Here is a 51,918-nt window from a genome sequence, read left to right as displayed (position 1 = left end):
TTGTACTTTTTATCTCGAAAGTTCGTTATTCAACTAATTCTATTTACATTTTATAAACAATACGAAATGACGGTAGCCTTAATGCATTGTAAAGCAGCGGACAGTTCAGTGTAACACATCATTTCCTAGCGTTTTAATTTGGTCCTACATTATTTCAAGGGAGTAAAATCGATACCGGTACAAAACGTAACGGATCTTGAGAACCACTGTTGAACCAAGCTTTAAGTAAACCTCACTTGAATTGTTAAAAAAACGATAAACTCAATCACTCACTATTTTGTTTGTTTTTATTGTACAAAAGTGACAAGATTTACAGGAACAATTTACGCATGAAAGTAATATATACATAGATAATTTAACACAGAGGTATGGAACCGAATTCTTAGTGCTTTTAACAGTTCTTTCACGCGGTTTGGATCACTTCTCCACCTCCGTTTGCAGCAATTTTGGCCGCTATCCAGGGCAGGTAGTTCCTCACGTTGGTGTACACGCCGGGGTAGCGAGCCCTCGCGCAGCCAATGCCTGAAATTAATGCCACATTATAGGAATGACAACTTAAGTCAGTTATGTATTAAAAGTTTACTTCCTACAGCTAACAATATATGAAAAAAGGCGATCTACGCCTATTGTGTTTATGTTTGCCGAAAGCATGGGACATATTGCTTTTAAATTTGTTTTCCTCCGTTCAGCATGGGCCACTTTTACAAGTAGGCCAGTCTTCACAATATCAATCCCAAAGAAGTTAGATACTTATGTTACAATTATAAATTAATCTATTTTCACACTCGCATTGCTCTTCTACATCATACTTATATAGGCGTATATATAGCAGTGTTGTAAAAAGTCATTTTAAATTGAGTCCCAGTCAAGTAATTTGTAAAACAACTTAAGTCCAAGTCAAGTGTTTTTGAATAAATAACAAGTCAAGTCCCAGTCCAAGTCATCAGTTGCGCAAGTCAAGTCCCAGTCAAGTCATAATTAGAGAAAGTCAACTTCAAGTCATGTCCTTGTTAAAAAATAAAACTTTAAACTATTAAAATTTTTAAATTTGTATGATTACGAGCAATAACTGAACTAAAAATTAAGAAAAAACGCAACATATAGCAAGCAATTTGTTTTATGAGCTAAAATTTGGATAAGTAGCTCAATTTTATAAAAAATATACTTGAAAAAAACGCTTCATTTTAACCCAAGTCATTTGTCCAAATGACTTAAGTCAAGTCAAGTCAAGTCATTTGTCCGAAAGACTTAAGTCAAGTCAAGTCGTTTGAAAACAGTGACTTAAGTGCACTTAAGTCAAGTCATTGTCAAGTCAAGTCATTGACTTAAGTCATTACAACACTGATATATAGCCCAACAAACACTAAATTAAAAGAAAAGAAAAGCAAATTTAGCCGTTGTACTAAGTGCGGATCCAGTAAGGAGGCCAAATGTATTTTTTGGACAATATTTGCCATGTAAATCCAAAAAAATTTCGTGCCAATTTCTTTCCGTATTTACCATGCCTTTGGCCCATTCAAGAAATTTATTCAGCCTAACGGGGCTGTGCATACTTATTGCGCCATGTAAACTCTACAAAGTGCATTTTAAATTAACTTGGACTACCAATCTCCTTATTGTGAGCAATATGCGAATGTCATTAATGTGCTCAATGCGTCACGTGGCCTTTCAAAGTTTAGCCAAATTAAAACAAAGAAACGCCCTTTTTGCGTTTCGCGCGATTATACCGTATTTCAGCTGCGGTTTGTGCACGAGTTCGCCTTAGGTAGATTGTTTTGTAGATTCTTTGTTTTATGACGTAAGTATTTAACGTCATTTTTTTAAAAAATCTCCCGCAAAACAAAAATCCTGGATCCGCCCGTGGCCCCTACTACGGACAACGACCTTAAACAAAAAGGTTACCCACCAAAACTGACAATCCCAGTGACAGCGTATTTGCCGGCTTTATTGCGACAGGCGTAAGGACCACCGGAGTCTCCTGTACAGGCGTCAGTTCCTCCTTTCTGCAAACAAATAGGACAAAATAAAAATAAACCAAATACGGGCCAACATATTGTGAAAACGCTTGAATTTCCGAAATTAGAATAACAATTACGATTATAGAGCAGAGATGTGCAAACTTTTTAGCACAGGGCAATTAAAAATAAGAGGATTTTGGTGTAACGGAGTACGCGATAGTCAGTTTGTTGCGGCCACAACAACACAAAAACGGATATTTTATACAAAAAATATCACCATTCTATGCGATACCAAAATACGTCATTATTTTTCTCAAATAAGAAATATATAGGAAATAAAATGATTGAACGGTAACTTTTTCTCTTTTATGTGGCCAACTTTTGCTTTAACGTTTAGATTAGCTACCTTCACTTGTCAACGCACTTTATGAAAAAAAATTAAAATCGCTACTTTAGATCGCAAGACATTGCTAATGTTCCTCATTTAATCTGGTATTGGATCGCAATACCACCCTATAGTATCGGACAAGTAACGAAATTAACACCTATTTGGTATTGTAGTACACTGAAAGCCATCGCAGACTCACCGAATCTGTCGATCAATGATGCAAGCAGGGCAGGCTAGAAAAACAACTAGCCTGCAGTGAGGTCCGGTCAAGCCGGGACCGTCGCTCTACCAACTGAGCTATTTGGGTATAGACCACTGATGCGGTATTATCTAACATCCTTAGTTATGAACGTTGGAAGTTAAACAGAGTGTGCTCTTGCAAGACAACCGATAAAAAAATTGCTCTGGTTTGGTTCTTTGAAGAAGTCACGCTTTAAGGTTACATTGCAGTGGGTAAACCAGTTCAAAGTCAGGATGTGAAAAAGCTTACTGTTTCCTATTACATTTCAGCTCTGTCATAATGAAATAAGGTAATTAGGATAATATTCTTCATCTGGGAAAGCCCTACACAAAACATGTCAACGAGCCTCAGTTGACCAACCCCGATTAAACAGTTTGAACGTGGCAAGGTTTTATTTGTAGAAAGACTTGGCCAACTAGATTTATTTTAGCTTTTTAAAATTAAATTAGAATTAAAATAAGGGCATTGTAGTTTTTCCAACTTTGATTAGAATTAGATCATTTTGAGTTTTGTTAAATTAGATTAGAATTAGAATTAGAATTAGAATTCCGAATTAGATTAGATTAGAGCTAGAATTATCTAGTTGTTCATGTCTGATACCAACCGCTGCACTGATCATTTTTTCTTACCTTAAGTCCAGCGCAGAACATAAGATTGTCGACGAAAGCTTCAAAGTTGCGGTTATAGCGCGACCTGCAGTATCTGTCGGGCAGCTTTGGCAACGTGGCCCATTCGAGAAACTTCGAAGCAGCTAAATAACAGCGAAAATGCGGCATTCATTACAGTTCTATGAACCAAACATATTTATTTGATTAATGGGTACCACAAAACTCAATTAACATTCAATTTCAGCAGACCCCGACTAACCATAAGAACACTGACTGTATATTGAAATTAAAAGCATTGTATTTTAACAAAAGCCCCATTAATCTGTTTTTCTGTTGGGAACGGTTTGCCTCAAGGCCAAGGGCAAAGCCAAAAGGTCGTCAAAATTTCAAATGTCTTGTCACTTAAATTTGCCTAGTGTGAACACCGTATACCGTTAGCTGGTGCTACTCATAAACTGGTCACATTACACGGGAGCGTGTGTAAAAATACATTTTCTATACATAAATGTCACTTTGCATTTTTGCGCAAGCAATACCGCCGTTTCCAACAAAAATATAGTGTAGTAAACAAACATCTAAGACAAAGTAATTTGCAAACATAACTAGAAGTCCCAGTCCAAGTCATCGGCTTCCCAAGTCAATTCCCATTTATTATAAGATTTCAAGTCATGTCACTGACATATAAGTAAACCATTAAAATTGGAAAACTGGTCCGATTATAAGCAACAATTTAACTGATAACTAGCTCAAACGCAATATATATGAAAAACACTTGATTCAATCCCAAGATATTTGACAAAATGACTTAAGTCCAAGTCAAGTCATTTGTCTGAAAGACTTAATTTAAGTCAAGTCATTTGTGTCAAAAGACTTAAGTCAAGTCAAGTCATTTGAAAAACGGTGACTTAAGTGCACTTAAGTCAAGTTAATGACCTAAATCATTAAAAAACTGCAGAAAAATCATCGAAAAAAAAAAACGGTTTCGTTCGTATCGTTCTAAACTCACATCGCTGTCCCAGGGTGAAGTTGGTCGCTCCCCAACCACTGACCTGACACCTTGAATCGTCCGGAAAAGGAAACGAGTCGTCGGGAAGACAAGCGGGCTGCACTGCATCAGTGAACCTGACAGGAATCGGATACAGGCGAGTGAATAAGCCATTCATTCGGGGTGGAAGTTAGTCCGTCCGCAATTGGCCCTTTCTGCACCCGCTTTAACTTTAAACAGGCGCTGGGTGCACCCGTATATATATGGCCTTTAAAGGTCGTCTAGGTATTTTTAGGGACTATTAGAACAAGTGCTTGTGAAATTGCGGAGCGCCCAAGTGTTGTGCCAACGTCATTTTGAAATACGGTTATGAAAAAATCTCGAGTAATTTGCATATTCTGGATTTAAAGTCGTTTTAAACAATTGGCAAGTCACAAGAATGGAAGTCGAAAAAAGTAATGGGTTAAATAATATACCGTAAGGTTTACAGTGCTTTAGTTGCTTTCTGAAATTTAAGGTTTAATTGTATTTCATGTGATAATCGGCAAGCGCGAATTCAGGGTTTTTGTTTGGGGTTGGGCATGAAAAATTGTTTAGAGATGGCGTCACAAAAGTACGTCATAACGTGACGCCAGAATATTAGGTTAAAACGTGAATAAGAAACGTCAATAAGAAGGCACTTAAAAGCAACACGCAGTACGTTGATTTTGTTTTTAGGTTGGAGAGTGGTTACTTTAGTACAAGAGCCTCTTTACACAGAAATCGTCGATTCGCGCAAAGCGTAAAAACGCCTTTATATACGACGCACGATTATACGATTGGCAGAGAAAACGATGCCTTTGGGTTGAAACGATTTTGCTAAAACAAAAGCGGATCCACCCCCGTTGATTGGTACGTTCTAACGTTTTTAACATCGCGCTAAAAACACATTTCAAACATATTGCAGATATATTTCAAACTTATTTCAAACATGCTGAAAAACTTTAGAAAAGTAAGGATCTGCCGCGGACAATAAAATGTAAAAGAAAGATTCTTGTCTTCGCATCCAAAGATCTTAAGACTGTTCATTTATCAAAACAGATAAAACATAAAATCATCTTTCAGAAATATATATAACGCTCCTATCAGTCATCGTCAGTTTCTGTACTAGAATGAATCATTTCAAACTCATTTCAAACATACTTGGCGCATTTTCCCTTCTTGGGTCTCAGCTTGATCAGGGCGATGTCGTTTCGCGGTGAGGGAATCAGGGAGTAGTCCTCATGCCAGATGATGCGCTCGATCTCAAACTCTTGTTCCGAGGCTTCAGGCAGAACGTTGTTCACGTCACCCAAGCGCACACGGAACATTTCCGGCGTTCTGCGCGACGCCAAAACACGTGTTAAGTTATCTAAATTTTTTAAGTCAGTGATTCTCAACTGAGGTGCCGCGTCACTCTAGGGTGCCGTTTTTAACGCTTTAAGGGTGCAGAGAGATATTTCAAATTCTTTATAGAATTCCAATTTTTGCTCTATTGGGAAGCTTCTTGATTTTTTTGTGTACGATAAAAGTGCCTAAAATTAAAAAAAAAGTTTTTTTTAACCTTGTTGCACAGTGTGCTGTTTCAATCTCGTTTATTGTAACCTTACTGTTAATCACGCGCGACGCCAAAACAGGATTGGTAACAACATTTAACGCTTTTCGGCCAGATTTTCAAACGACATAAAGAAATAATTATGCGGCACAATATCCGACCTCTTTTGGTATGTGAGTAAAATCGCCTTTTCTTAATTTTAAATTTTTATTTAAATTGAAAGCCGTTTTTGTAAATTTATTTTTCTAAAGATAAAGCAACTATAAAACCTATAAAATACGAAATTGCAAGCCTTTCAAAAGAAATAGGCCTAACGGTCTAACCAAAACAAACAGGTCTACATGTGCGCCGTGGGGTAAATTATGCTGCGCTAAACAGTGGTGCAAGTAACCTTATAACACCACATTAACAATTAATTCAACCGTTATTTGTCAAGCCGTTTAAACATAAACGGATCAACGTCGAAGTTATAGTGGCAAAAAAAAAACAACTCGGGTGAACAATTTCGCTAGGCCAGGAGTCGAACTCGTTGAAATAAAGGAACAAATACTTTTTAGGCATTTTCGAAAAGCAAATAAGCTGCATTTTGTGTTATTCTTACGTCTCGTGAACGCAGTGAGACGCGGTGAGCACCCAACAGCTGTCAATCAACGTTCCCCCGCAGTTGTGGATGACGTCAATCCCGTTCTGACGAATCGGGTGCGGGAAGCGAATGCTCGCCTGAAAAATTTTCATTTGTATTATAATAGGATGTTATTATACACTTCGTTACAACACGGGGATATTTTATCCAACATTAGGCCTACCATATGTCCTCTTTTAGAAGGATTTGTCCTCTTTTCTGAAGAAAAGTGAATGGTCCTCCGAGGACGCTAATAAATGCCAAAAATGTCCTCTTTTTTCGCATTTTGAGTTACTTTCAAGAAGACTTTTAGGCGAGACGTTGTATTTATTTCCAAAAAAATATTGTAGCCATGAAACATGCTGAATTGCTGGTTTAAAAAAGGTTTTCCAACAAATTGCCCTACCAGCCCTACCTTATTGATTTTTATTGCAAAAATTGCGATTGTATATATTTTCAAAGATATTTCGTGTGGGCCGAATCTATAAACTAAATTTGATTTGTTGTTTTTGTGTCTGTTTTACCTTTTGCCTGCGACCAAGGAAATGTAAAACATCATCAAACTCAAACATAAGAATTCTACTTTCGTTTTACTGGCCGGCCAAAAAATGTCCTCTTTTTGGGTGCTGAAAATGTGGTAGCCCTATCTAACATGTTTGAACTATAGTGGGAGAAAGGGATGTATGATAATATAGAATTAAGCCGATAACCCATACCAGATAATAGTGTCGGCACTTGTCGATATTCGTGTTTATCGGTGTTTGATCCAATACCAAATTTGCTTGTGGATTACAGCCAGGTTTTGCGAATCAATAACGGAAAGTTTTCTAAAGTTTAACTAATTTTCTGAGTGTGAAAAAATTCACACTGAAAACCGACGGCAAATTTATTTCATAACGTAAAAGCATACTTTGGCCAAGTAACCTGAAAAACACTAGCACTACACTTTTCAACTTATAACTGATTTCATTTGGTAAACACACTAAGTATATTTGGGACTATTTGGACGCGTTGTCACTTCAGCAACCTTAACGATTATTCGCGAAATGTGGCCTGGTACTACATAGGCAATTTCTTTATAGCCAATTTTGTTTTGTTGTTTTGCATGTGATACTTCATAATGTCATACCTGCCAAGGGAATTGTCCGTCGTCCGCCGGAACTCCGTTGATTATTCTGGATTCCTTAGGAAATGCTTGATTTTCCATAAATTGCTGGATAAAGCAAAATGACATAAGTTTTCTTCAAAATGAAGTGACGGTTATATTTTCTATTAGAATTAGAACTAGCGCCCGGCATTTTGTTTAACTTATAATTAGCGTACCCCAGGAAAACATTTTTAACTTTTTCAGGTTAATGCTACTTGGCCGCTAAACAAAACAACAATACAAAAAAACAACAGTGTTGTAAACAAGCATTTTGAAATGACTTTTGGTCAAGTTTGGAGCATAATGGTTGAAGGTTGTAGTAAGAATGGGGCTTTAATATTCGCACTAATATGGGAATACTGTTACTAAGTTCATAGTCCAGTCTTTTGGCAAATCATTGTCATAGGAATTCATTCCAAGTCACTTATATCTAAGCATGTTCAACTCATGAATGGATAAACTTGTCCGATTCTGTGAAATATTTTCATCAGCTATAACACCAAAATTATAACACACCAGAACACTTTTATCCACGTCCCTACGAAAGACTTGGTTAAAGTAATCACAAGTGCACCCTTAATAAACCCTTAATAGAGGAACGGTAATGCATCACCAAATAACGTCTACCGTCCTATAGTGTGTGTTAAACACAACAGCGCACAGTTGTTGCAGAATTACGGACTTACATCAACGCCATTGAGTTGAATTTTGCCACAGATTTGGTTGTTTTTTAGCGTCGCTTCTGCAAAAATAAACACATTCATTGCTTAGATTAAAGAATACGCTATGCATATTTTTTTCATGGCGAAGTGTCATTCGCTGCAAATTTTATCCTTACAAATAGCTTTCGAAATTTGGCGAGGAAACAAAATGATGGCTAGCAGTTTCTCAGTTTGCAAACGGTAAATAATGCACAAGAAAAATCCGGACCTCTGCTTTCCGGCCGTTTAGAAAAACGATTATTAGCCAGGCGTCAGTTTTCGCACAGTTAGTTGACGGAAGAAAAAACGGCGACGATTATGTCGAATTCAAACCTCAAAAAAGCTTTATTTATTCTTTTCAAATAAAGTGCACTTTTTAATAAACATCAATCATACTTTTCAAATAATGCACTTTCTAAAAAAAAATAAGTCACACTTTTTTGAAAAATGCACCTTTTAGAAAATAAATCATACTTTTAAAAAAAAATAAATCATACTTTTCCCAAAAATGCACTTTTTAAAGAAAGTAAATCGTACTTTTCACAAAAATGCACTTTTTAAAGAAAATAAATCGTACCTTTCCCCAAACAATTCACTTTTTAAAATAAAGAAATCATACTTTTCCAAAAATGCACTTTTTAAATAAATTTGAACGAAATGCGCTGAAAATAATGAAAAAGCACCCACCTCTGACACACAGTAGCTTGTGCTGGTCGCTGCATTGCGCGCGAAACCAGCGGCGTTGGTACCAGTAAGAACACTTTTCCGAAATGCTGCGCACATAATGGAGTGTTAAAAGTACACATGCCCGATAATATCGAATCGGGGCCGATACCCGTTGCCAAGTGATAGTTGCGGCACGCGTCCGATACTAAGGTATCGAAAAAAAGAGCACATAAACCTATAAAACCGCACTGGCGAATATAAATGGCACATTCATTCAGATCCTACCAATACGAATGCCAATCAGTCTTGTTTACCGCATTTTGCTAAGCCACTAACAAACAGAAACTACAAAACGAACAAAAAATAAAAAGACGGTCAAATAATAATATTTATTTTTTGTTGCTTATATTGGGATCTAAGCCTGTTTCAACGCTTCTAGTTGTTGTACTTTTATCCATATCGTAAGATCAAAAGAGAACCACAAAGTTTCTTAAAAAGATCTAAAGCAACTTTAATCCAAAAGAGCGGATACTATAGTTTCGAAAAATCTATCATCAGTTCTGTCCAAAATCTGTAGAACCAACCTTCACAAACTTTGCCTTATATTTTGTATTGTGATTTTCTAAACTTTTAAGTAGCTTGACTCTCAAAAAGTACTGACGATTTTTATTACTCGCATTTTTAAAACCAAGAAAATAAAACTTTTAATCAATATTACTAAAAAACACAAAGATAATGTAATAATTTCCTTTAAAAAAGCTATACAAAATAAATCCTAATTTTTTGGCCTTTGAATGAAAAACCAAACAGCATATTTTATACTTATTTTATACAAAATTTACCTTTTAAAATATCTCCTATTGGGTACTACAAAAAAAACTTACAAGTTCGCCCTGCGCGACCGTCCCCAACGCCTGAACTGCAGTTTTCCGCCATTCAGGTCGTAGAACCTACTGCCGGTCGCACGCCGCTTCATGCCCAGCCAGTACTTGCCTTTTCTATCGAACGCTCCCAGGTACCGAACCAGGAAGGTCTGCTCTCCCTGGTTCCTGACACAAAACGAAAAAAGTTCGAAATTTTGGTGATAGCGAAAGAAACCAACACGTCAGGCTGGGTTAGCCGTGGAAAGGGCTATTCGTTGTTTTAACTTTGATCGCTTGAGTTGTACTGCAAAGGTATTGAGTAGAGTTGGCAAGGCTACTTGAAGGTACACAAATTAAAACAAGTAAAATGTCAATGCATTAGTGATACTACTTGTTAAGTGAACTTGTAGGTTTAACAAGCATAGTAACCTTATCTTTAGATAAATCAAGTTGAGTCAAAGCCTTTTTAAATGATGCCTTATTAAATCAAATAGGTATTTTTTCCGGGTACAATAGCTAATAAATATATTTTTTCCAGCAGTACTTGCAGAAATTACAGCCTGTTTTAATGGAATGAGCTTTTTTGCAGGCGCACAGTTTGAAAAGCAAGTCATTCTGATTTGACTTAAATCTCACTTAAATCAGGACGCAAAAGAACTATGGCTCAATTTGTTGTAAACAAGTCATTTCAAAATGACTTAAGTCCCAGTCAAGTTATTTGCAAAACAACTTAAGTCCAAGTCAAGTCTTTTTGAATAAATAACAAGTCAAGTCCCAGTCCAATTCATCAGTTGCGCAAGTCAAGTCCCAGTCAAGTCATAATTAGAGCAAGTCAACTTCAAGTCATGTCCTTGTCATAAAAATAAAACGTGAAACTATTAGAATTTTTAAACTCGCATGAATATGAACAATAACTGAACTAAAAAATAAGGAAAACAGAACATATAGCAAGTAATTTATTTTTTGTGCAAAAATTTGGACAAATAGCTCAGTTTTATGAATGAAATACTTAAAGAAATGCTTTATTTCAACCCAAGTTATTTGTTCAAAAAACTTAAGTCAAGTCAAGTCATCTGTCCGAAAGACTTAAGTCAAGTCAAGTAATTTTGCCCAAATGACTTAAGTCAAGTCAAGTCATTTAAAAACAGTGACTTAAGTGCACTTAAGTCAAGTCATTGACTTAAGTCATTACAACACTGGCTCAATTTAATTTATCAATGTCTATAGTGTTGTCAACAAGTGAAATGATTTGTAAATCCCAGTCCTGTCATTTGTAACTTTATTTTAGTCCAGGCCAAGTTTTCATTTTCGAGGTTGCGATGAGAGGAACGGCGCGTTTGGGCTTGAATAATTTTTTTTAAATGAGATTAGACACAACATTGGTCTGCATTTACGCGGTTAAAATAGGCCAAAAAAAACAGTGTTTTGGGCGCCATGGTCTCGTTTCACCTGGATCCGCCCCTGGAAGCAAGTAAATATATGGTGATAGTTGTAATATAGCAAAACGACATTTAACATTAGAATAGAAATAGAAATCCTCGATGTAAACATTTGACATAGAAATATATTATAAAAAAAATAGAGTAGAATTTGAATAGAAATCCTCTATACTCGATACAATAGCACGAAGCCAATTAAAATAAAGATAGGAGTAGGCATCTAAACTGCCGACCGTCGAGGAACGCGTCTTAACGTATATTATCATATATGTTGTTCGACTTACTTGGGAACCGCCAGTTTGGCGCCGAACATTTCGCAAATGGCGACTCCTCGTTCCCGTCTAGTGACCAGATATCGAAAGATCCGGTAGCACTTGGTTTTGTGGAGGAACCAGGAAGGACCGCACGATGCAAGCTTGTCTGAGAGAAAACGAAAATTGGTGTTATAAACAAGGCCTTGGAGCAGGCGTGAATGTTAAATGGCGCCGGCTCCGGCTCCGGAGCTCTCTTTTATTATAGGTTAGCTCCAGCTCCAGCTCCGGAGCTTTCTGATACCACTGCTCCGGCTCTATTAAGTCAAGAATTGAGGTTTAAGGATGAACGCTTAATTTGAAAAACACCGCAATAGAAAAAAACAAAAAAATACACCACAATGGTTAGTTAAAAAGGGTGGCGCCAAAGAAGCAACAGTTCTTAATTTTGTGAAGGGTTGCTGTTGAATTATGTGAATTCAGCCATTAGTATTAGCATAGCATCTTGTGAAATACATTGGAGCCGGAACTATTTTTTAAACAACTCGCTTCAGCTCCGTTGAAAATGCACAGCTCCGGGGCTCCGGCTCCCAAACCCTGTTTATAAAGGCGGTGTGTGACGCGCGTTTGCACGAAAAGGTAAATCTGCCTAACTTCAACAACAAGGATTTTTTTCAGCTTTTCGAAATAGGATTTGACTTTTTAGTTTACATAAACCAATTTCGCGAAATGTTGAAAGTAACTAAATTGTAATCTGTAGAGACGGCTTTTTGTATGCATTCAATTTAAGATAAATATAATTGTAAAATCGCAATGTTTTTTTTACGAGAATGTAAATGTTTTTTACACGGAAATGGGCACTTGTGAAGCTTTATAACACAACCAGCGTGCGGAGTAAAACATTTTCTGACATACATAGAACAAAAAACTTCATTGTTTAGTGGATTTTGTTCAAAAATTGAATATAAGTAAATTAAAACACACAAAAAAAAATACAAAATTTTATCAGAATTGTAATTAGCAGCAACCGTATTCGTAATTATACAAAAGGACAACAGCTTTCTATCCAAAAGTTACTCATTGTTAAACATATCGCGGGATAACATAACTTCGTGACGTCATATCCAAGATTTTTCCCAAGCCCCTCCAAAACAAAACAAATACCAGCAGACCCTTTCATTTTTCTTTGGTGCATCACTGTCTCAAAATATAAACTTACTTTTTGAAACGAAGTACTTTGCGTTCCGCTTTCTTGCGCTTCGAACCGAAATGCCAGCAGCGTGCGTTTCCAAAAAGTCGGGCAGTCCACTAGGGCCTTATGCAACAAAACAAAAACCTTTAAATCGTATTTGTATAACGAACAGTTATGTTGTGTTTATGACGTCATGGCTTAATAGATTTCACTGGAGACATTTTTGCGTTTGGCAGATGTTTTGTTACAAATTATTGATCAGTATAGAAGATCGAATTGGCTATTTGGAGATTGTGTTGTATAACAGGGGCGTGCAACCTGCGGCCCACGAAACCAAAATATGTGGCCCGCGGCGAGCTTTGGTTTTTGGCCCGCACCACAAGTATTCAGGTACCGTAACTGTTCAAATAAAACTTCCCGACTCTTCCAAAGTCTAAGTCACCTTATATAGTATGTAAATTTTTAGTTATCAGAATATCCACAGTATGAGGTGGAAAGCGATTTACCTTAAATTACCGCCAACGGGCCGTAAAGCAAATTATAATTCCTTCACGATTAAAATCGCCTTAAACGATATTATTTTGCTGTGCTATTCTTTTAAAACAACCATGGAACAATCGCTGCAGCAGCTGGTAACAGTTATAGTTACTATAGTTTGTTCATAACTTTGTCAAAAAAGTCAAAATTTCTAACAAAATTCGATGGTTGACGGAAGCAAAATCTACTGCAAAAATCTCGCTCTAAATTAGTTTTCACAGCTGAGAAAATTTGTTTCTTCAAAGATGACATTGTTCGGTTACGTGTGTGAACAATTTTGTTTTCTAAACTGGGGTTCATGAAATCCCCTCATCGCTCAGAATTGACTAATGTACACCTGGAGAATGGGACTTCGGGTTGCCAAAACGTCAATTCAAGTAAACTTAAAAAAGTTTCCGTTGATTTGGAATAAACTAGAAACGAAACTGTTTTTCTTTTCGTGGTAGTCACTTACAGGTAATCGACGAGATATGCAAGTGACCCGTGGTCTAGTCCGGATACACATATTGGCCCGGCAGTATGAAAGGTTGCACACCCCTGTTGTATAGCAAGAAGACGCTTTGAATAGCATTGGCTGCCCATGACTAAGTTATAGTGTTTCCCGGTATGTTAAAAAAGATAAATAGACCGTCAGGCAAGTTGGGCAATAAACAATAAGAGATGCTAGCGGACGCTATTCTTGTCCTAAACCTTAGTCGTACCTGTATTAATGTGAAATCGAATTAATTTGTAACTTTTTTGTGGTTGGCTATTTAATTGAGCGTCTTAAATTTTTTAAGTTGTTTTGTTTTAGAAAATAGTATTTTAAAAAGCTACGCTCACGACGTAAATTAATTTGTGCATTTCACTTCAGGTTTGCTGTATAATTCGGCGTCTTTAACGTTTTAAAATAATAGTATTTCAACATGCAGCGCCAACTATGCGTTGAAAAAAATTCCAAGCTCAAAAAACCAAGTCATTTGGTATATAAACATTTTGCCCAAGACACCGGAAATCGGCATCACTTAAAATTGTCTTCCCACAGCGTTTTCACTCACAAGTGTTGTAATGACTTTAGTCAATGACTTGAATTGAGTGCACTTAAGTCACTGTTTTTAAATAAATTGACTTGACTTGATTCGTGTTGGTAAAATGACTTTACTCAAGTCTTTTAGACAAATGACTTGACTTGGACTTAAGTCCTTGGGTAAAACAACTTGGGTTGAAATTAAATGCTTTTATTTACAATTTATTATAAAAATGAGACATTTATCGCAAGTTTTGCACATAAAACGATTAGATTGCTACATTTGTTTTTTTCGTTATTTTTAGTTGAATTAATTGCTAATAATCGGAACAGATTACCAACTCTAATTGTTCATCGTTTTGTTATTCTATTAGTTGTTTGACTTCGTCAAGTCAACATGGTGCAAAATGTGCAGTGTGATAATGACTCAAGTCTTGACTTGACTTAAGTGTACTTAAGTCACGGTTTTCAAAATATTTTAATTGACTTAAGTCTTTTGGACAAATGACTAATTGTTACTTATAATCGAAGTAGTTTACATATTTTAATAGTTTAACAGTTTACTTAATATGTAAATGACACGACCTGAAATTGACGCTCCCACAATGACCATTAACTGGGACTTGACTTGGAAAAGTGGCGACTTGGACTGGGCTTGGGCTTGGGCTTGCTGGTTTTTAAAAAGACTTGACTTGGACATTTAAAAATGGCTTGTTTACAACACTGTTTGTGTCACTCACCCAAATGACACACGTCCTCGATGGAAGAAAAGTCCCTCTGGCTGGGGTTCAGCTTCACCCACCGAAACCACTTCCGTTCCTCGGGCACCACGTTCCTGGCGTCATTTTGCGAGTTTTCGTCATAATCGAAGAAGATCCCGTTGCTGTCGATGTACAAGTACTGCACGTGGTCCATCTAAAGTGAACAACGTTTCGAAACGGTAAATACATGTCCGATAATATCAGATCGTGGTGGTATCGTTAGGATACTCCGGTGGTACTGACGCCGAGCTGATTTCAACCATGGTACTAATTAAGCGTATTTAGGTAGTTTAGGAAACAACACAAAAACTCAAAGACAACCAGGTTTCCTTGTGTTAAAACTGTGTTTAGCCTGTCTAAACCTCGTTTACATGTTTCATTTTGAGCATTTTTGACTATTTTGGCAAACTTGGCTATTTTATTACAGTGATGACGTCAGGTGCTATCGGGTTGGCCGTGTTTTTATCTTAAAATATCGTGTATCGCGATCAGAGCAATACATGAATGATCGAACTTTTCTTGTAATAATGGTAAAAGAATCACCTATATTTTCGCTACTCTAAACTATATGAGTTGTATAGCTCAGTGCTCATTGGATCCAATAGCAGTTTAAAAGCAGGGATATATTCAAACTTTAAAAATTTACCAACCGAAGGTTACTTGAGTTGTCAACATTTCAATATTGGGCAAAGTGAATAAGCACAACAGATTTGCGGTTAGACAAAAAGAAGTCGAAAATATTTGATGTTTTCATCGTTTTTTTTTTGTTTTTTTTTCAGCGAACTTCTACACCTGAGCGAGAACAATTTAATTTAATTCAGCATTACCCTAAAACTAAATCGATGAAAGGAACCCAAACGTCATATTTTGGGTAACCTCGGTTTATGGGTTCGGCAACTGCACCCGCGTCATCGCTAACTTTAGGCCGCAACGTAACATAATACAGCGGCGAAAACAACAGGGCTGTGGGTCAATGATAAAACAACAACAACCTTAACCGCCGAGCTTGTTAACCACTGATAGGCCGGGTTTATCTTTCAGGTGGGTCGGCTTTGAGCGATTTTAAATCGGGTCCGGGCAATAAGAAGCCATAAGTTATAGTTATATGGTTGGGAATGACGTCATTACTCTGCCAGGTCAAATTAGAAAAATATGATTTTTAGGTTATTCGGACGAGTGGCGATACAATAAGTTGCCGTGAGGTACGGGCTCTGATCCGATATCAAACATCCCTAAACTTTTGTTACGAACATTAGTTTAGTATTTCGCTCCTTTAAAAAGTAGCCTATTTTAGGCCTACAGAACCCTAATTTTTTAAGAGCTGTGTAAATGTTTTTAAACTGCTACTTTCAAGAAATGTTGGGTAACATTTTTAGAACAATTTTGAGCGCTGGTCCAGAATCCTCCACATTTTTGTCCGGGGGTTTATATTGCTAACTCTATTTGGGTTAGGGTGCGAGTTAGCGTTAGCGTATTGGTGGGTCCGTGTATTATTGTTATATTTATTCTCCCATATTTATTTCCTCCTTGCCATTCCATTTGTGATAACTAATTTCATTACCGTAAAACAAGCGATATGATTCTACACCAACGCCTATGACCCACCTAAACACTAACTCTCACCAAGCCAAATAGATTTAGCAATATAAACCCCTGGACGACAATGTGGTGGGATTCTAGACCAGCGCCCAATTTTGAGCACTTTGATGGTTCTCGTCCAGCGATTCTCAAATGGAGCATTTTTTAATTTGGGGGAATTTGTTCAAGGGAGGAATGGGGGAGGAAAATTGGATAACAAAGAAAAGTTATTTGGTTATATGTACATGCAACAAAGAGCTCATTTACCTTTAATAATTGGTATTGTAAAAAGTCCATTATAATCGAAGTCTATTAATTTGTGATTTTTCTGGGGAGAAATGGACAGTGTTTAGGCTTGTAAGGAAGGAACACGAAAAAACGTTAAAAAATACTGCTCTAGTCTAATTTGCTCCGCCATGCATAATTCTATATGTCTGATTGTAAAAGCCCTTACCGGTTCCAGGAAGATGGCGCTCTTTATGCGGAACAGTGTGACGTCATCGGGCTTGCTTTCGATGACCCACTGGCACCATAGTTGCTCTCGGTTGTCTTCTGTGTTGCTGAACCAGTTCACCTGCAGCCCGCCCTCTGTGTTTGCGCACAGCAGCCTGCGTTGTGACGAAACAAACAGGCAATTGTGACGCACTCTGTGACGCGTTCTGGGTCACGCGTGAACGCGTTTAGCCCGCTGACTCTGCGGTTCGCAGCAAGCGGGATCAAATCGGACAAAACGCTGTGTTACAATATAGGCGTTGTTTCAGTTAAAAAGGCTTTTTAACCTGTATGACGAATGTTTAGGAAACACTACTAAGGAGTTAATTCTTTAGTAAGTTAATGGTCTCTTTTACATACTTATATAAGTTAGTTCTGGGGATTTTAACTTGCTCCGTGTTCAAAACATCAAAACGATTACAGAAAAATAGGACACTGCAAAAATGATTGGCTTGGAAATATATGGAAAAATCGAAATAGGTGAAAATAAACAACTTGGTTTGTTACAGATTTTATAACTTACCACATAAGTCTTAAAGCTTTTAAAATCCTATGTTTTTGTTGCGTTCGTAATTACATAAGATCCTTGGTATGGTATTAAAATTGTAGTTCAAAGCTAATTTCTCTGTTGCAACATAAACGTGTTATAGCTCGTTAAATATGCCTTTATTCTTTATTAAACCGAGTTATTATGGAGATGGGATCTAATTTGATTTCTGACTTAAAATCAAAATTCACAGAAAAGATCAAAGAAAATTCACAAAAAAAGATCGCAAAGAGCACATACTTTGATTGGTGGTCCGCGGTGTGGGTCATTATGTAGTGGGCGGTGTTTTCCCTGTTCTGCAACCACCATATGGGCACTCCTCTCTGTGTAAACCTTATACCGCGTCCGTGCGTTATGTCCTCGTGCTGACCACCTTCGTCTGCGCAAATCTAATCGTTAAGGCCAGGGCGAAATACTGAACCTCACCTCACAACCAACGGCATAGTTGTCTAATACAGTGTTTTTTTAAACAAGGTTCCCCTACTTTAAATATATAGTAGCCATGAGAACCAGTTGTGGTAAAGGTTTTTGTGGGTGTACAACAAGCATTTTGACGTCAGATATGTCAGATATATTTATTGGGTGTGGTCTGCCATTAACGACGATACTTTTTGTTGTTGTTATAGATGGGTGTCGTTGCCGTACCAACAAACAGAAACAATCTTTTAATATTCACCTATACATCAGGTAGAAGGAAAATAAATTCCTTACTATGAAATGTAACTTGCTTACGATGATTAAGGTCCAGATATTGTCCCTCGTGCCTTCCTTTATGCAGCCATCGGTTTGGCAACGGTATTGATGACGTAATTAGTCTTGCGTCAGAGGGCTGCATGCACTTCAAGCCTTCGAGGAAATGATAACGTCAGTCAGTCTCGATAAAAAATAACCACAGCGAAAACGGAGACATCATCCAGCCGACCTTCCGGCCTGTGATGTTTAACATGTAAATTTCGACCAGTCGAACTTTCGTTTACGTACTTGGGAATCCCGAAACAGGTTGCGAACATGACACAGCAGGAATCGCTTAGGTGAGTGGTCGGCAAACTGTAGGCCGCGGCCAAAATGTGGGCCTTTGAGAAATTTTTAGTGGGTCGCGAGCTATTTTTTCAGATTCCAGTTTTGCCATGTATTTGTGGGTCCCGCGATAGCAGTACATTCACTGTACTGTGTTTTAAAAATGGTGTGGCCAAGAGTGTTTTTACTTTTGCTTATTGTTATACGATAGGGTCACCGTGCTATGCACCCTCCAAAAACTATACTTTATTAAACCGTTCAAGCTAAAAGATGCTATGAATACTATGGTATGTTGCCGTGTGACTTTTAAACGCTATAAAGTTTTTTTATTAATTGAGGCGATTAACTTTTCGTACTACACGAAAGATTGTTTAAGATTAGGTGTTATACGATGTAACTTTATGACTTCATCAGTTTCACGAAGCGCGCCTTAAATAGCTCTTGAAAGGGCATTTTGGGCAGCGACAAAAAAGTTTGCCCACCCATGGCTTAGGTATACGGAAGAAATGATGCGATTACTCATATCCCATTTCGCGTTTTGGAGGATGTCGTTGACAATCAGCAATTCATCGCTACATAGCGTAACGAAACGTCAGTGGTGCGATTTTTTAGTCAATAAAGTTCTACTACCCGAATTTTCGATATCGAAAATCATTAATGGTTACAAGCGGCTCAACTTTCGGCATTCAAGATCGCCACAAGACGGTGGAACTTAGTTTCGTATATAGACCGAATACAGAAATAACAATGCTATGTATTGGGATGCGAGTTTAAACCTATATAAAGCCATTATATGGATTTTTAAAATAATTTTCTCGAGTAACTTCAAGTATTTTCTATTAATAAATGCAACTTACCCTCCGTGAATGCGACAACGCCAATAAACAGAAGAAGTACCACTGTGCTTTTATGCCTCATATTGCTATATTTACTAATGGTTTTTAAACAAAACCTAACACAGAATCAAAAATAACTATACAACATACAAAATCAAACAGGTACGTTTTGGCAAACGTTTCAAGAAAGAAATGAAGCGCTTAGAAACACGCACTGCGATTCCGCAATTGTTAAAACCAGCTCTGTTCTCAAGTCCGTTAAAAATCAAATAGTCTGCCATCTTAACCGCGACGCTCTAATCAAGTGGTCCTCAACCTTTTTTCTTTCGTGGCCCAATTACGTTGCAAAAAATGTTGTGGCCCAATAGAATTTTTATGAAAGAAAAAACTTTAAAATAGGTTTAGAACAAACACAGCAGAACACATTTCAAAACAGATTATTCATTGAACGCTGCATTAGTGAGATACTTGCGGCTGAACAATAAATTTACATTCCTTTTTAATTCCTCCCCAATATAATGACACAAATGAAACTAAATCTAGCTTTTTAAATTGGTCTGTGGCCCACCTCAAATGTGAGCCATGTGAGCCATGGCCCACTGGTTGAGAACCGCTGCTCTAATCACTGCACGACCCGGTGTTATCTATTTGCCGATATCTACTGCAGCCAAATACCCGCTGATGGCTCTACGTTGCCACCCCCAAAGCACATCTTTGCCAATTCGACCTTTTTTAAAAAACCTGTAACCTGGCACTTTCAAAGTTGCGTAACGCAAAGAGGATGCAGTCAAGAGAGTACTGGACCACTTGCTTCCCAATAAAACGGCAAAAACTTGCGCGCATGCAATCGTTGATTCATAAAAACGACGCAGGAAACCCATGCTCGTGCTGGAAACTTCCTTTCATTCAGGTGGTTAGACGTTACAGCCACGTAAACTTTGACACTTTCTAGGATTACACTAGGCACGAAAGATGTAGATTTCATTGGACACGGCACCTTGCAATAACTGATCAACCGAACTCGCGGCCCACTAAAAATGGCTCTGTGGTCCACATTTGGGCCGCGGCCCACAGTTAGCCGACCACTGATCTAATTCTTTGTCTCCGTAAATTTCCAGTAATTTTTTCATTTGGTTGAAACAGTGTAAAGATGAAAAATTAACGTATAACCTAAAAAGCAGTTTTGTGTCTGAAATAGGTGGGCGAACGCGCTGTGACCATTTAATCACTAATTCATGTGTTACCAGTATTGTATAAGCTTGCTGAAGTCGCATGTTATAGCCGATGATTTAAAAAAATATTGGGGTATTTAACATCAAACCAAATTGCAACATTGTGTGTTTTTTTAAACGGAGTTACTAAACACGTGTCGCATATTTTACGTAACGAAAACCCATGACATATATCCATCAAAAAGCACTAACAAACGTAAAGTCGTAGCAGCAATTGTTCAAATTGCGCGAAATTCAAGCAAATGCGTAATCCCGGTAGGTACCAAACTCCATGGAAGGAAAGAAAATCTCGTTTGAAAAGTAAATTTGCTTAGTGTTCAAAACGCCGCAATAAACGCGATATTTTGCAAACTCATTCCAAATGTTCTGTAAAGTTTATACTCGGTTAGGGTTGCTGTACTTTGAGTGTGTAAGTGTCCTAATGCCTCGTGAAAGAATGTTAAGAAAAACGCTGCAATAAACTCAATAATTTGCGAACTTAAACTATCTTTTACATGGTTAAACAAACTGCAAAAAGTTTTACTTTTACCATAAAACGTTTCCGTGCAGGTTTTCTGCTGTTTAATCAAAGTATGTTTAGTATACGACCTATGTGCTAATAGCATTTGTTCGACGTCCAACGAAAGAAAAGCATTTGTTCGACGTCCAACGAAAGAAAACTTCGTTAGAAAAGTAAATATGCTTAGTGTTCAAACTGCGACAACAAACGCGATATTTTTGGAACTCTGCCTAAATTTTGCGTGGTTAAACATACTTGCTAGCAGTTTTAAACTTAAGTCTTCACTTGGAACGTTGAACACGTTCGATTACAATAATTTCATATCATGTTATGTTTTTTTCAACACCAAAGCGCTAGTCGTCCCTTGACTTATAATGGCCACTCTTTTCGCACGGTTTTTATACACTGCAACAAAATATGTAGCGACATTCATTGATCCAGAATTGCTAACTAACGCCTTAAAAATAAAAATTGCTTACCCGTGACCGGTTTGCGACTGCGCTCACTTGAGATGCGCGTCTTTCTCTATTAGAAAGAAACAATTTTTTTCTGTCTGGGAGCACACAAGTTTCTTTCTATTTTACCAACTCGCTCGGCGACTCGCTTAACAGGGAGCAAAATAAGAGACGTTGCTCTGTCTGTCTCCCTGAAACGCGAACGTGTTGACCACGGCCATCCGACAAACTTTTCATTTAATTATATAAGATGATTTTAAAGGATATTTAGTCATTTAAAAAAGACTTGTTTCACAACCCTTGTAATTACAGAACTTTGCTCTTGTAAATAAAATTTTCCTAAAGTATTTTAAATAAACATAACCTAGTTGCAGGCCACGCTCATATATTGCCTTAACAATACCAAAGCTACTTCTAGTCTGCTGTCAATAACAACAGCTCTTTTGCACGTAAACAAGCGACCTATAAATTAACTTCAGCTACTTTCGCTCTGGGTTAACCTCTGGACCAGTTGGGATGATCAACAAGAAGCATCTCGCATTTGTACAGCTTGCTCTGGCAATTATGAAAGTTGCTTTCGCTGTTTTATTCAATGGTTCATTTTTTCGCTCGTCACGGCCGAACGGAGGCCGTTTTTCGCTCAGCTGGTTACCCAGGGTAAAACTGATCTCAGCGACGGCTCAGGTGCTTCGTCACGCCGAAAAGGTGGACAGGTTGCAGTTAAGGTTGAGTGACATCACGACCGCTGTGCTGCAGTTTCTAAAATCCTTGGTAAGATTTTGTGATCAAGAATTTTACCGCTCGCCACACTATGTTAGGCCACTAAAATTTCAGTGCAATATTTCCTACGGTATCTTTTTGCATTTCACAAATAACCCTTTGCGAAATATATAAAAAGAGGCATTTCCGATTTCCTGAAAAAATTTATGAAAAAATGTAAGTACTTTATGACCAATAGTAAACCGACCGTAAAGCTGCAACTTAATCTTATAAGTATGACTTTATTTTGAAGCGATTCGGGCATATTTCTATGTTTATCGGCCTTTTTAGATTGTTTTTTAGTTTAAATTGGAACAGAACACATTTACAGTAATATACATACTCTAATATACTCTTGAGATATTAAATATTGCATTTCGTTGCTGCCTAATTAAATTTGTTTCTTAAATACATTTTGAGGTGTCGGTTTTTTGTCCCGTGCACAGAAGTGACAGAACTAGGGTTCCTCTTTTAACGTTTTTTTTTCACTCCCGGAAAACGGGATTTTTTGTGTCCTAATTACGTCATTACGATGTTTTATATTACTTTATATTAGCTCAAAACATTTAATTAAGCTCATTTATGTTCTGCAGTATTGCTTCTGCAATCTTATAAGACCTTCTCGTATTAAAGGCTGCACCCTTATTTGTTTTTATTTAGAAAACACATGCATGCTTTTTTTATTAGTAAAATAAATTTGATTAGGTTTTTTCCGCTGGTAAGCGCAAATTAAGCAACTCAGGCAACGACTTTAATAAGTTTTGTAATATTTTTTTTCTTTATATTCTAGTCAAAAATGACATTTTTTTTTAAGTTTTGCTATGTTGCCGAATAACTAGGATTATAAAAAAAATTTCGGGATTGTTATTTCGCGAGAAATCCCGGGAATTTTCCATCAAAATATTCCCGGAGAGGAACCCTACACAGAACCACATTAAATGTACTATTTTATCGTTTAAATTTACTTACACTAATTCAGTTTTTTTTAAATTGTTTTAGTTTAATAGTCAATTTGTATATAATCGCTATATCATAATGGAGCCATCACAAAGACAACTCCGCTTGATGGGAGGCAGAAGCAATCCTTTCCAAACACTTATTGCCTTATTTGTTACTGCACTTTTCTTCATGGTATTTCAAGTAAGTTATCCACATCTTTGATTTAAGTAAAATAAACATTATATACTTGCAAATGTTGAAATGGCAGCCAGTCTGCATTTTCACATCTGGAAAGTATGGCAGATCTCAGCAAGATCTCAAGGGTGCTCAAAAAATAATGGGGTGAACGGGTCCAACTAATGTTTAAACTAGGGCTGTGGATTCGCACTCAGGGAGTCAGTTTGTTTTGCTGGAGTCGGACTCTGGACACGAGTAAGACCACATAAAACTACCCAAGTCCAACAAGCGAATGCGTAGTATCAAATTTTTAAACTGAAAGGGCCGCCAAAGTGACGTTGAAGTGTAATAGCAAATGGTGAAATATTGTCCAACCATGTATTGTGTGTTGATGAATTATATGACACCCCTGTAAGTGGATTGCTGGATATCCACATTATGTTAGTTACATAAATTGGCGAAATACAGGCTGTAGAGTCAGGGCCAAACTCAGGACTCGACAAAATCTCACATTTAATCGCAGACTTGGGAGTTGGACTAAGAAAATTTTTCTGGCCGGAGTCGGACTCGGGTTATTTTTAACCGCCTCCACAGCCCTGATTTAATATGCATCCTGTCATTATAACATATGGGAAAACCTTTTCGGAATTTAAGTTCATGCAATATACTAATTTAGGTGTGCACAAAAATTGCTTTAAATAGTAGTATGTGTGTGTGCATCTTAAATAATGCCATCTGGAATTGCAGTGCACATTATATTCCACGATGGTAAAATTTCTTTTTCATTAGGATTCTATACACAGGCCTGGCCTGGAATGTTCGTTTTACCCAGATTTTAAACTTTGATTTAAAAAAAAATTGTTTTTAAGTTACTACTATGATGTGTCGCTATATTAGCGTGACCCAGGAGTATGTAAGCCTGTAAATGAGTATCTTCTAAATCAGGGTCTCCCAAACTCTTTTGGACCACGGACACTATTTGTGAATCTGTTTTTTCGCGGACCGCAATATAAAGCAAAAAATAAATAAAACCAAATTTATTTGTTTACAAAACTGACAACATCAGTGGGACGGATGAGATTGCTTCCCTCTGCTTAAATCATTAATTCATCATAAATTAAAAGCGCAACTAGTAAGATTTACGTTACTTGATAGCAAAAGCTTTCGAAATCAATAAGTTGTGAATAACTGCGGCAATTTAATTATTTTTGAAAGAGTCCACATACTGTACAACTTTTTCTAGTCGCGGGTTGAAACCAAACTCAGAAAGGTCTCTGCGGGCCGCACAAAATGTTAACTAAGAATTATGTTATTAAAATGTTAGAACAACTGTTAATCAGGCAGGCTTTGGATATGTTTTTGCACTTAAAATCGTGTTTAGTTACTTTTAAGGAGGCAGTAAAGTGTTGGCGCAAAGGTTGTCGATCCCTGCTGTACAACATAATATGTGTCACTTTTTAATTTCTTGTCATATCGCCACGGACCACCTGTGCAGTCGTCGCGGACCACAGTTTGGGAAACCCTGTTCTAAATACTGTAAACCCAGCTTAATTTTTTTGGCATAAACTGGCTGACATTTGTGCGAGCGAACAGATTTCAATGTGTTTTTTTAATGTAGGGTTGCGGCCGTGGATTAGTTGACAATTGCGGCCATACTGTTAGGGATGCTCAAAGTAGAATATCGAATCCTTGGATTCGAATCCAGATGGGATTCGAATCCAATTCTGCCATTTATTTCGGGTAATTGGAACCGATATAATTTAATGTTTTACCGCGGATTGTTGCGCCTAATTGCACAAACCCGTGTGGTAAGTTGCCCTGTCGCCGCGGCGACCAATTTGTGCTTGCTTTAAATGTAACCTCGTAGTGCACCGTCAGCGTTTTTTCGGCCGACCAATTACCGCGTCTCGCGATAACGTTCGTCTAATAATTAAGTGTCAATCAAGCGTTATTGGGCGAGCGGCTAACGTGTAATGTCTGGTTTGGAGTTCGCAATTGCCCTAAATGCGTTAAGTTGCAAAAGTAACATAGCGTAGCAAAACGTGCTGGCCGTCCACAAAATGCGCTATGGGGTTACTTAAGGTCAACTTTAGGCCAATATTCAGGGAAGTTATGCAGTTATGCACAACGTAATTGTCAAGAATTCGTTATGTCAATAATAACTTTGTATTCTTTGCAGTATCATTTTACTGCATAACAGATCATGTTAGTCAAACAAGAATCAATAAGACTTAACAATGCTTTAAAAAAGAGGACCGAATTGCTTAAGACTTCTATGTGCAGTGTTGCATTGTACTCACTATTGGCAAAAATATAAGTTTTGGACACAACCTGGACAGTTGACATATTCCAGTTTACAGAACGGCTTCACATGACAGTTGTTAAAAATGTTAAACATAAGAGAGATTTTTTTTATTATAATATACACATGTTAGAAAATTGTTTGAGCGATTTATTGCTGTGATTGTGGGCCCTGTAGGGAAGATTAAGATTAATCCCTTCCCCAAACAAAATCGAGGTTAAATAATTTAATAAAAATATACTAGGATTCGCTATTCTGGATTCGTTATTCTAGATTCGAAACCTATTATTCTAGAATACCTTGGTATTCTACTTTGAACATCCCTACATACTGTTCCACCTGGTGTTTTGCCAAGTGAATTTGTTCAATAACATCCAGCATTAGTGCATATTTCCAATCTGATTCTAAAAATTATGTGAAACAAACCATACTATTTGCCAAATCTTTTAAAGATAAATGAAATATAATAGGCAGTTTCATTGAATATAATATAAAATACTCATTTTAACAGCATACTCACCCTAAATTTTAATTTTTTCTTACCTAAATAGACAATAACTAAATATATTCTAAGATGCCTGTACTATTTATAGCCATGTGGTGTTTTTGTAGTTTTAAAGTTGCAATGTTTTAATTTGATTTATGACGATTAGGCATCATCTTTTTTTTAAAATTATACTTTAAGTGTTTCTAATTGATACAATAAAGCAACAGAACACCAAAAAAGGCAATAACAATATTTATACACCGAAAAGCCATTGCAGACTCACCGAATCTGTCGATCAATGATGCAAGCAGAGCAGACTAGAAAAACAACTAGCCTGCAGTGAGGTTCGAACTCACGACCCCCGGTCAAGCCGGGATCGTCGCTCTACCAACTGAGCTATGCAGGCTCAGAAGGGAACGAGTCGAGAAACAACCATACGATACTGGCGATCCCCTTCGTTATGAAGCTGCTTGTACTAACAGATTGAGCAAGCATTGGCTTATGGTTGTTTCTCGACTCGTTCCCTTCTGAGCCTGCATAGCTCAGTTGGTAGAGCGACGGTCCCGGCTTGACCGGAGGTCGTGAGTTCGAACCTCACTGCAGGCTAGTTGTTTTTCTAGTCTGCTCTGCTTGCATCATTGATCGACAGATTCGGTGAGTCTGCAATGGCTTTTCGGTGTACTAATAATACGTAAGCCGTTATCGTTGGTCAAAAAGCAGCTTCAGAAGGGCTAGATCTCAGTTGTAAGCACACATATATGTGTGTACATATGTTTCATTGTAACAATATTTATGTGCCTTTTTATTTGCTATTTAAATCAGAATTTATGCTAACTTTTTTGTTTGCTGTTAGGCCAGCATCCTTAAAAACTTGCAGCGCCAGCAACAGATGTTGCTTAATTCAGGCAGTGAGCACCATAACAAAGGAAAGTATGCCCAAGCTGGTTTCATTGCTGCTGTAAGTGGAATTCTTTCATTTATATATCTATCGACTTAACTTCGTTCATTCAGCATATGTGTTTGTGGTAAAACTAAATTAAAAACAAAATATGCAATTGAAATGTTTTGGAGCATAATGGTTGGAGGCTGTAGTGAAACGTAGTAAGATTATTAAAGCCCATTCAGAAGTTGGTAGCACTTTGACTGTTTGGAATAACTCTTTATTCGAAACTTTGAGAATGATACCTACTTCTGTATGAGCTTTGATATTCTTACTACAATTATAAATTAAAAACAAGCATTCCCAAAATTACCACAATCATAAGTAAAATTTAAATTAGGTTGAAAATTAAATTTTTACTGTAAAGTATGACTTTTTGTAACTAAATAGTTTGTGATCTTTGAAATCTATATATACCCATGTGAAAGGAACCACCAGTAATTGCACGATCAGTTCACCCGAGGTTCGCACAGAGAGTTATGAAAGAAATTGGAATGAAAGTCAACGGTACACTGCTACGTGGTGTCAAGAAAGAACACAGGTTTAAACAACTTAACTTTATTACTCCAACAAGCCAACAGTTGTCGGGTTATGTGGTACCACAGCTTAAATTACATAATTGGTTAACTGACAGGAAATGAGTTAACCTAAATTATAAATAATTTTGTATCACTAGCAGTTCAGTGCACGATCTCTTTTATTGTATTTCTTTCCCGATCTTTTTAATGTAATTTTTTTTGTGCAAAATGATGTAACTTTTGCTATCCATGCAATTCACCCATTCATAAACATTAACCTAAAACATTTTAAAACGTTTTGTTTAGAAAATACTATGTTCCTTCCAAAGAGGGCACATTCATATGCTTGTCTGGTAACCAGTCAATAGCGTGGGGTTTGGTGAACAATGATTTCTGTGATTGTGTGGATGGGAGTGATGAGCCTGGTACTTCAGCGTGTCCCAATGGAAGGTATGGCGACCACCATTATAATAATAAAATAATGCAATTTTAGAACACTATATACGGATCTGCTCATAAGTTTAATGCTGAAAATAACAGCCCAAATAGACGTTAAAAGCGCCATGCTTTATTTTCAACTGTTTCGGCAAATTCTAATGCCATAATCAGTGATATCAATGCAATTTTAACCTGTTAAAAATGTTCAAGCATATACTTTTATGTTTGTTTTATTTGGGTTGTGATCTTTGTTTTTAAATAAAAATACAGCCTAATTTAGTTAATCTTCTTTGGATGTCAGATTTAAATGTACAATGCAATATTACGATTAAAATATATTGCCTGTTAATTTCAGTTGCGATAGAGGCGCCCCATATATATAATTTGCAGTGAATCATTTTTTATGCTAGATAAATAATGCATGCTTAACTAATATTATTTAATGATATCATTACGCTAATTTCATGGAAATTTAACAGTCCTCAACTTTTAAACTACAAAATGGACTTTGGAAAAAATGGAAATATAAATATTAGCTACGAAAATTTAGAAAATGAGATAAATATTTTCAGCAAATTTGTTGTAAAGTCATGGTTGTTTCCACTCTGTTAAAAACCTACATTCTTTAGAGAAATTGTCTTATTTATGTTAGGTTTGCTGACTGTTGGTTACTGTGCTACACACTAATTAATATATGTTCTGACCATTTGTCTGCTGTTAGCACTGCCAAGTGCCAATTGTTGACAGTTGATTGAAATATGTGAAACAAGCTTTGTCTATGTTTTTCATTTTTCGTATTAAAACAAATTGCAAAATCTAAAATATCATATTGCCTTTAAAAATAAAAGTGTTAGTAGAAGAATTTTTCTTTAAATGTGAACAAATAATATTAATTAGGTTTTGTTATTTTAAATTTTCATAAATATGTTCTTATTTATAATTTAATAATCATTATCCAATGACCAATATATATATAACTGTTAAATGAAAGTTATGCTCAAAACGTTGTTTTTCTCACCCAGCCCTCTCTGAGCCTATTTATCTAGCTCAGTTTGGTAGAGTGACGGTCTCGGTATAGCCGGAGGTCGTGAGTTGAAACCTCACCGCAGACTAGTTGTGTTTCTAGCCCGGCTCGCATGAATATCCTTAATTGATCGACTGATTCAGTTAGCCTTTTCAAGACTTATGATGTACTATAATATGTAAGCAGCAATCGTTTATCAACCAACAACTTCAAAAGGGCTAGATCACAGTTGTTGTACACAGATGTATATGTATTTTGCATTATATATAAGAAAAAAATATCAATTTTTTAATTTTTTTCAATGATGGCACAGTTTCCACTGTATGTATGAAGTTAAATTGTTCATAAGTTTTGTGATAAGAGATGAACTTTTCATTATATATAGGCAAAAAATATAAATTTTTTTATTTTTATTTTTTAATAATCGCACAGTTTCCATTGTATGTATAAATTTTAATTGTTTATAAGTTATTATAAAATATATGAATACATTTTCAGGTTTTATTGTGAACCTGAGCTTCACTACCTTCCTTCTTCACGAATTAACGACGGAATTTGTGACTGCTGTGATGGCAGTGACGAATGGAAAGGCGTCACTGTTGCACCTGACCTCAATTTACCTGGTAAAAAAGTGTGTTACTACTCATCAAATCTTTAATCTTTGAGAAAAAATCATGCTACCATTTGATGAAATACAAATACAGCTATTTTAAAGTATTTGTCATTGCTATCATCTATAACAGGGGTGTCCAACTCAAACATGCCGGCGTGCCAATTTTTATCTTATAACTTCTTCCCGTGCCAAAGTTTCGTAACCGAACCAATTCTTTTTAATCATAAAAGCGCTTTTTTACCAAAAATAAGAACGTTTATTTAAACTTGAAAAAAAAGCTGTCTAGTAGAAATGCGCATCACTACATCAAAGTGTCTTTCGGTGAGCTGACTTCTTGTTTCTTAACACCAAGCTATATAATATTATGTGAATGCTAGCCTCCATACAGTATAATGTTACTAGATCAAAAGTAATTGTTGGTTGTAGTGATTGCCGCCATTGTTTTGTATTGTGAACAAACAATGGTATATTGTGAACAAACAATCGCAATTGGCTGTATAACAAACTTAGTATTTTCTGGCAATTGGCTGAATAACAAATTGACCTTTTTTGGCAATTGGCTAAATAACAATTTTAGTATTTTTTGGGGAGGGCTTGCGTGCCACTTTTTATTAGGTCGCGTGCCACATTTGGCACGCGTGCCGCTTGTTGGACACCCCTAATCTATAAAGAGGGTAAAACAGATTAAGAGGAACATTAACATCGAAAATGATTTTCATTGTGTTTTGCCTCAACTGCTGAAATTTACCTTTTTTTTGTTAAATGTTTTACACCTGTATCTATACTTGGGACTTATAAAACCGCTGTTTATGAAAAAATCGATCTTAAGTTTACCAGAACAGGGTCAAGGTACTACCAACATATAGCAACTTTACATACCTAATCATAGAAGTAAAAACCCTAAAAATCCAACCGATTTCAGTTGGTTAGCCCAACATACCCCAATTGTGCCATTCCTGTTAGTGAGTGTTATCTCAAGTACAACATACACCTATCATATTCTGACACAGTTGGTTAGCCCAACATATCTCAATTGTGCCATTCCTGTTAGCGAATGTTATCTCAAGTACAACATACACCTATTATATTCTGACACAGTTGGTTAGCCCAACATATCTCAATTGTGCCATTCCTGTTAGCGAATGTTATCTCAAGTACAACATACACCTATCATATTCTGACACAGTTGGTTAGCCCAACATATCTCAATTGTGCCATTCCTGTTAGCGAATGTTATCTCAAGTACAACATACACCTATTATATTCTGACACAGTTGGTTAGCCCAACATATCTCAATTGTGCCATTCCTGTTAGTGAGTGTTATCTCAAGTACAACATACACCTATCATATTCTGACACAGTTGTTTATTCCAACATACCCCAATTGTGCCATTCCTGTTAGTGAGTGTTATCTCAAGTACAACATACACCTATCATATTCTGACACAGTTGGTTAGCCCAACATATCTCAATTGTGCCATTCCTGTTAGCGAGTGTTATCTCAGGTACAACATACACCTATCATATTCTGACACAGTTGGTTAGCCCAACATATCCAAATGATTACAGTTGTTTATCCCAACATACCCCAATTGTACAATTGTTAGTGACTTGTGTTCTAAAAACTTCGGAAGTGGCCTAAGCCTAAAACACATATGTATTCAAATTATTGTGCTCTTACTTGTAAAAGTTGCTTCCCATTTATTTGCTAACCATCACAAATACCTTCTAACCGGCCTCAAGTTTCAGATGATGTCCAGCTTGTCCCTTGCAAGGACACATGTCACGACTACCAGCACACCAAGCTTCGCCAACTGAACGAGATAAGAGAAGGTGCAGCTCGCAAACACGAGTACATTCAAAAAGGTGCAGGTCACAAGGCAGATGTGAGTGACTGTTTTTCTCGAGACATATTTGTGCTGCAATTTTATTTGATTTAATTTTTTGACCATCGTAGGTTGAACACTGTTTTAAAGTGATTTAAGGGAACTGAACGACTTTATTAAATTGTTTTAGTAACAACAGTTATTTGTACAATGTACTTACTCAGATTAGTGATCTTTAAGCCAAACCTACACAAACCTTGCGTTAAATATAAAATAGTTTTTAATGAAATTAGATCCATGTTTATGAACAGCAGCTATACACATATTTGAGAATTAAATATTTAATTTTTTTTAGCAATCATGCTCTAATGTTATTTTTTGCAGAACTATGGACCAAATGGAGAGTTTTATGCCCTCAGCTTGGAATGCTTTACGTTTCAGTCGCCCGGCTACGTTTATGAACTCTGTCCATATGTTAATGCATCACAGGTTTGCTGTGTTTAAATTTTCTTACTTTAAAATTTGAATATAAATTTATTTGGGATATCTAACTTTTAATTCCAAAACATGCAAATCTTTGTTTTCTAAACTTGATGTCTTTTGTCATTAAAAAAAAATAGTTGTCAGTAAACGACGACTTCTTTAAAAAAGTTTATATAGTTTTAAATAGTAGAAACGCTTACAAACCTGGAAAAATACTTCAATTTAATTTTTTATTTCACCTATTCAATTTTCTGTTTCACATCATAATTTACTACGAATCAAGAATTAAAAAAAATATTATTTAACACCCATTTTTTCGATTTAGGGTTAATGAACCTATTTATTTTCAGATCGGACAAGACAACTGGTTAATAGGTACCGGTGGCAAGCTTGAAGGATCCCCAGACCACGGATTCCAACTCGTAATGGGAAATGGCAAGCAGGATCATTGTCCGGCTGGGAAATCAAGAAGCACAATTGTAATTTTTTGCCTTATATTGCCGATGCTTTAAATTGAGAAAAAAAATAGTAACTCCTGTTCTTCTTACCTATGGTACTGATTAGGATTTGTTTGAATAAAACAAAAAAATTAAGCTGGATAACACTTTTCTTTGTATCCAAACCATTATTTACCAAGCTTTTGCAAAACTGCAGTATTTTGTTAAAAATGGATAGTTTTTAAACAATTTTTCGCTGACTAAATTTTTTTAATCTTGTGTGGTTTAGCAGAAATTATTAAAAAAAAGCCTTTACAGTATTGTATTGTGGTTGTAATAACAGGCTTCGTTTTTAAAACACAAAAAGAGAAATAAATTAACATTAAAAAAAATTGTTCATTAAGTTTTTTTCTTATCAACTATCACAGTGCCTCAAGGCATTCTTTTATATTACGTATGCTTTTTTCAGATAACGTTTACTTGCGGCACATCAGACACTGTAAAATATGTCTCTGAAAGGGAAACTTGCGTTTATGCGGTTAAATTCCAAACGCCAGCCGCTTGTCCTGATCCAGAATCTTTGGAATCAAGGTGACACAACACCTTCTAGTCGTCAAATCATCCAAAGAAGCCCAAGAGCGACAGAAATGAACAGAAAAGAACTGCTTCAGGAACTTTCCCCTCTTCAAGAAATCTGTGTTGTGTCATTCTATCCAACCGGCATGCAATATTTATGTTGTGTTTTTCTTTTTTCTGTTTGAACTGTGTGTATGTGCATGTGCGTCGAAGCTATGTGTACGATTTGTCAATAATATTGTTTTATTGATCTATTTAACAACTGACCCGAACTATTAATCTTTTTTAAGGTTGGCGTGAATGCATTAATTTATAATGGAACCATATATGTTCCCTAAATCAAAAGGCTAAAAAAAAATTAAGAATGTAGTTTTACAACTGATTTGTTAGGGATTTACTGTGATATTACATACTAAAAGTAACATAATTGTAATATTCCAATTAAATAAATATAATAAAGTTTTTGATTTCACATTTTTTCTTAGTTTTTACTAATTCTGTCTCGTTTTAGTTTTGTTTAATATATTTTAACTTGCATTGTCGAATAAACTTCCATGCCAAAACAGATGCTAGTAACTTTTACATTTAGGAAATCAGCTATTGCTTGAAACTGTGCTGCAGGATTTAGTCCTCGTAATAACTATAGCCTATCACATCAAAATTACCTTTATGCATCTGGGTTGCAACAATGGCTGTTAATTTGCTTATATGTGTTTTAATTGTTGTCTTTATTTTATTAATGCTGCTCTACTTTATGTAATGCTTCAGAACTTTGCTGATAATTTACATGATAAATGTTGGTCTGTTAAGTTGTATGGAGCATTATAAATTAAACCTTCTTGTTCATTTCATTTTTATCTATTTAATTGCTCTGCTTTTTTAAGAAATAGGAACAGTGAAAATCTTATAAACATTATATTAGGTTAATAGTTTACACTTAAAATGTTAGAGGGTGCTTAGCAGTATGTTTAAAGTAGGCTGGAAAAATTAAAGCTTTCCATGGTCATTGGGATAAATTGATATGAGAAATTAGTTTTCATGTGTGAAGCATTTTTGAATGTGTTTGTATTTGATGCTGTGTATTTTGTTATAGGCAATCGCTATATTTAATGACTGTAAATAGCACTTTTTGTGCAATATGCAAGCAAAATTGTGCCCACACATATTATAATAACCAAAGTCAAGTTTGCACAAAACAGGTAGTTTTTTTAAAAGATTATTTTTTCTTCCAGTATGTTTTTGTATTGCATTGATCTCAAATATTTGTACTATTTTCAGAAACCAAAATATTTATGAATTTTAAAGCAATTTTTATAATCCCAGGTTGTCCATTGATAGTACAACCAGTTGTTTGGTAACATTTTTGTTAAATAAACAAGTTATGTTCCACTTGAAAATTTTAGGTTGATTGATATCAATAAGTGTGTTAAAAACATAGTCAAAGTATTCTTGATTTTGAGGTTATCTTACTATGGCTAATTGTGAGGTGCTTTTTAATTATTTTGAGGTTTTGTTGGTTCCTTTAGTTATATAGATTTTATCATATTGTAATAGGGTTCATGGTGTTATGGAAACCTGCATATATGTATATATATTGTTGCACTCTGTTTAGTATATTTGCATTGATTTTGGAAACTAATGACTTGTTTTGTTAAAGACAACTCTGTTACCATATGGTTTTGTGAATCAAGAAGTTTTTCCTGTATGCTGGCTATTCTGTTTTTGATATTTTTTTCAACTTAAAATTGTTTAAAACTTGCCCTAGCTTTGCATTTATATGCAATAAAACCCTTAGCTAATGATATTTCTGCAACAATGTATTATATATTTTATGTGGATGGTATTTTGTCATCGCAAAAATTGAACAAATTTCTACAAAACTTTTTGTGTTTTAGAAAAATTAATTACTGGAGGTAAACCACAAGGTATTTTATGTAGCGGTAAAAACTAGGGATGGCTGGCAAATTTAAAGTGTTTGTGACGCGAAGACTTCCTGCTGCTGCCATTAATATATTAAAAGAAAGGTGAGAATATGTAAAATTTTCCTAAACTGAAATAGATTTATTAACAACAATAATAAACATTAACAAAGCAATTAGGTTGTATGGTAACCTAATAATAATAAAATTAATAGAATAGGTTTCTTTAACAAAGTGATTAAAATTAAAAATTACTAGTAATCCTCACAAGGTTAAAATGCTACATTTTAGCAGGTCCTTAACCGAAAATTTAAAATGAGTGGCTTTATTAGTAAACGTGTCATTTAATTTGTAAAGATGCGAAGTAGTTCAATGGGATAGTGATGATGCAGTGCCACGCAAAGTTTTACTTGAAAGCTCAAGAAATGCAGATGGTATTCTTTGCCTTCTAACTGACAAAATTGATGGGGAAGTGTTAACCAGTGCAGGTAACATGCCATTGCAAAATAGTAATCATGGGTAATTTGTCATTAGAATTTACATGTGTTTGAAGGAAAACAAATGAGGGTTTTAAGTACAATGTCAGTTGGCTTGGATCATATAGACTTGACAGAATGCAAAAGAAAGGGGCTTAAAGTTGGCTATACTCCGGATATTCTGACTTCTGCAACGGTAAGGATTTGATTAGTGTTTGTAGTATAGTTATTGTGATGATTTTTTTAACTGTTTATGCAGGCGGAGTTAGCAGTTGGTCTTCTGTTAAGTACCTCAAGGAGAATAGTGGAAGGCACACATGCCGCAAAGGAGTAAGTTCATAAAGTTAATGTCATTGAAAGATCAGTTTTCAAAATTCACTAATTAATCTGCATTACAATTTTTGTAGTGTGTGTTTTTCTTTCACTTATTACATGTACACATACGTTTTTTGAATTTTGTCTAATGAATTGCCTTATTATACATGCATGTGGTGTGTGTGATTAATTAATGATTTTATTAAATAGTGTTTATTTTCTAAATTCAATTATCCTTAGAAACAGGTATAAATTTAAATGGGTAGTACTATTAAAAACTGAAGTTAACCTAATTTGTTAAACTTCTGATTGTGTTTTTCTAGAGGATTGTGGGGTACTTGGTCACCGATGTGGATGTGTGGACCTTCTCTGGAAGGCAGTGTAGTTGGCCTGTTTGGATTGGGAAGAATCGGTCTTGCTATTCTTGAGCGACTTAAACCATTTGGTGTACAAACCTTTCTTTATAATTCCTTCAAGCAAAAATCTGAAGACTTTGAAAAAGAAAAGGGAGTTTCCTATGGTAATCAATAACGTTTTTTTGTCACAGTTAGCATTCTTGGTCGAAAAAATTCAAATGCAAAACTTTTTACAGATGCTGTTTGGGCTTGATTTTTATAGCAATAAACCAAAGGTTTTAGACTTAAATTGTTTTGAATGCCACTTTGTTCTACTTTATTCATGGTCAATTTTATGACAGCGCCATCCATACTTTTACAATTAGTGATATGTGATTGTTTGCATTGCTTCAGTTCTGCTTTCGCACACATTGTACAAAGCCCAGCCTAGCTTAACATCAGCACCTAAATGCACAACTTGGTTGGCAGACTTAGTAATCTAGATCAGATTTCAAGAATTAATTTATTTGCTTAACATTTGCATTTCGTCTAATATACGGAATCTCATTAGACATTAAACAAGACTCAAAACTCCCAAGTGTGTAGTTTTTGATGCATGTTTAAGACCCTTGTATCAAACAATTCAATAGTTAAACAAACTACTGAGTCACTGTGTTGTTAGCAATGGCGTTATGTTTAAATGGAAAATATTTTTGGCAGTGACGTTCGATAAATTGCTATCTTCTAGCGATTTCTTTATTACCTGTTGTTCCCTTACATCTGATACAACTGAGGTTATCAACAAAGAAGCGTTCTCCAAAATGAAACAAAACTGCATCTTTATAAACATTGCCAGGTAAGATGGTATGCAACATGAACCACCGACTTTTAGCAGTTTTTGCAAAAATTGCATTTCTGTATCAGAGTGGTCCACCATTTGGGCCCGCAGTTTCATATAACTATTTTTAAGGAGCCATGAATATTAAGCTATAAACATTTGTGTTTCTAATTGTTTAAATTGCTACCCATTTAGCTTTTAATGTGTATTTTTGAGATTTTACAAATATGTGTGAACCGGAAAACCTCTATAAAATAGGTATAGCATTTAAATGTCAAAGTTAGGGGGTTAAATTAAAGCCATTTATACTTATGATACACTGCTGTTCTACATATTTTATTATTTTTCTGATTTTGAACTTTTCAAAACATGCTTTACTGTATATGCTATCAGCAATTATCAACTTGTTCTTGCAGGGGTGGTGTTGTACAACATGAAGACTTGTATGCAGCACTTAAGAAAGGACAAATACGAGCAGCTGGTATTGACGTTACAACTCCTGAACCCTTGCCTACCTCTCATCCGCTCTTTCAGCTCCCTAATTGTGGTAAGTTTATACACATCAGCAAAAGAGTTTTTATACCTTTAATCACTGTTCCAAAACCTTGGTCCTGTGACGAATGACCTAGTTTATAAAAGACAATTTGACAACAGATTGATAAAAGTCACTAAATCAGTTGGCTAAAATTTGTTAATAATCTAAGCCTAGGTGAGCAATCATTGTTCCAAAACTTTGGTCCTACAAAGAATGTCCTAGTTTGCAAAAGACAATTTGACAACAGAGTGATATTTCAGTTTTAAGTCACTACAATTCGTTTACAATACAAGCCTAGGTGAGCAATTATAGTTCCAGATCATATAGATAAACTGAAACAAGATTGTGTTCATTTTGATAAATAACACTAGTTGTCTCAGTAGTGTTATTTATCCAATAAAATTAGGGTTAAAAATCAGATGTCTTTTTTGATGTTTTTTTATTGAAAAGGAGACATGCACCTGATTAAATTGTTTGGTGGTCCAGTAGTTTGCCCTGATCTAATCTAAGGTATACATTGCAGTAAGAGCAACTTTTTAGAAATTACAGGATTAACGATAATAATTTTTTGTTTATGCTGCAGTATGCAGAAAGTTTAGCTTGTTAAAAGTTTATATGCAATGAATCCTACACTATTTTATTCACAAATCATCTCATTGATTTCAGTCATCACGCCACATATTGGAAGTGCAACAGAACAGACCAGAACAGCAATGGCCGTTTTGGCAGCTAGGAATTTAGTAGCAGGATTGGAAAACAAACCGATGCCTTCGCCATATCAAGTTTAACTCGAAAATATGAAGATTATTCATCACTTAGCGCTCCATACCTTTGTTTTATTATCAATTTAGGCTTTGTTAGTTCCTATCCCAATTTGTGTTGTTTTAACACAAATCAAGTTATATTTACTGTACTTTTTGTTTATTCTATTATTATAGGTACCATTTTAGGCATTTATTATGGAATGGGATAGTTTTACAGTGTTTTTCATTGTTAAAAACTATTGGAAATTTATTGTTTGTTTGTGGATATTTTAAATTGATAGTATATGATGCTCAATACCTTGTTATACTATCTATTTAGGCTTTTTGGGTTCATATCCCAATTTGTGTTGTTTTTACACAACAAATCAAATTTATAGATAATGTACCTTTTGTTTATTCTATTCTTGTAAGGATTATTTTAAATGATTTTGATATATGCAACTGACAAATACAGAAATATTGATTCGCAAGTATGTTTTATTAAACCCACACATAGGTTGACACTAGAGCGAAGAATAAACATTACGCAAACAGGTATCTACCAAGACAATCACCAGGCATTTAAAACATGCAAAAATGGCGAAATCTGGCTATATGACGGTATATAAAGTTCTGAAACATTAAACAAGTGCACCATTACATGACATAAAACACAGTAGAAAAATAAAAGACCACACGACGAATACTGCAAATTGATTTAATTCAGGCCTTCAGTTAGGCGCTCTGGTATAGGATTTGTTCGGGGAAATACAAGTCGTTTGTGAGCGGTGTTGGCGTACAATCCGGATTCATCAATCCACGTACAAATGCCGTCACGTTTGTAGTCTGCCGTGTCGGTGAATTGTGAGACGCACTTTCGGTAGGCAGCTGAATTGTCAGGAAACTCCGGTGGCCTTTCCTGCAAAGAAGGTGGCGTTTGTAGAGAGGCTTACATTTGCCCAGTTACTGTTATGTATGTGTGTAAGTGTGACACACCTCACTATTAATATACCACTATTTGGTACACTAAAAAGAACATTGTTTACATATGCAATATTAGTCTGAAAAATAATTGTCAAATCACATTATTTTGGGCAAAGTTTGTGATTCTAATAATTCCTAAAAAACAGAAAAAGGAACTGAAAAATACATTTTGGGGTTTTGGTTAAATGAAAGTAGAACTGCTTTGCTTTTGACTGTCTATCGCATTTTGAGATGCATACCAGCTGTCATAGGAACAGTGTTTTTTTAAGGTTTTACTAAAACGGTCCCCCAAATTTCTCCAGCGGTTTCCCAAATTTTGGACTTGCAACTTTTGGGTATTTAAATGAAACACTTGCGGTCTCTTAAAACTACTTAGCGGTCACAACCAAACCTTTAAAAAAAACCTGCATAGGAATATAAAAAAATTCACCTTTTTATTAAATTAAACATAATAACATATATATACCTAAATTAGTAGTGCACCTAAAGCCTTTCAATATGGATAGATTGTAGAAAAATGACTTACTGGTGCTGGAGTAAAAGAGTATGGAGCAGTAAAATCAGCTTTGTGTGTTGTCTCCAAATGCCTGTTTAAGCAACACAGCAATGTTGTTTATAAATAATTAAAGTCCTTCTTGAGGCATATAAATATAAGCTTGTAGTATTGGAAATTACTAAAATGGCTTCAGTAACACACAAAACAATGTTCTGTTTTATCCACTTGACTGAAGCGCATACATAAACATGCTAACAACACCATTCTTGTGAAAATTGTTTTTTTTTAGTTAGGAAATCCTTAAAGAAACCAGGATAAATAAACATTATGATGAATAAATATTCTGGTTGTTGAAAAACTCACTTTAAACAATGACCGACTTAATCTGAGGCTACATACACTCCTAAAGGATTGATTTAATCTTTACCTGTTATAGATACATTTTGATGAATGTAACTTACAGTTTATCATGGTCTGGATGGTGTCGAGGCAAAACTGCTCCGAAACCTCTAGATGGTGCGGATGGAATATTTCTGAGGCAATAAACATAAAATTACCAACTAAATTTTAAATTTATGCACTGAGTTAAAAAGATGTTACTTTTAAAAGATGTTTTACATTTGCAAGTCAACAAACCTTGATATATCTGCGTTTGCAAATGAGCCAACATCGACCACACTTTTCCTGGTGTCCTGCTCTGTGAAATCATCTTTTAATTTGATTTGCTGCAAAGCTTCTTGTGTAGTTGTCAGTGGTAACTGTACATTAAAGCAATATCTAATTTGCTAAAATCCTTCTCATAAGAATAATTTGTCATGGTGTTGTTGTAGTCAAAAAAAAGGAAAGTAGCAGCATGTCCTTAGCGATAATAAATATTTTAATCAATTTGTGTTAGTAGGAACATATTTCTGGCTGCTGTTATAATATAATGGTTACATTAACTTTAAAAGTTAAACAAATCATAGTTGTAGTGCTTCCAATTCAAGATTTATTTGAGCTGCTGTCGTTTAGTAAACCAGCTAATTAGACTGACATCATGATATGTATGTCCTATTTAGTTTTTAACAATATTGGTGTTTACGGATAGCAACTGCCTTAGATTTGTAAGGTCCTTACCCCATCTTTGCTATTTCCCATCCTCTCATAGGTGGTTGTATGCAAGTTCCGACCAGGTGGAACTGGATATTCGTTGATGTCATATTCTTTTGGTTCTGCTTCACGAGCTTGGTGCCTATTTTTGTGAAAGTGTTTTACATAAGATAAAATGCATGGTATTAACTGAAATGAAGAGCTAGTCTTAAAACGACAAGATCTTGTGGGTGTACATTGAAAAATTTAGGGTGAATTTCAGGGGTGACTTTTAAATGTTTAAAATGCAGGTTATGTCTGTGGGAAAAAATTGGTAGGTCCACTTTTCATATTTTCCACAAGAGACATGGGGCACACCCAGTCTGCATTCTGAGGCAGGGTGCACACTCAAGATTTTTTAAAAGCAATGTGTGTGCACACTTAAATTAGCATTTGCAAAAGGTTCAGTTGTGCTAGATTCCCGAATCTTAGTTACACAAGACCTTAATTGCACACCTGCACACCTCAAAATCTGGCGCTGAACACCTCAAAATCTCGGTGTGACGTGCCATGATATGCAGACTGGTGGTGAACAATGTGGCTTGTACACTTATAATTTTCACTAACTTTGAACAAAACTAAACAGTGGTTAATTTGCAACTTGATATTCAACATTATATGTAGGATTTAGAAAGGGATAGTCTTAAAGCACTATCACTAAATGATAGACTAAATGGGGTATAGGCACCAGGTGATTATAGACATATTAATGATTATGCACAGTGCACTGATTTGGGTATATGCTTACATTGTGGTGCCGAGCTATTATTAAACTTAATTTCCTGAGTTTGGGGTTATTTATTTATAAATTACTTTGTTAGCCGGGTAAATAGTCTGTGGAAGTGCCTATTAGCTATTTGCCCGGATCGCTCGTATATACGCATACACTTCTTTTCTTAGTACATTGATTGAATTCCATTGCAGCAGGTAATTATACAATGATTTATTAGACGGCAGACTGACATGCGAGAAAATATTATGTTACTCAATTGTCTGGCGATTGTGGATACCAACCAAAATCTTGCAATTTTTATCTTCAAAAAAATTTTTTTTTATTTGCAAAGTTTACAAAAATACCTACCAGTTTGAGTTTAGCGTTGCTCGACTGTAATTCATGTGATCTGAACGCAGAAACAGAGAGCCCTTTCGCTCCACAAAGTCTGGAATGACCAGGTAATCCATGTTTTCTGCTTTCTAACAATGTTATAGAGCAAAAGCAACTGTTTTTACCGCGATTAAAAATGATCACCCGCCAGCTGACATCCTGGTTACCATAGTATCAGCATAGAATACTAATTACATTAGTTACATTAGTATTCTATGGTATCAGCGTTAGTTCGATATTTTATTTTCACCAAGTGGGGTGTTGCAGGTTAAGTGTAAATGCGTTAAAATTTGAGGCTCAGTTTACATTAAAAATTAACTTAAAATAACAGCTTAAATAATTGCTCCTTTTTTTGTATGGACCAATATTAAAACCAGTGCTTTAGTTAACGTCGAACTAAGTTTTAACGACCTGAGATGAACCCAAATCACCATAATATTAAAGACTAATTAATTACACTATTAATCATAGTTTTGGTATTGTTGCTAATATAAGCATTTGCCTCATTTGGAAATTAGAAACGGAGACAGTTATTCCTTAAGGTATTGGTTATACTGTTAAGAATAGTTAAAAGAAAAACAAATCGATAATGAAGCAGAACAGCTTGACCGTTTTTCCTTGAATTATATTCAGATTAAGACGTAAACAAATGTTGCCACTGAGAGTTTATTAAAATCGGCGAAATATAAATCAAACACGCTAATTAAAATACTTTCCAAACTTGAACCAAACTCTACAATAATATTGACAACTAAATAACGTTTTTCTCGCTTCTATTAATACGTAAACACACAAAAGCATTGTGACGGTAAATATTTATGAAGGACAGTATACTCTCGCATTTAAATGAACAAAATAATTATTTCGAAACACGCATTTGTATTCGAAACAAGGGGCTTGATTTTTTTGTTAAGCAATCCATTAGAATCAGAGACGGCCGCAGAAAATTTTCCAGGAGGCGGGGTGAGGGGCGGCAACATGAATGTGTACACATAATTAGGCTTAAATATTACACTTGTAAACAACAATAATAATCGCCAAGATTATAAAGTATAGTAGTTTAGTTTCGCGACTTAAATGTCGGGTATCTTTATCCGCTAAAAAACTTTGTCTGTAATTTTGCTTAGGCGCATTTTTTGCAATTAAAATCTAACTCTGAATTAACAGAGAAACTTCGGTAATAACGTCCAATTTGTTTAAAGCGTCATACACGCTAAAACTGAAATCAAGCCCTAAAATTAGCTGTCTGCATTTGTGAAGAAATCTCGTGGCGCGACCCAGGTTATCTGGTAAAACGACCAAGCAAGTATGTCATTGCTTACGATTAGTCGACCTTAACCCAAAACCTCTTAAAAGTCACTGCACATACATAACACCCTCTCCAGTTTCGTAAAAGATTCTCACGCAATGCTGTTGACAAACACCCTCGGGACGATAGAGTTTCCGTGCGGAGGCTGGGTGAATTGCGATGGCGCGATGCCCACCTGCGTGGTCAGTCGAAGTGGAAAGATTCGATCCCGATAGTCGGAGAACGAGCAGAGAAGAGCGACGGTTAGAATCAGGCTGTTGAAGAGCACTAGGCAAACCACGAGCGAGGGGCTTATCCCGGCATTCTCCTTGTTTGCTTTTGGTAGGAACTCGACTGAGAGCAGAAACAACAGCTCGCTGGCCACACAGAAGCTGGCGCAGACCAGCAGCCTCATGCACGTGATCACCATACCGCTGACCTCGCTGTAGCAAATTCGCAGCGCCACGACTAGCAGGGTTACGATGGCGACTCGGCACAGCACAAAAGCGACGTTGTTGGCGTAGAATGCGGCCGGATATAGCGGCTCGTACTTGCACCCGTCCACGAGTGCGTGCACCTTGATGAATACTGAGAAGAGAAGGTTGGAACAAAGGAAGAACACGATACCAGCCAGCACAACTTTACTCCACAGCAACGCGCATGCTATTAGCTCGACGCGACGGGTCTGCATGGCCTGGAAGGTGGAGTAAAGGCGGAACCAGAGACTGACGTACACTGAGCTCTTGTGTAGGAGTATGAGGGAGACGCCGCTGCGAAAAGTCCATTCGCACGGGTCAAAATCCAGCGGGATTAGAACCAGTTCGGCTGCCGCTGGCAACACGGAAACCCATATTAGGGCCGAAGTGATGCTGCAAAGGAGGTTTGTGGTTCGCACAACCCGCGATGTTGTCTTTTTCTTGTGCTGGTACAGCAGGGAGGCCAGCATCACGTAGCTGGACAGGGCCAGAGTGCAAAGGCACAAGGCCCACTCCCTAGTAAGACTCTTTGCCATGGCGTGAAATCCCCGAGAATAAACCGCTGAGAAATCTTGTATTACCTCGTTTGTATTACTTCCTCTTCTATATAGACTTCTTGCCTATGAACGAACGTAAAATAGTCTGCAGTACTAACCTACGTTATGCTTCAACAAACGAATAAAGTAGAAAATAGAAATTATGTAAAATGATATTTAATTTCGAGTGTTTTCGCAAGAGAACTCACCAATTTTAAAAATAATTTAGGCGCTTTGACAAACTAGGGAATTAGATAGATTTCCCGCGGTCACGCAGTCAATAAAAATCTTCGTAAATACCAAATTAAGTTATTAGTTGGTTACACGATGCACGGAAGTGTAGCTTGGTAATGAATTGCAAAGCCAAAAAGGTCGAATAGATCGACATTATCTTGATTAAAACGCTTTTATCTGAATGAGAAGTAAGTCAAAACATCACTTACAACAGGTGGAACACTTTAACTGAATAGGACACAAGTTCGTATCGAACGTCCTGTTGGATTAATTAACCGAGTGGGCCGAATCAGGCAAAACTAACTTTCTGATTTTTTTTTTGTAAAAATAACACACAAAAAATAACGTAACAAATATTATTCTTTTAACAAAACAGTCGAAGGCCTTATTGTACGATTTTTACGCATATCCTTTAAGTGCGTTTATTTAGTTCACACACCGTGACTCATTTTCCTGCATTATCCCCGAAATTTAAAGAACGAAATTTTCTGAAAATCATTGCATCACGTCTGCAGCTATTGCAAAATAACTATTGTATGTTTCTACTAAATTTAGGCAGCAGATGTACATTATTGCTGCCAAGCTGCGCTAAAACTGACTGCGCCTAAAATTACGGGTGGAGCGTTAATAAAAAATGCAGCGGGTGTATCACATTCACGCTTTGGGCTAAATTCGCTAAAGCTAAACAAATCAATAGAGTGCAATGCAGAGTACTAACCAACACCCTACAGTTTTCTGGGCGGGTATATATGCAAATGTTTCCACCTTATTATTAGTTTTTTCGTGGAGACTTGTCAATCCGAATGGTAATCAGTTATTTTAATTCGGGACAAAAATCAATAGATTTTAAAATGGGAAATAAACGCGGGTGGGACAAAACTAAACTGGGCCTGAATGCAATGTTAGGTGGTATATTATTCTTCGTTACGAACAGCATGTTATAGTGCCCATGTTATGGACAATTTACTTATTTATGTAAACCAATAGACGCGTTTTTTACCAGTTTTCAGTTGAAATCTTTGTATACACTTGTAGGTTACTTCTTTCCAATCGATAAAGGAGATCACGTCAAAATACCCAAAAAACAACAACAACGTGCCATTAACAGTTTACTTACATTGTTAATTTATCTTGTTTCTAAAAAGTATAGCAGTGAGGACGAATAAACAATTGAGTCGGGATATTACGCGTCTATGATGTTGCAAACCAGGGTGGTCCAAACCCAGGCCCGCGGGTCACGTGGCCCGCGACATCATTTTTTGTGGCCCGCGAAGCACTGTTGAATTATTGTAATACATAAAGTTCAGGGTTTAATCAAAGAAATATAAGTGACCAACGATCAGCAAGCATATTGCAATTGTTTGGTTATAGCCCTAGTTACATTATTAAATAAATTAACCGGTTTACTATCGCCCATCAAGTTTTAATCCAGGGGTGGCAAGAATGCCTAATTTTGGTATGTGTTAGACCGGTTTGAAAGTCGCAGTACGTCCTATATGGAACTTTCCAAAATGTCTGTTTTGCGAACTGGTAGGTTACATTTGCGTTTTGTTTTACGTCTTTTTAATGGACCAGTAAACATAACATAAAAAGTACGACCCTATATAAATTACTATTTTTGCCACTTTAACATAAATGAACGATGAAATATATAGCGCTTCTGGAAAGTATTGTATTACAGGATTTCACTGTGACTAAAGGTTAACGCCCTGGACCTTTCCATCGTGCAATTCTAGCCAAATATATGCAGTTAAAAACATTCTAGGCCTATAAATGCAGTATTCTGTTTTGTCAAATACGCAATTTTTTCGCGCTTCGTGCGCACCATTTTGCCAGCAGTCTCATCATCACATTGCTTTTGGACAATGCTTTCTGTCGTCATCTTTAAACATTTCATGCCCCGACCATGAAACATGCTCCTAGCAGGCATGTCGCATATATAGCCTAATTTATGTGTCCCGCCAAGTATATCAAAGAAATATTGTGGCCCGCGATGCTGTCAACCTTGGACCACCCTGTTGTAAACTATTCAAATAATCAAACCATATACGGTCACAGGTCTGAAATCGCGTTATTGCAATATAAGCGCACAAACATTTAACAATTCCCAGTCGCCAATTACTTGGTAATCATGACCAGATTAATTTTATCCTTATTTAGACAAAGGAGAAAAAACAGCAGATTACGTTATACGTCACTGTTACCTCAACGTCGTTTTACGTTTCTCTGCGCCTTCATGAAATTAAAATAAACGCTGTAAAAATGAAAGCACCGCCACTGGCGTTCTTCTTTTTATCTATGGCAGCGATCCCCAAACATTTTGAGGGCAACCCAAATTTGAGTTTTTTAGCACTTCGCGACCCGAGGCATGAGCAAGTGAATTTAGTCAATGTTTAGCAATACATTAACGAATTTCTTTTAATGCCGTTTTTGCTTCATTGACCTATTTACTCTATTCGGCTCCAATTTTGTTTCGTAATCAACTGAGCTTGACTTAAACTCGTACATGATTTAATGACGAAAGTGAAAACGGCCCAAACTGCTTATGATCGCGAAATAAGACAAAACAAAAGTATTGCGTTTGCGGCAACAAATTATTCTATGTTGGAAAACCTTTAATGTAAACAAACAAGTCCAATTTTAACCAATTTTAATCGTGCCTGCGTGACCCAAGCATTATAATTGTGGAAAAAAAATTATAGCAGAAAAAAAGGAATTATTTACTGCTTTCGGCGTTTATTATTCAACGTTGAATGATATGTTCGCCTTACGAATGTATAAACCTTGCCATGTTTTCAAGCTCATTTGATTTTTGCAATCTTCATGCGACACAATACCGAAAAAAACCTTGACTTAAAACGAGTAACGCAATTACAAGTATGGTAATAAACGTTTTTTTACTTAATTTTTGTTACAATGTTTTTGACGACCATATTACAAGATGACGAAATGACAAGATAAGGCCGAAAACAATGTGCTTTATTATTGCGAAAAGTGACCAAACAATGTTGAGAGCAACTAACTCGATCGAAAGGTGCCAATGAAAAAACTGTGTAATACGTGAAAATAACATAAGTTCATAAAATAATCATACCATTTAGGTCATCAGTGTAGATCAGTGTTTCTTAACCAAGTCAGGGCGCACCTGTGAACCCGTAAACATGTGACGGCGCACCTGGCGAGCGAAGCGGTCGCGATGTTTTTTTGGTATACCGATATTTCTTTTGAATTTCTAGCAAGTTTTGATTGCGCATAGGCTTAATATAGTTGCTTAATCGTTAAAGTACTGTATGCTCAATAAGTTAGGCCGAAAGAAAAAATACAAAAAGTATGTTTTCCATATTTTGATTATGTTTTTTGTTTGCCCACGGCGCACCTGCCAGCCTTCTATGCCGCGTCCCATCGGTGAAGCGCTGTTGTAGGTGGAGGGTTGCAAAATGTTGCAGCGGTCGGGTTTTGCGAGGACGTTCAAAACACTAAAGAGGAAGTTTTTTTTTCTTCAAACTCCCCTAATATGTGTATTTCTTATTGTTGTTAGGTTATTGAGGCTAGCCATACAATCTCATTTGTTACATGTAGACGTCCTTAAGGTGGACTTGGACAACTACATTTATTTTAGCTTTTCAAAATTAGATTAAAGTTAAAATTAGAGCATTTTAGTTTTTCTAAATTGGATTAGAATTAGAAACACTGAATCCCTAAAAAATCAAATTTCAACTAGAATTTGAACTAGAATCACATTTATTATTTACAACCAATTTAATTTAATCCAAATTTATTCTTATGAACGTGAATGATAAATATATGTGTGCTAATTTTTTATGGCTTTTTATGCTTTTTAGACTGTAAAACAGTCGTTTTAACCCCCCAAAAAAATAGAGTCGTTTTAACCAAAAAAATTATAATTGAAATTCCGTGTTTAAACTGAGAGAGCAAAAATGCCGTTGGACAAAGTAGCATTTTTGGTAAAATCCGAATAAGATTACAATTAAAATTAGGGCACACAAGCAATTCACAAATTAGACTAGAATTATAATTAGTCGCATTTTGCTCTAATTCAATGAATTAGAAAGATAGAATTATCTATTTGTCCAAGCCTGCCTTGAGGTAAAGGCATGTAACCATCAACCAATTAAAATAACTGCCCACTAAATTACAATTAAAGCTTATTCACTAAAGCATCAAACGCATTTGACTTTGCCTTATCAGACTGAATTATAGCAGAGTGGGCAGTTTTTACGGTATTTAGGTCACTTTTTTCGATAAATCATGTATGAGTTTGCACCGAGTTGAATGATTACGTAACAATATCGGAGCTGGACAGTTTAGTTAACAGGTCATCAAATCCTTTCAAATATTTGACAAGAATAAATTCACAAAAACGAACATTTCATAATATAATTGCCTTGGATTGCGAGCTTTTCGCAAAACTCAAATTTTGGGTTGCAGTCAAAAAGGTTTGGGAAGTGCTGCCATATGGAGAAATGTAGGACGTAAGTGGAGGAGGTTCCATTTTTACAGCGGGTATTAAAATTGCATGAAGCGCAGAGAAACGTAAAGCGGCGTTGACGTAATAGTGACGTATAGCGTAATCTACTGTTTTTTCTCCTTTTTCTAAATAAGGATAAAAATTATTCGGTCACAATTTTTTTAGAATTAGCATAAATTATATAAACTTCGTTGGACTAATCCGACATGATGTCCAATGTATGACAATAAATATCAAAAGTAGAAGATTTATTATACGAACTTAGTGTACGACCACTCGACCAGGATATTTAATGTACGAACAGGATAAACCAGACAAAAGTAGTACGATTGATTCCATAGTTTCTTTAGCACAGCGCCTGCAAATTAGCTAGTTTAAAAAAATGCCTTAAAAAATATAAAATGCGTTTAAGATATAAAATAAAAGTGTTTAAAATATGAAATGCATATCAGATTAAACAAAGTGCTATGACTTTTGTACAAAATTGAATTATGTTTGGGCTATTCATATTCTATATAATTGCAAAAAATATATGAGAATCGACAAAGGTATAATATTATCCACAGTTGTGTATTTACTTACAGCGGACGCTTACATTTTCATGAATTATGTAACTAAGCCCAGTAATGCTATTGTGGTCGCTAATTACCAACTCAAAGCATTAAGTGTAGCAATGGGCTTGCATTAATGGAGGCAAGCGAGTCACTTAGCTCTACCATTTCCGAGTTGTTTTCATGTCGCGCAACTAAATGGCCATTAGCTCAATGTCAAATCGGTTCATTCAAGCAAGTACTACATGGCATAACACATTTGAAGTCGACTGGAATTTTCAATAGAGTGCGCTTCGTTAATTTGCCTACAAGAAGATTCAAGCTGTTACACAGCGCGTGGATTGAGTCACGGGCTTGCGCAGAACTAGTTTAAATTTTACCTTGCGTACTGCGCTGTCCAGACCGGCGTAAGGCGATATTAGTGTTGTAGAGGATTAGCCGCTTGGCACTCGAAGCACTGTTTTGTTTTGGAGGAAATTGCGGCTGGAAACGTGCTTTCTGCGCCACATTTAGTTGCTTGGTGTAAATAAAAACATAATGGACAGAATTCCAGGAAACCTGACGGTTTATTTTGCGTTGAAATAGCGGAGTTGTAATGAAATGTGATTTCTGTTTTATAACTAGCACCCAAACTTGTCCGAAAAGAATAGGCTCCAAAGAAATGTGAGTTAACACGTGATCTAGTTAAGGTTATGTAATAAATCCCTCAGGGGATTAACCGCAATAAGTCATTTTATCAGCAATTTCAGTGGAAGCTAAATAATGCTACAAAATAGTGTTTTCGTGAAAGTTAAAACTAACGCCTCGGTTTTAAACGCAAAGTCGCTTTACCAACTAAGCTATGTCGCAAGCGCAGTGCTAAAGAAAGTATAGAACCAAGCGTATTACTGTTGCTTGCTTTATCCTGTTCATTGTATAAGAGGAAACACACTACCATATAACATGCGTCTAAAAAAATTAGATACGTACAACAGTGATTTAAAAGAACCTGGCATACTTTTATTTTGTACGCCGTTTTCGTTGGTCCGTACAAGTATGAAGCTAGAGCTATAAAATAATATGTAACAGTTGTACAAACGTGTTCATGATTGTTTAAGTTAAATATTTTTTGATGAAAAATTGTGTCCGACTTTTTTGTTATGTCGACCGTCTTTCCAGTTTTCGAAACCTATACGCGAAAGTAACTTAAATAGAACAATAAGAATTAATTTACTTAAGTTTGCTTCAAGGGTAAAACAGAGGTGATCGTAATATGACTTAAAAATATATTTTATAGCACTTATTTTAATGAATTTATAGCAGTATTTTATAGCTTTTACAGTGTTTCTTATGAATTTATTTTATGAATGTTTTTAGTTTGTTATCTGTGAATTGCTCAAATTAAGCTAGAGCTCAAAGTGTTTAGTACCGTACCTAATATTCGCAAAGAAGCAAATGATACTCATTCTAGATTGCTATGCTTTAAGTGGCCTAAATTAAATTATAATGTCAACAATACTTGTATAAAAATTGGTATAAAATTGCTCTAATTTGTTTTCTCTGTAAATATCCACCAAGTGAGGTTGTGTCCGGGACAAAGCATCGAATACAGAGTCGTTTGCTTTTGTAAATTCTCAAAAAGGCAATAACGCGGACGTATATCTATTCATGCAAATATAAGAAGTTCGTAAAATAAACCATTTACATACCCTAAGATATTTATTGCCACACATCGGAAATCATTTCTTGGATCAGGGTTAGGCCAATTATGTTTATATTCGCTAATTCTATAACCTGAATCATATTTAAAGAACAAGCGTACCGCATTGCGTATTCAAACAGTTTTTTTAATTAAAATGCCCTAACGCAAGTCTCGTAATGATTTAGACGAGATATAGTTGTGGAGCGCAGCCAATTAGTCAGACGATCCAGTGTTAGTCACAAGACCATTTGCAGGTCACGGTATAGGCCACATTGCGCGAATTGTGGGCGCGTTGACAAACAACAGGTCATTTCAACTAGCGTGACGTCACATATTTACATATGCAAGCAATATCAAGCATTAAAGTCAAACCCAAGAATAAAAAACACCTGCTGATACGCCTCTAATCAGCAGTGGAGCTATACGAGTTGTTTTGTGGGCGGGAGACCCCGAATTTCTATTAAATCGAGAGGAAGAGTCAGCAGTTGTTTAAAAAGGAAGTAACACTCAGTGCTGTATTACTTGATGCCCGTGTTGTGATAACATATGGACTCAGACCACTGCTTTAAATGTCTTGCTGTGACGTTGAGTCATTTCCAATTATTTGATCGGGATATGATATAACTAAGCGTTCTCGCTCTGCTAATACTCACTTTTCGCAGGATGTCAAGTTTT

At 36.1% G+C, this 51,918-nt stretch overlaps 4 protein-coding genes and 2 non-coding genes across 7 annotated transcripts; 3 read left to right on the top strand and 3 right to left on the bottom strand.

The window, feature by feature from the left end:
- Nucleotides 1-280: 280 nt before the first annotated feature.
- On the bottom strand, nucleotides 281-22,132 carry LOC146138709 (uncharacterized). Of its 2 annotated transcripts, none has more exons than XM_083393287.1 (17): nucleotides 21,619-22,132; nucleotides 18,288-18,401; nucleotides 17,796-17,934; nucleotides 16,971-17,124; nucleotides 14,918-15,092; nucleotides 12,662-12,757; nucleotides 11,476-11,611; nucleotides 9,774-9,938; nucleotides 8,911-8,996; nucleotides 8,209-8,264; nucleotides 7,505-7,588; nucleotides 6,355-6,473; nucleotides 5,363-5,539; nucleotides 4,202-4,317; nucleotides 3,217-3,338; nucleotides 1,907-2,003; nucleotides 281-522 (listed from the first exon to the last, which is right to left on the bottom strand). In XM_083393287.1, the coding sequence occupies exons 2-17, from the start codon at nucleotides 18,388-18,390 to the stop codon at nucleotides 404-406; spliced, it is 1,944 nt and encodes a 647-aa protein (XP_083249413.1). In that variant the 5' UTR covers nucleotides 18,391-18,401; nucleotides 21,619-22,132; the 3' UTR covers nucleotides 281-403. The 2 variants fall into 2 exon arrangements, with proteins under 2 accessions (XP_083249413.1, XP_083249412.1); XM_083393286.1 differs by lacking the exon at nucleotides 21,619-22,132 and adding an exon at nucleotides 19,430-19,950.
- Nucleotides 22,133-23,363: 1,231 nt separating this feature from the next.
- LOC146138706 (uncharacterized) lies at nucleotides 23,364-32,613 on the top strand. The gene is made up of 8 exons (XM_083394656.1): nucleotides 23,364-23,493; nucleotides 27,112-27,216; nucleotides 27,627-27,739; nucleotides 28,023-28,166; nucleotides 29,677-29,801; nucleotides 31,536-31,678; nucleotides 32,003-32,107; nucleotides 32,452-32,613. Exons 1-8 carry the CDS (start codon nucleotides 23,389-23,391, stop codon nucleotides 32,611-32,613), a joined length of 1,002 nt encoding a protein of 333 aa, XP_083250782.1. The 5' UTR covers nucleotides 23,364-23,388.
- Trnaq-uug (transfer RNA glutamine (anticodon UUG)) lies at nucleotides 26,590-26,664 on the bottom strand. Its single transcript has one exon. It is a non-coding gene; the product is annotated as a tRNA-Gln (tRNA).
- Trnaa-ggc (transfer RNA alanine (anticodon GGC)) lies at nucleotides 26,790-26,864 on the top strand. Its single transcript has one exon. It is a non-coding gene; the product is annotated as a tRNA-Ala (tRNA).
- Nucleotides 32,614-35,008: 2,395 nt separating the features above from the next.
- Nucleotides 35,009-38,758, top strand: LOC146138705 (glyoxylate reductase/hydroxypyruvate reductase-like). The gene is made up of 8 exons (XM_083394836.1): nucleotides 35,009-35,138; nucleotides 35,391-35,521; nucleotides 35,587-35,705; nucleotides 35,769-35,839; nucleotides 36,148-36,344; nucleotides 36,880-37,015; nucleotides 37,414-37,544; nucleotides 38,199-38,758. Exons 1-8 carry the CDS (start codon nucleotides 35,068-35,070, stop codon nucleotides 38,318-38,320), a joined length of 978 nt encoding a protein of 325 aa, XP_083250962.1. The 5' UTR covers nucleotides 35,009-35,067; the 3' UTR covers nucleotides 38,321-38,758.
- On the bottom strand, nucleotides 38,738-42,143 carry LOC146138704 (cilia- and flagella-associated protein 95-like). The gene is made up of 6 exons (XM_083394837.1): nucleotides 41,965-42,143; nucleotides 40,872-40,986; nucleotides 40,392-40,513; nucleotides 40,217-40,288; nucleotides 39,786-39,846; nucleotides 38,738-39,194 (listed from the first exon to the last, which is right to left on the bottom strand). Exons 1-6 carry the CDS (start codon nucleotides 42,063-42,065, stop codon nucleotides 38,994-38,996), a joined length of 672 nt encoding a protein of 223 aa, XP_083250963.1. The 5' UTR covers nucleotides 42,066-42,143; the 3' UTR covers nucleotides 38,738-38,993.
- Between the last annotated feature and the right edge of the window lie 9,775 nt (nucleotides 42,144-51,918).

Source organism: Ascidiella aspersa, chromosome 7 (assembly GCF_963924565.1).
Source record: "Ascidiella aspersa chromosome 7, kaAscAspe10.2, whole genome shotgun sequence".
Taxonomy (NCBI): domain Eukaryota; kingdom Metazoa; phylum Chordata; class Ascidiacea; order Phlebobranchia; family Ascidiidae; genus Ascidiella; species Ascidiella aspersa.
The sequence above is the reverse complement of the archived record's forward strand: the minus strand, read 5'-3'. Positions and strand labels throughout refer to the sequence as shown.

Bases quoted from the DNA above. Each gene is read 5' to 3' on its own strand.
- LOC146138706 (XM_083394656.1), top strand. From the start codon at position 23,389: ATGGAGCCATCACAAAGACAACTCCGCTTGATGGGAGGCAGAAGCAAT. The intron at 27,217-27,626 runs GTAAGTGGAATT...CCCATGTGAAAG, and splicing joins AAGCTGGTTTCATTGCTGCT to GAACCACCAGTAATTGCACG. The intron at 28,167-29,676 runs GTATGGCGACCA...ATACATTTTCAG, and splicing joins TCAGCGTGTCCCAATGGAAG to GTTTTATTGTGAACCTGAGC.
- LOC146138705 (XM_083394836.1), top strand. From the start codon at position 35,068: ATGGCTGGCAAATTTAAAGTGTTTGTGACGCGAAGACTTCCTGCTGCT. The intron at 35,840-36,147 runs GTAAGTTCATAA...GTGTTTTTCTAG, and splicing joins GGCACACATGCCGCAAAGGA to AGGATTGTGGGGTACTTGGT. The intron at 37,545-38,198 runs GTAAGTTTATAC...CATTGATTTCAG, and splicing joins CTTTCAGCTCCCTAATTGTG to TCATCACGCCACATATTGGA.
- LOC146138704 (XM_083394837.1), bottom strand. From the start codon at position 42,065: ATGGATTACCTGGTCATTCCAGACTTTGTGGAGCGAAAGGGCTCTCTG. The intron at 40,987-41,964 runs GTAGGTATTTTT...TCACAAAAATAG, and splicing joins GCAACGCTAAACTCAAACTG to GCACCAAGCTCGTGAAGCAG. The intron at 40,514-40,871 runs GTAAGGACCTTA...TTTAATGTACAG, and splicing joins TGGGAAATAGCAAAGATGGG to TTACCACTGACAACTACACA.
- LOC146138709 (XM_083393286.1), bottom strand. From the start codon at position 19,490: ATGAGGCATAAAAGCACAGTGGTACTTCTTCTGTTTATTGGCGTTGTC. The intron at 12,758-14,917 runs GTGAGTGACACA...TTGTTGCATAAG, and splicing joins CGAGGACGTGTGTCATTTGG to GCCCTAGTGGACTGCCCGAC. The intron at 11,612-12,661 runs GTAAGTTTATAT...GTTTTCTCTCAG, and splicing joins AAAGTACTTCGTTTCAAAAA to ACAAGCTTGCATCGTGCGGT.